This window comes from Mauremys mutica, chromosome 23 (genome assembly GCF_020497125.1).
Source record: "Mauremys mutica isolate MM-2020 ecotype Southern chromosome 23, ASM2049712v1, whole genome shotgun sequence".
Classification (NCBI taxonomy): Eukaryota; Metazoa; Chordata; order Testudines; family Geoemydidae; genus Mauremys; species Mauremys mutica.
The window spans coordinates 8,224,135-8,296,223 of NC_059094.1; the positions used below are offsets into that span (position 1 = coordinate 8,224,135).

General features: G+C 46.6%; 1 long non-coding RNA gene across 1 annotated transcript; it reads right to left on the reverse strand.

The window, feature by feature from the left end:
• Window positions 1-15,108: 15,108 nt before the first annotated feature.
• Window positions 15,109-32,453, reverse strand: LOC123355257. Its single transcript, XR_006575036.1, has 3 exons — window positions 32,097-32,453; window positions 31,913-31,985; window positions 15,109-15,188 (listed from the first exon to the last, which is right to left on the reverse strand). It is a non-coding gene; the product is annotated as an uncharacterized LOC123355257 (long non-coding RNA).
• Window positions 32,454-72,089: the final 39,636 nt, after the last annotated feature.

The following is a 72,089-nucleotide window of genomic DNA, read 5'->3' on the forward strand; positions in this document are numbered from 1 at the left end:
AAATGTGGAGAATGAAACCTATGCTATGTCACAGGCTTGTCTTGAAGTATAGTTAATGTTTGTGTAACCCATGGCTATTCAGTGTGGTGCCCTGTCCCCCTCTAGTGATGGCTGGGCCACAGGTATCACTTGATGATCCTCTTACAGCCTTGGCTATTAGAGCTGGGTCATTAGAAACTTATGCTTTAAGATCCATGAGTCCCAGGTTCAATTCTCCAGTCTGATAACCCAGCCTGTGGTGTGGTGGAATATTTGCAAAGAGTTTAGAGATCCTCTAATGCTATGTGAGTGCAAAGCACTCTGTTATTATCCTCTGCATGGTTGGAGTAGCAGATACACGCACCTCTATCCAAGAATGTTTTCATGTAATTGGTATCACCTGTGGAGAGAAAGTAATCATTTCTGAGAGGAGCACAAAGGAGATTCAAAGTGTGTCTCTCTGCTCATCACTGCAAGGAAAGATCATCTTAAGCTACCCAAATGGTACCTTGTGAAAACCCCACTTTGCTAATGCAGCACATATTATCCAGCAATCAGAAAAGACTGATTTTCCATCATTCGGCATATTTTTGTGTGCTTTGAGACAGTATTATATTTCAATTAAAAATCCATGAAAAACTGTGGCTGTGCCTTTTCATGTGATATTGTTAATTAAACTGTGCTCTCGTGTACCGGAGTCTTATAAAATGTCTTGGAAAAAGATAAAAAACAATAGCAGAAATAAAATTGGACCATTTATCTAACAGGAGATTAAAGGGCTTCTTGTCTCCTTTGTGAATTTAGATTTCCGGAATTAAATGAGTGTGAAGTAATAGTATTTTTCAGCACAATCATTATCATTTTTATTGCAACTGAATGTATGCAGCATTTCATTGTTACTAAACTTAACTCACCTAATTGTGCTTCGTTGCTTGCCATGCATACCTGCTGCAATACTGTGGACCCTGGACTCATATGACGATCATCCCATGTGAACCAACCCATTCCCTCCAGTTGCTGAATTTGTATATAGTGCTGAAGAAAGTTCTAGATTCATGGGCAGACAGAGGGTTTTAAAACAATTGTAAGACTATAAGCCATTTAAATATCTATCGCACTGGTCAGATAATGGTTTTACAAATCTATAGCACTGGTTCTCCTAAAGGGTTTCAAACTCCAAGAGACATCTTTATCTACCGCTGAAATGCAGCCACCTCTGGGATGGAACACAGCGGATGTTTAACAGCACTAGGACAGGAACGGCCATAGAATCATAGAATCTCAGGGTTGGAAGGGACCTCAGGAGGTCATCTAGTCCAACCCCCTGCTCAAAGCAGGACCAAACCCAACTAAATCATCCCAGCCAGGGCTTTGTCAAGCCTGACCTTAAAAACCTCTAAGGAAGGAGATTCCACCACCTCCCTAGGTAACCCAGTCTAGATCTTCACTACCCTACTAGTGAAAAAGTTTTTCCTAATGTCCAACCTAAACCTCCCCCTCTGCAACTTGAGACCATTACTCCTTGTTCTGTCATCTTCTACCACTGAGAACAGTCTAGATCCAGCCTCTTTGGAACCCCCTTTCAGGTAGTTGAAAGCAGCTATCAACCCCCCACCTCATTCTTCTCTTCTGCAGGCTAAACAATCTCAGTTCCCTCATCCTCTCCTCATAAGTCATGTGTTCCAGCCCCCTAATCATTTTTGTTGGAATAATGGGCTAGTTTCTCAGCTGGTGAAACTTATTGCATCTCCATTGATTTATGCAGCTGAGAACCTGGGCCAACTTTATCCAACCAAGTTCAGCTTGAATTTTAAGGGTCAGCGAGTTGGGACACAGGACAGATGCACCCTGCTCTAGTGAAATGTGCCATGCTGCCTTTAAGGACTGTAAGTGGCCAAGACTTGGGTTTTTCTGCTTCACCAGAAAGACAGCACCTCCTGTTGCCCAGGGTGCAAACATTATAATTCTTTGCATTTGCAGTAAGCATTTTCCAAGCACGTTACAAACAGGGAAGACCAGATTCTCCGATCCTCAGGCTCAGCAACATGGCACTACATTTCAGTCAATGGGGCACTTGCCAAGTATGGTGAAGGTATAAGAATCAGGACCTAAAACTGAATCCTTACCCTAGGTTGTCACATGGGTCAGCGTGATTGTTACCCCCAATTTAGGGCTGGAGAAACTGAGATAAAGAGATGGAGGCTGAAATCTTGGCCCTATTAAAATCAATAGGAATTTTCCTATTGACACCCGTGGGGCCAGGATTTCACCCTGAGTTTTTTCTCAAGGCCAGAGATTCTCAAACTTTAACAACCCGAAGACGCCCATTTTGATTTAAAATTTTTCACCGACCCCCAAGCTGGCTTCTAATTTTCCCTGGTGGTGCTCAACCCTCACTCAGCCCGAGGCCCTTTCCCACCTCTTCCCACCCCTCCCCTGCCCTCCTAGAACCTCCTGCACACTGCTGAACAGCTGTTCCACGGCGTGCAGGAGGCACTGGGAGGGAGGGGGAAAGAGTTGATCAGTGGGGCTGGTGGCCCCGCCGGACATGACTTGCAGGCCCCCTGGATCCAGACATGATTCATGGGCCGTCTGGAGTACCCTCACGGACCCCAGTTTGAGAACCACTGCTCTAGGCCATACAGCAAGTCAGTAGCAGGTCTCCACTCTCCCAGACCTGTGTTCGAACCACTAGACCCTGCTGCCTTTTACAAACCGCCATGCTGGCTCTCTGCAGTGTCAGACAGAAGAGTGACATTTAATGAATCACCAGTGCTACTTTTTACAGCATCTTCCTCCTGTGCCAGTACAGACTCTGACCGACCCTGCCTGTCCTGTGAGATGCTGTAGATTGATAAAGAGAGATGTTGTAGATTGATAGATACTATTAGACAACGGTAATGGTTCCATTCAGACTGAAGTTACAGAGCCGGTGCGCAGACAGCGGGGATTAGATAATAGAGAAAAGCTAGAGTTGGCAACAGCGAGTGTTATCCTTACAGGCGCTGATCCCAATTACAGTGGCTGCTACTGGTGATGAGGTTTCAATGTGCCGGGTAAGAAAAAGGGAATGAAAGCCTGAGAAGTCATTAAGGAAGCAGTTATGAAGGATAGCTTCCTCCAGAGACGCTGGAGAATTCACACAGTGGATGCATTCAACTACCGCGGAAGATGGGATGGGAGAGAGAAACACCCCATGTGGCCAGGAGTCAGTGGCCCGTAATTGGACAGGAGTGGAGGAAGCGAACCAGCTCTTGCCTCTGGGAGGGATTTTTGCAGAGCCCCAGTGTAGATTTGCCCCACTCGTGTGGAGTGGGGCTTGCACTAGTGTGATTTACCCTGGCCTATCTGCTGCTCCCCAGATGGGGCATTGGCACTGGGGATTGAACGTGGAACTTCTGGGTATAAAAAGCACGCCTTTACTGCCCAAGATAAAAGAGTCACTTCTATTAAGCAGGGCTGTAGCTAACTCATTGATATGTATCTGTGCCCCAACCATCGGTAAATGGGGACGGAGTTCCACCCTAGGTGGGTTACATACGCCCTGAAACCACATACTTAGCAGCCTCCCAGCAAGATTTGCTTGTGCATCTCACACAGCCTTTGCCTCCAAGTAACTCAGACAATGATGTAGGCTCCTCGTCACCCATTTTGCATGTACCTGACACAGGCTTTGAGGAAGCAGCTAAGATCAGGGCTTTCAGTTTTAATAATAATAATAAATCCCCAGCTCTTCATCAGTAGATCTCAAAATGTTTTACAAAGTATAGAATTTCAGGGTCGGAAGGGACCTCAGGAGGTCATCTAATCCAACTCCCTGCTCAAAACAGGACCAATTCCCAACTAAATCATCCCAGCCAGGGCTTTGTCAAGCTTGACCTTAAAAACCTCTAAGGAAGGAGATTCCACCACCTCCCTAGCTAACCCATTCCAGTGCTTCACCACTCTCTGAGTGAAAAAGTTTTTCCTAATATCCAACCTAAACCTCCCCCACTGCAACTTGAGACCATTACTCTTTGTTCTGTCATCTGGTACCACTGAGAACAGTCTAGATCCATCCTCTTTGGAACCCCCTTTCAGGTAGTTGAAAGCAGCTATCAACCCCCCTCCCCCATTCTTCTCTTCTGCAGACTAAACAATCCCAGTTCCCTCAGCCTCTCCTCATAAGTCATGTGCTCCAGCCCCCTAATCATTTTTGTTGCCCTCCGCTGGACTCTTTCCAAATTTTCCTCATCCTTCTTGTAGTGTGGGGCCCAAAACTGAACACAGTACTCCAGATGAGGCCTCATCAATGCCGAATAGAGGGGAATGATCGCATCCCTCGATCTGCTTGCAATGCCCCTACTTATACAACCCAAAATGCCATTAGCCTTCTTGGCAACAAGGGCACACTGTTGACTCATATCCAGCTTCTCGTCCACTGTAACCCCTAGGTCCTTTTCCGCAGAACTGCTGCCTAGCCACTCGGTCCCTAGTCTGTAACAGTGCATGGGATTCTTCCGTCCTAAGTGCAGGACTCTGCACTTATCCTTGTTGAACCTCATCAGGTTTCTTTTGGCCCAGTCCTCTAATTTGTCTAGGTCCCTCTGTATCCTATCCCTACCCTCCAGCGTATCTACCACTCCTCCCAGTTTAGTGTCATCTGCAAACTTGCTGAGAGTGCAGTTCACACCATCCTCCAGATCATTAATGAAGATATTGAACAAAAAAGTAGGTCAGTAATGTTACCCCCTGTAGGGATGTGGGACTCACCTCTGTGGTGCCTCCTGCTGGTTGTCTCAGAGAATTAGCTCTCCAGCCATTGGAGCACCCTCTGCAGGCCAGTGTCCCGCTACCGCTTGGCCCCCGTGTCCCTCCCGGACCCGGTGCCCTGTTGTCTGGGGTGCTGCCCCCTGGTAGTAACCCCCCAGTCTTAGGGTCTCCCCTCCCTGGGGAACCTCCACCCACTATCCCCACCTTGCCTCAGTATACGGCTACTGCCAGTCACTGTCTAGCCCCACGCCCTGGGGCAGACTGCAGTGTCAACCACTCATCACTGGCAAGGTTGGGTTTGGACCTGCTGCCTTTACCTACCCCTGGGCTGCCCTCTGCAACCCCCAGTACCTGTTAGCCCAATGCTAGGCCGCAGCCTGGGGCTTTCCAGGCTGGAGTTCCCCAGCTCCTCTGCCTTTCCCCAGCCCTGCTCCACTCAGGTACCCTGTCTCTAGCCCCCTGCAGCCAGGCCCTTCTCCCTCTACAAACAGAGAGAGACTGTCCAGCTCCTGGTTCCCAGACCCTTAGATAGGGCCAGCTGAGGCCTGATTGGGGCATGGCCCAGCTGTGGCTACTTCCCCAATCAGCGCAGGTTTTCCCCTACCGCAGTCCTCTCCCAGGGCTGCCTTTAAACCCCTCAGGGCAGGAGTGGGTGACCACCCTGCTACACCCCCATTTCACAGAGAGGGAAACTGAGGCACAGGGAGGGACGTGACTTGTCCAATATTAGCTGTCAGGCTAGTGGCAGAGTTTGAAATGGAAACCAGGTCTCCTGAGTCCAAGGCTGATTCTCTAGGCCACACTGCCTTTCTTTTAACAGTAATGGTCACGTTGGGAAGCAGAGGCATAAGGTGGGAGGAAAGAGGAGGCTCTAATGCTAATTAATACACTATTGGCCAACCTGAGAGAGAATCATAGACTCTCAGGTTTGGAAGAGACTCCAGGAGGTCATCTAGTCCCACCCCCTGCTCAAAGCAGGACCAGTCCCCAACTAAATCATCCCAGCCAGGGCTTTGTCAAGCCTGACCTTAAAAACCTCTAAGGAAGGAGATTCCACCACCTCCCTAGGGAATCCATTCCAGTGCTTCACCACCCTCCTAGTGAAATAGCGTTTCCTAATATCCAACCTAGACCTCCCCCACTGCAACATGAGACCATTGTTCCTTGTTCTGTCATCTGGTACCACTGAGAGATTGTCAAAGTCACAAATAGGAGTTAGGCACCCAACTCCCATTGGTTTGCAGTGCATTTTGTCCTTTGAAAATCTCCTCCTAGGCTTATCATCATGTTAGGCAGAACCCGTGCTCCCATGGGGGTCTGATAACTGAAAATTGGGGCAGGACCAAGCTTCCTGGTGGCTGAACGTCTCTACAGACTGGTAGAGCAAGGGCAGCAGCTGGCCAAGCTTCCCAGACTCTGCCTCTCGTTGGCTTTTAGCTCATGTGGTAGAGGCTCTTCCACTAAGCTCCAAGAAGCACCAGGTTAAATCCTGCCTGCCGAAGACCAGGGTCTGTCAGCCTTACACTAAGGCAGGGGTGCGGGAGACATGTGATGTTGGAATATCCCATCTTTCTGCAGGGGAGGGATAGCTCAGGGGTTTGAGGATTGGTCTACTAAACCCAGGGTTCTGAGTTCAATCCTTGAGAAGACCATTTAGGGAACTGGGGTAAAAATCTGTCTGGGGATTGATCCTGCTTTGAGCAGGGGGTTGGATTAGGTGACCTCCTGAGGTCCCTTTTAACCCTGAGAGTCTATGATTCTAACCTGAGCCTCCTCAGAGAAGAGAAGGAAAGACATTCATCAGGGCCCAGCCATCAACAGTTCTGATTGTGGCAGTGTGTTCTTGTGATGTCCCCTAGGCACCAGAATGAAAACCATCAATTTCCTTTGATAGGCAAGAGGATCTTAGAAGCAACCCCAGGAATGGACTGGCTTGTCACGTTTCATCCAGCTGCACAAGCTTGGCTAAAGGGTTGATTTTTCTTTTTAATTGATGAAGAGCAATCATGCGCTTTCAGCCTAAAAGCAGTTTAGTTAAGATTGAAGAAAACAAGAAGAAAGACCAAAAGTTAAGTTTCCTGGAGAGAGCACAGTATGGATATCTCCACTTTAATAGGCCGCAGCGACTCTCAGAGCAGCATGTCAGCTGAGCTCTGACCTCATAGGCAGAATTTAAAAGGCAGTTTAACAGTTTCACAATTATGTGCAGCACAACTGGATGCAGCCAGGGATCTGAGAATACTGGTGTAACAGATGGCAGCTGTATAATGGTTCCTCCTATTAGAAGCAGTGTGGAATGCTGGCTGTGCTAATCCCAGCGATCTGAACAGAGCTACTCAGTCTGCCTCTCCAATTTTGGAAGTTCCTCGGTCTCTAGGTGTGAGAGGATCCCCCACTTACTTCATCTATGAAAAGGCAAAAAAAATAAAGAAAGAAAACAGAGAGGGCAGCTGTTGTCTGAAGCAATGCCTGCCTCTCCGTAGCCAAGTTGTCTCACGCTGGGTTTTTGTGATGAGCACACATTTCATGCTGCGGCGGCCTTGCCAATAGATGAAGTGCATCTTTTGTGAACTGACCATTCTCCAGTGGGAAACCTTGGAAAACAGTCCTGGCGCTTTTGGGGATGGAAGATTCACCAGCAGCATTTTACAAAGCAGATAAGCTCCTGACATGCAGGGATGTGTTTCTGTGAGCAGCGCTGACTTTTTTGATGAGTCCCTAGGAAAGACAACCCAGAACCAATGCCCCTGCAAGCGAGTGGATGAGGGTTAGAGGAGTTGAGTCTGGGTGCACAGTGTGAAAATAACATAGTAAATCTTGCCCCAGTCTGCTGAACCCAGGCGAGTTAGTGCTGACTGGCATTTGGCTGCATCTGCATCACAGCCTCGGCTTTGCAAAGCTGTCCCAGGGCAGAGGAGCCTGTGTGCTGGGAGCTCGGCAATAGCAGAGACTTGGGGGACCAGAGATGGAAGCAGAAGAGGCTTTGCCATTGGGGCGGCGGCCACACACAGAACAAGAAGGGAAATTTACCTTCATCTCCAGACTTGAGGGCATGTTCGAAAGCAGCAGCACTTTGCTAAATAGTCCAGCCACCACCACACAGTCCCAAGGGGCAGCAGGGAAGCTGAATGTGGGGGAAATCGCCAAGGAGTGTGTGCAGAGGCAGCTGCTGCAGGCCCCTCCGCAGTGGTTTGATGGACCGTGGCACCAGCAGTTGTAGTAATTGCACGCCTATCCGCCATAGCGAAGCTTTGGAATAAAGGGCCTGTGGTGGATCAACATGCATAGAGGAAAGGAGACGAGCAATGCCACGGATATAATGTATTTGCCATTGACTGGAAGGGCTGCTACAGAGCAAGAACTGCAGGTCCATCCATACTGGAGATGGGGAAGCAGGGTATTCTAGTGATCAGGACACTTTACTAAGAGACAGAAGTGGAGGTTTCTATTCCCAGCTCAACCACTCACCTGCTCTGTGACCCTGGTCATGTCACCACTGCTCTCGGTACCTCTGTTTCCCCTTCCCGCCCTTTGTCTGCCTTGTCTACTCAGATGTGCCCTGTTTGAGCCAGGGACTGCCTCCTGCTATACACACGTACAGTGCCTGACACAATGGGGCCCTGATCGCAGTTAGGTCTTCTAGGCCCCACTGTAATAAAATTGAGACAGCCCTCTGCTTGCAATATCCTTAGGCTGTTTCTGCCGGCTCCGAGCATCGTAGAAGAATCTGAACTTTGGGGCGACTATCCCAACCAAATATGAACTCTCACCCTTGTGATGTCCCCGCCACCACGGCACAGGGCCATGTCTGAGCAACCCAGTGAACCTAGTGAACCATCCCACACCCTGGCATTTGGGAATAGGGTGTAGTTTGGAGCACCATGGTCAGCCAGGGGATCTCCAAATCCAGCTGAGTGGATGTTCTGCCCACCATATTCCCATCACCTTCATTCTCCTTCCCCATTCACCACTGGCCTTGTCTTGTCACTGGCCATATGTCTACACCGGAGACGGAGGTGGAATTTCCAGCTCGGGTAGACATATCTGAGCTAACTCTGATTGAGGTCGTGTGCTAAAAACAGTGTATCTGGCAGTGGGAGCAGCGGGACCCAAGTATGAGCCCATCTGAAACCCTAGATGTGTATTTGTGCAGCTAACCAGTCCTGCCGCTTGCACCGCTGCAGCTACGCTTCTATTTTCAGCCTGCTAGCTCAACCAGATCTAGTGTGGCTATGTCCCCCTGGTTGATTCATATACACTGGCTGGCACACATATCTATGTTCATCATTAAGTAAACATATTAAGAATTAATACAGCAGTTATATAGCCCAAATTAGCCCGTACGTTTATTATAATCCTGCTCACTTTTGCTAAGCATCCCACAACACCTTGCATTAGCTGAGGTCAGCTTTGACTTAAGTAGATAGGAAAACTGTCAGTATCAGAACATACAATTGTTTCCTTATAGCAACAGAAACCCCGAGAGACCTATTTAACCTGGTACAGGCCTAAGAGGTGTCTTTACCCTCCTTAGTACCTGGAACGTATGTACCGGGAACAAAGATAAGAGTGCGTCAGGCCCCGGAATGCAGGGTGGGTTCAGAACAAAGATAAGGAGTACCTTATGGGACAAGAAAAACAAGATCAGAGCTAATCAGTTGACTGTAGTTTCAAACGATATATACGGTATCTTGTCCTGGTAAACAAGATGGCTTTAGAGCTGTAACTTTGGGGGGTAGCACCGCTGCATGGGATTCCTCTTCAGAAACCAGATATCGCATAGAATCTTTTTCCTGTGTGTAACGGGGCACATGCTGTGCCCCTCCGGTTCGGCCCTTCTCCCCCTCTTCTCAGAGACTCAGGGACATCTCAGTCCCCACCACCAGTTTCCAGCTATAGACAGGCTTTTTAGAATAGTTGGCCTACCACAGGCCTGGCCAGCAACAGACTAGGAGGCTCCTACGTCCCTCAGTCTGAATCTGGCCTTCCCCACCTGGCCTCCACCCGTTCCCACTCTCCCTTCCTCCCAGCCTTATAGCTCCTGCTAACAAGGCTGGCAGGTGTGGTCAGTGACCAGGCAAGCATCAGGCAACCTACCCAGCCCCAATCAATCCAGTCCCCCTGATTGGGGCCGGAGTGGCAGGAGCTGATTAAGGCCTCTCTAGCAGCACCCTGACACACTGTGCCATATTAATAAACCTGACTGACATTGTTATTTCATCTCTTGAGTACATTCCATAACAAACCAAAGTGTGGTCAAGCCATTGACTGCACAATTTATCTACCACCTGAACTGGAAATTCCACCTCCAGTATGGTTATACCGTGTGTGTGCCCTTCTGGGGTTTCTCCATTAACCCACCCCGGGTGATGAAAGGAAACAGCCATTCTGGTCATATAAGTAATATGCAGCTGATCATCCAGCTCTGAACTAGGTGGGGGAGAATGCTGGCGAAAATCAAAGACGAGGGAGGAATATCGGAGCCCCTCCGGAGAGGTGCAATAAAGATGAGGAATCATCCTGTAAGCTGAAGGAGAAATATCTGCAGGTAACGTGTATTTGTCAAGCTGACATTCTTTATTGCTTTTCAAAGTCCAATCTATAGCAGGGACATTGGGGACAGGAAACTTTATGAAGCCAAGTCAGGGGCAAATTGAAAGTTCTCTAACCTGGAGGCTTTTGACACTGCGGATTAGGGCTCTCTCTACACATGAAGAAGTAAAAGGAAAGTGAACAGATATTATATTTTAAATCAACTGCTTGTGTTTGTTTGGTTCATTTTTCTTCAGTAAACATGCTTCCCCTCCCCTGCACTCCAAACAGTATTTGAAGATGAAATGGGGGGGGTCGGTGGGACGGGAATTGGCCTAGAAAACATAATGCAGGATTGCAGTCAAACAGCGAGCATTAATTGGTTTGGCAAGGTGCACGCTGTGAGTTTTAGCGACAGAAGCAGTGAGCCTGCGCGGATTTTCCTGTATTACCAAAATTTCAAAGTGATTTTTGCAATTCATGAAGCTGTAACCAGCACTCAACATGAAACGTGGACCATGAGGCTGGAAGGGGAATTTTTTTCTTTCTCTCTTTTAAAAGAAGTCTGAAAGGCTTCCGAGGTTGAGCTCCAATATAGAACATGGAGCCTGATTCTGATTCCGCTCACATTGACTCTATACCAGTATCACTCCATTGACTTCAATGGAGTTACTGCAGATTTACACCCATGTCGGTGAGATGCAAAAGCCAGGGCTCTGGCAGGAGGACACATGTGCTACAATAACATTCTACAAAAGAGATGCCGGCAGGTATGTAGATGGTTGGCTAATAGATAACATACCAGTAGATGGTGCTTAAGAATACATAGCATTGTTCACACGTTTTCCAGGACCAATCAAATGCCTTCCCGTGGGCAGCTTTTTACATTGAACTCTTAACAGTCAGCTCCTGATTTTCACAGGGCATTGTGCAGTACTTGGGACCTAATTCAGTGAGAGCAGTTCCTCCTCCTCACCTGTGACTGCAGTGCCTAGGAGAGGTGCAGGGTTCTCAGTCAGAGCATAAAGGGATTATTTCTGGCAGGGCTGGGGCAGGCAAGGCTGGAGGAGGCTCTGTGGTCCTCTCATACATCACCCCTTCTGGAAGATGCAAATACGCCATAGGTTTGTTCTGCGGAGGGTTTCTGCATCCATGTCCCAGGAGCTGTGCAATGCATAACCTGGGACTGTAAAGTGATGCCAAGGATTTGGGCCTTGAGGCTGAAATTTGGCTTCTCTCTCCCTCCAGGGGTTAATTTAGGAAAGGCCACCCCTCCTGTCCCTGGCATGGGCAGGCAGTGCTTCCACAGAGCATCCCCCCTTGTCCTAGGCCGATGCTTTGCCAGCTCTCCCTCCTGTTTCAATCACTTTAATCCCTGTGTCGATCTCTCCTGTCCCCATTGCTGTGGTGTCTGGGCCTATCAGATCTCAGCTGAGAAGCTGATTTTACCAAATTCCAAGAGAAAATGTTTGCTTTGGTTTATCTCCCAGCTGTCTTCATGCACCCGCCTCGTGCTGCCTCCTACGCCTGCAGCTCCCTGCCAGCTAGCACTGGCCAAAGAATTTGCAATGTCACTTTTTCCTGTTGAAAAATGCCATTTGGTTGAAACCGAAATGTTTCACAGAAGCAAGGGCTTTTGACAAAATTTTGTTGGGCAGGTGTCGCAGATCCACAGGATCAGTACTATGCCCCCAGGCTTGGAACAATGTCTAGGAGGAAACTCGTCAGTGTGCCAGACCCCCCAGGGAGGTCTCATTATTCCTTCAGGGTAGGCCACAAGGCCTCAGTGCCTCCTCAGACTGACCCTCCGGGGATCCAACGCTCCTCCCTCACACTGTGAGCTCTGTTCAGCGAGTCCAACAGAGAGAGACACTCGTATACTCTTCAGAGAGTAATGCCCCTCGCTCAGCCTTCGCAGTGACGCTCACACAGCATTGTCAAACCAGCCGGGTTTATTAGTCAACGGGAGCACAGGAAGTCCTTAGCTTAGTATAGAGAGAGGAAAGTTAAAGCATAGTCCATGTTGGTCAGCCTAGAGCCCAGCCAAGCTGTGGTGGACTCCATTGTTCAAGCTTCATCTGACCTCCTTGGTCAGTTGCCAGGTGAGAGCCCCGACTCCTTCCAGCAGCCAACTCTGATCCCCCTCCCCCCATCATGCCTCCCAGTCCTTTGTTCTTGAACTGGGATCTGTGCTCAGCTTCCCTGCTGAGAGGCAGGGAAATCCATCTCTTGCTGGGTCATCTGGATCTTTTTCTTGCTGGCTTGTCTTTTCATGACAATTATTAAAATGGTCTTGTTTCTGTCCCAGTGTGAAATTCTTGCTTTCTGGCCAGCCTTATTGCCAACCCCCCTCTTCCTGTCACTCAAAGGCCATTTCTACCATCAAGGCCACAAACACGGACGCTCCAACTCATCTCATTCAAGCTAGGAGACAAGAGAACATAGGAGAAGAACGAGCTCTAACAAGGGACCTCCCTCTGGCGCTTACAGTATGTTTTGGGCTGTCCATTCAGTGGGTCACCACCACTGCTTGGGACATCAGCAGGCTTTGAACCAGGGGTCTTGAGATGTGAAGGAAGGAGCCGCTACGGTGTAAAATTTAGGACTAAATCCTCTACCTAGACGCAGTAGCAGCATCTTAAACTTCCGGCCCAACGTGCATTTTAGGTGCTCATTTTGGAGCTTGATTTTCAGAAATTGCATTCACTGGCTGAAAAGGAGTTCTCTTTAAGATGTCTTGACTGGGCGCCCAAAAATTTAAGCACCCAGACTCACTAGTCACACGTGAAAAACTTGGCCTTAGGGCAGTGTACTTGCAAGGCCTTGCTGTACTTTGAGTCTAATTCGTAGCAACCTGGGCCAGATTCTGTCACCCTTGTTCACACTGTGTAATGTTTCTACTGGCCCAGTAACCCTGTTGACTGCAGTAGGGTTACTCCAGGAGTCAGATGGTATTTAGCTGAGTAAAAGTCAGTGACAGCCCATGTAACAATTCATTGTCCTTCTACAGCACCTTTCCTCCAATGGTATCATTGCATTTTTCACAAATTAATGAAGTCTTAGGACACGCTGGTGCATAGCCATCAAAGAAGCCAGAGGAGGATGAGTGCTTTGACCAAGGTCTCATGGAAATTCAGTGGCAGAATCGGGAATAGGACCTGTGCACAATTCCCATTCCATTGCTCTAAGAATTAAATCACACTCCACAGTTGCTGGTTTATAAAAAAAAAAATTACACAGAACTACGGTCAAAAAAAGCAAAGTAAACTTGACTAAGCTTTTCAGAGCAGCTGTGTGTGTGCACAGCAAGTGCCACGATGGGGCTCTGATCCTCCACTGGGGCGAAAATACAAATAATAAAAATAGTAACAATAAAAACCTTTTTAAAGCGAGAGACACAAGAGGAACAGGCTGCATAGAATTCGTTCCCTGGTCCAAAGTTGCCTTATGTTGTCTGCAATCAGGACATATCTAGGGGTGTGGAATTTGTGTGTGGGCAACCTTCAGAGAAACACGCTCTGTAAGCCCTTTGCTAAACACAGATCTTCATGTCCTGAAGCATTCACAACGACAGTTACTATAGACGGCAGACAGACCTGGCTGAGAAATCGCACATGATAGCATGAAGGCGGCATTTTACCAATGAACACCTCCCCTTTTCCCCTGTAGATCTGGGATTCTTCAGTGAAATGTGAACATCGTTAATCGGCTGGCGTATGTGTACATTTGGCGGAGATTATTATTTTACCGTAATGTGCTATCAGTGCTTTCAAAAGCCCCATTTCCAACCTCCCTCCCCCGCACCCCCAACTCCCATATCTTTGTGCAGCAGGCAATGCCTAGCTAAAGCCTTATATCCACATTTAATCACACTAAATCAATGCACCATAAGGGGGAGGTTTAAAACCAATCTTTTATGCACCGCTGCTTACACTGAAAAGACCCATTACAACCCAAGTCAATCAATATAGCCTGTAACTCGAAAGTAACTCCTGAATTGAATCAACGATGCTGATGAAGTCGGAAGAGGGCGGGGGTGGAAGGGAATACATTAAAGAAAACAAAGCCTCTCTGGAATGTTTTCTTTCTCTTCTAAGATATACATTATCTCTTCCTGGCTCCTCTTGATTTGTGTGCTCGACTCAAGCTGCAGGTTTTTTTTTAAAAAAAGGAGAAATATTTCAGTCTGTAGGGGGAATGTGTCTTTTTTTCAGAAATGGCATAGACTAGGCCACTAGGGGGCTCTGGAGATTACACGCCAAGGTACATCAAGAAAGTCCATTTCTTGGGTTTCTTTCCCTTCCCGACCCTGCACCTCGAGAAAAAATGCCAATCTCACCAGTGCACAGAGAAAAGATAAAGTGTGACAATAAAAGCTGCTGGGTTTGCAGCACTTTTTTGTTGTTGTTAAATCAATGAGATATTATTACAAATAAAACATATGTTGGCTGTGTCCCCAATACTAGCTAAATCTCATTTGGTTCCTTGCAGCCAGCACGGTCTGTATATGTATTATTGCAAAGGTGGATGGCGGCACTATTGATCTTTTGACTAAGTGTCCTAATGAAATACAAATCTGCTATCATTTACAGAGCCATCTGTCATGATGAGACATGAAAAAATACTACACGCAGAACAATAACTGTAATTCAATTTTAGAGGCCAACCTACTCCCATCGGGCACAAGGCGCTTAGCCCCTGGGATTGATTCTGTTTATTGTGTTAAACTTCGTCAAAGGGTAATAAAGAAATCAATCAATGTGGCATTAAAGACATTTCCAACGATGTGCAAGTTACCTGTTGCATAGGACCTCTTTGATCCGGTACCATGATTTAACATCCATCTGCATGGAAGACGTTTACAGGCATGTGGCAGAGTAATTTGATGGTTGTGTCATTATTGTGTCGTACATAACACTAAACTGCTGTGAAGGAAGTAGTGCAAGAGAACTGATCAGGAAACTAGTGACAGTGGGATAATGAAGAGGTTAGGTTCTTAATGCTATGAGTATGTGTGTACTATACATATTCCGCACACATTATTATATAGACACTTATAAGCTATGGACAGTGCCAAACCCACAATCCAGGCACAATCTCACCCTAATGCCATGGGTGGAAGCGGGATCCAAAATTCCTGATAAGACCTGCTTTTTGAACTTCTTCCCCATCTTTGCCTTGTCATCTTCTTTTACGGTGCCCCATATACGCCCTTCCCAACAGAAGTTAAGCAGGGAATGGTTTTCCCATCCCAGAAAGTTTTGGGGGGTTTTGAACATGTTTCCCCTTCTGATTTGGGACAAAAAGTTGAAATCACAATAATTTTCACCATCTGAAAAAAAAAATGTTGTGGGTCAACTGAAACGTTTCACTTTCACATTTTCTACATGTTTTGTTTCAACATGAAACATTTCTATTGTTTTATATAATTAGCTTAAATTTCCTGCCAGCCTTTTCAGTTTGGACAAACCAGCATTTTCCAAAGAAAGTTGAAAAATTCCCAACCAGCTCTGTTCCTGACCCTGTCTCTCCCATTGCCTCCTTTTACACACTCCAGTCCAGTCTCAAAACCCACTGCATATAAACTAGAAGTGCTGAGCACCCACTGAAGCCAAAAGGTGCTGCAGAGGCCCGCTCCTATGTAAATAAGGCCTGCTATTGCTCAAATTAAATCAAAACAATTAAATTAAAAATCTCTAGCTGCCTAGACTAGATGCGTGCTAATTTCCTGAATGATTTATAAGCTGATTGTCCTCACTATTAATTATCCCAGCTCGTCCCTGTTCCTTAGCTTTGTCATTGTCTTTTCCCTTTGTTCTGGTTTTAACTTGGATTATAAAAACTTCTGGGCCAGGAATCTGCCTGTCTTTGTTCTGTGGAGCTCCAGCCACATCTATGGTGCTAGGTAAACAGTACTCATCTCTGATTTAACCCAAAGGATCATTATGGGGTTGAGGCACTGGGCTGGACTCAGAACATCTGGGCTCAAATTCTCACTCTGTCACAAACTTCCTGTGTGACCCTGGGGAAGCCACTGAGGCGCCAGAGTGCATAAGCATGTGCTTCAGTCACTTGGAAATCAATAAGACTAGAGCAGGGGCTTAAGTCCTTTTCTCCACAGAGTTGGATTTAGGAACTTGCATAACTTTAAGTGCGTTGCTAAATCGGGGTCTTAGTCTTTCTGGGCCTCAGTTTCCCATGTGCAAAACAAAGATAATAATGTTTCCTTTTACTGTATTGTCTGCTTACATTGTAAGCTCCGTGGGCAGGGAGTGGGACTGTTTCTTTAAGTATGTTTGTACAGCACCTAGCACACTGAGGTACAGACCTTGGCTGGGAGGACCACTAAGCACTACGGAGATACAAATACTGTGTGTATATATTTCATTATACTTCTCTGTCAATGGTACTTACTTGGCCCCCATTATTGAGCATCTCAAAATATTTCCCCACTGTCCTGTGAAGTACTATTGTCCCCATCTGTAAGATGGGGAACTGAAGCACGGAGAAACTGAGGGCTTGGCTACACTGGAGAGTTGCAGCGCTGGTAGTGGCTTTACAGCGCTGCAACTCACTCACCGTCCACACTTGCAAGGCACATACAGCGCTGTATCTCCCTGGCTACAGCGCTGGTTGTACTCCACCTCGGCCTGGGGAATAACGACTATAGCGCTGCTGATGCAGTGCTGCTCCGCCAGTGTGGCCACCAAAAGCGCTGTTATTGGCCTCCAGAGGTATTCGGAGGTATCCCAGAATGCCTGTTCAGCCACTCTGCTCATCAGTTCGAACTCTACTGCCCTGGCCTCAGGTGACCCGCTCTCTAAATGCCCCAGGAACTTTAAAAATCCCCTTCCTGTTTGCTCAGCCAGGTTTAGAGTGCAATCAGTGAATCTTTCCAGGTGACCATGCCTCCACGTGCCAAACGAGCCCCAGAATGGAGCAATGGCGAGTTGCTGGACCTCATCACTGTTTGCGGGGAGGAAGCTGTGCAGTCTCAGCTGCGCTCCAGCCGTAGGAATTACGATACCTATGGGCAGATATCAAGGGCCATGCTGGAAAGGGGCCATGACCGGGACGCGCTGCAGTGCAGGGTTAAAGTGAACGAGCTGCAGAGTGCCTATTGCAAAGCCCGCGAGGGAAACCGCCGCTCTGGCGCTGCACCCACAACCTGCCATTTTTACAAAGAGCTGGATGCGATACTTGGGGGTGACCCCACCGCCAATCTGAGGACCACGATGGATGCTTCAGAGTGGGGAGGGGGGGAGGAGGAAACCGAGAGTGAGGGTACTGGGGTGGGGGGAGACACCCTGGAGTCCCTGGAGGCATGCAGCCAGGAGCTCTTCTCAAGCCAGGAGGAAGGTAGCCAGTCGCAGCAGCCAGTACTTGGTGGAGGACAAACAGAGGAGCGGGTTCCCGGTAAGCGGCTTTTATTTTCAGGGTGGAAATTTTTCAGGAGAGGAGGGAGGGTTAGGGCTGCATGCATGCAGGCCTAGATGCGGAATAGCCCATTGATGTGGTCTATCACGTCGCGGTAATCGGCCTCGGTAATCTCTTCAAAAGATTCAGCCAGAGCGTGGGCAATGCGCTTGCGCAAGTTTATTGGGAGAGCCACTGTGGTCCTTTTCCCAGTCAGGCTAACGCGTCCGCGCCACTGTGCCGCGAGGGGTGGGGGCACCATTGCTGCACAAAGGCAAGCTGCATAGGGGCCAGGGCGGAATCCGCATTGCTGTAGAAGACCCTCCCGCTCTTCCCAGGTGACCACCAGCAGCGAGATATCTTCCAGGATCAACTCCTGTAGAAAATGTTGGGATAGTGTTCAGTGTAGGTGCCCCCTGCAGCTGTTTGCTTTCCCCTACGCACAGAAACCCCGAGGACAGTAAAGCTGTGAAGCAATCAGTCCCCCTTACTCACCATTTCGGGGCTCCCGTGGGTTATGTGCGCTCTCTTTGGGATGGGGAAATTATGCTATTGTGAAGACTGTTACACTCCTTAACTGTGTGGGAATAACTGTCTGGTATAAACAATGCTGCCTCTGTTAAGTGTTGCATTTTTTGCCTTTACAGAAGCAACCTTGAGATCTCGGCTGCCCGTGTTATCAACGTCTCAAAGATTACAAAACCTCCGGAAGAAGCCACAAGAAAGCAAAGAAGACCTGCTGCAAGCAGTTATGCAGCATTCTGTCACAGAGAATCAAAAAGTGCAGGACTGGAGGGAAAGGGAAAGCAGGATCCGCCAGAGAAACACAGTGGCTAAGAAGAAAAGCACAAAGCAGCTGATAAGCATCCTGGCGCGCCAAGCGGACTCTATCCAGGCGCTCGTAGCCATGCAGGCAGAGCACTACCGTGCTACCCCACCGCCCACCCCATCCCAAAGCTCTTTCCCTTCTGCCCCAATGTCAGCTCAAAACCCCCTTCCCCAGCATCCAGGTTCTTACCACCACCAGCTGCCTCCAACACCTGTACGTTCACCAACCAGCCCTGAGAACTACGACCCTTACCCTCTGCACCCAAACCCCATCACCATGCAGTATAGCCAGCCTGAAGTGAAGCAGTCATTGCACAGCACTCCAGACAGGACATATTCTAACCTGGGACTGTACAGTTCCCCACCCCACCCCCCTGCCCTTTTAGGTTCCCAAAATGTTGTGGGTCTGTCAATAAAGTAATTTTCTTTTCAATAAATGAACTCTTGGCTTTGAAAACAGTCTTTATTATTGCAGAAAGTCAAAGATACCTTAGCCCAGGAAAGAAACAGGCACTGCAAATCAGCTTAGGAAACACAGATTCCTACTAACATTGTAACCACTGCACTTCACTCCCGTGCAAGGCACCAAACATCACTGTTGGTTTTCAGCCTCAAGTTCCTCCCTCAAGGCATCCCTAATCCTTGCAGCCCTGTGCTGGGCCTCTCTAGTAGCCCTGCTCTCTGGCTGTGCAAATTCAGCCTCCAGGCGTTGAACCCCGGAGGTCCATGCCTGACTGAATCTTTCACCCTTCCCTTCACAAATATTGTGGAGGGTACAGCACGCAGATATAACCGCGGGGATGCTGCTTTCCCCCAAGTCTAGCTTCCCATACAGAGATCGCCAGCGTCCCTTTAAATGACCAAAAGCACACTCCACAGTCATTCGGCACCGGCTCAGCCTGTAGTTGAATCGGTCCTTGCTCCTGTCAAGCTTCCCTGTATACGGTTTCATGAGCCAAGGCAGTAATGGGTAAGCAGGATCTCCAAGGATCACAATGGGCATTTCGACGTCCCCTACTGTGATCTTCCGGTCTGGGAAAAAAGTCCCTGCCTGCAGCTTCCTGAAGAGGCCACTGTTCCGAAAGATGCGTGCATCATGCACCTTTCCAGGACAGCCTGTGTTAATGTCAATGAATCACCCACGGTGATCCACAAGTGCCTGGAGAACCATGGAGAAATACCCCTTCCGATTAACGTACTCAGATGCTAGGTGGGGTGGTGCCAGAATAGGAATATGCGTCCCATCTATCGCCCCTCCACAGTTAGGGAAACCCATTTGTGCAAAGCCATCCACAATGTCCTGCACATTCCCCAGAGTCACGGTTCTTCTTAGCAGGATGTGATTAATGGCCCTGCAAACTTGCATCAACACGATTCCAGCGGTCGACTTTCCCACTCCAAACTGGTTCCCGACCGATCGGTAGCTGTCTGGAGTTGCCAGCTTCCAGATTGCAATAGCCACCCGCTTCTCCACCGGCAGGGCAGCTCTCAATCTCGTGTCCTTGCACCTCAGGGTGGGGGCGAGCTCAGCACACAGTCCCATGAAAGTGGCTTTTCTCATCCGAAAGTTCTGCAGTCACTGCTCATCATCCCAGACTTCCATAATGATGTGATCCCACCACTCAGTGCTGGTTTCCAGAGCCCAAAAGTGGCATTCCACGGTGCTAAGCATTTCTGTGAATGCCACAAGCAATTTCGTGTCATACGCGTCACGCTATCATCGTCGGACTCCTCATCACTTTGGATCTTAAGGAATAGCTCAACTGCTAAAAGTGATGTGCTGGCGAGACTCGTCAGCATATTCCTCAGCAGTTCGGGCTCCATTTCCCACAGAAATCGCGCTGCACAGAAACCGTTGAGAGAGTCAAGAAGGTGCCAAATGTGGACAGAAAAACAGTGATTGCTGGGATGTGAAGCGATGCATCACGGGGCGTTGGGACAGGAAGCAGAATGACCCGCATCCTCCGCCCCCTTCCCACAACCCATGGTGCCAGAATGGGAAGAGGTGCTCTGTGGGATAGCTGCCCATAATGCATCACTCCCAACACCGCTGCAAATGCTGCAAATGTGGCCACACTGCAGCGCTGGTAGCTGTCAGTGTGGCCACACTGCAGCGCTTTCCCTACACAGCTGTATGAAGACAGCTGTAACTCCCAGTGCTGCACACCTGCAAGTGTAGCCAAACCCTAAGTAATTTGCCCAAGGTCACACAAGAAGTCTGTGACAGCGCAGGGACTCCACCTTACCCGCTAAACCAGCCTTCTCTCGTCTATATCAGACCATCCTACTTGATTTTTCTCCCATGACAAACATCTGCACTTTGCATAGAGGTGTCACTCACCACAAAATACACTGACTCCACCAGCTGGGATCTGGTGAAAATCCATCACTGTTTCCAGTGCTGCCTTGTCTGAGATAATTTGTGTCCAAGTTGTTTTTTTTAACCTGTTCCTAAAGTCTTTATCTGCCAGGCTTCAGGCTATTGGGATCAATGCGCCGCTGTGTACTTGTGACTTTCCCTCCTTCCTGCTGCAGTCAGGGAAGGGCTGTGTGGAACTCAGCTTGTGTTAGTGGATTGATAAGCCCGTGATGTTCTTTTTCCTTTGACAATCATTTTGCCAGTGAGGAAAAAAGTAATTTTGTGGGTGTTGAAGTTCTTCCCCACCACTGGAAAGCGGGTATTGTTATTTATTGGGTCTCTCTTCCATCTGTTTAACATCCAGTGCTAATAACTCCATTAACTGCAGCAATAGAAGGCTGTTGTCTTTGACTGAGCCATCTACTAAAGATGAACATGATAAATAGTTTGCCATGGTGTTAATTGCTACCCTTATTAGAGGAAGCTCATCCCAAGCATCTGAGTGTTAAGGGTTCAAATGGCAGCATGAGGGTCAGCAGGGTTCAAGGTCATCAGCACTGCACCTCTATCCTTTGAGCTAAAGGAATAACTCCATTAGATGGTAGCATAGTAGGTTATTATCCTGGAGTTACCAAGCCACTACAAGAAGACTGCAGCGGCGTCCTTTATGAGGGACACCACGAAGAAAATAACTGAAGGTGTGTCTATGGACCAGTTTTGCTAGTTCATCTAGCTCTCCATGTGTTGGTAAATATTTCACTGTCTGGAGCATGAGAACTAAACTAATTACTGCAACTTAAACATGAAGGGAGCTGTTTAAAAGGGATGCTGTCAAAGTATTTTCACCTACATCTCAAAAGCCAGTTATTTCCCCCCGTCATTTCTAATAATCCCTTGAAAGCCTGTAAGTGAAGGGTTCTTCCTTCCTTAGCAATTGTTTTTTCTTGTTATGTTTCAAAGAGCAAAATAAACACTTTCAATCCCATTGTCTTTTATTTTAGATTAAGGGGAACAAACTAAGAACGAACTAATCTAAAACTCCCCATGAAAGACTGAGGCCTGGTCTACACTAGGACTTTAATTCGAATTTATCAGCGTTAATTCGAACTAACCGCTCAACCGTCCACACCAGGAAGCCATTTAATTCGAACTAGAGGGCTCTTTAGTTCGAATTTGGTACTCCACCCCGGCAGGTGGAGTAACGCTAAATTCGCACTTGCTAGCTCGAATTAGGCTTGGTGTGGATGCTAATCGAACTTAGCAGCTCCGGGAGCTATCCCACAGTTCACCACTCTGTTGACGCTCTGGACAGCATTCCGAGCTTGGATTCTCTGGCCAGCCACACAGGAAATGACCCGCGAAAATTTGAATTCATTTTCCTGTCTGGGCGGTTTGAATCTGACGTTCTGGTTGCACATCGGGGCGAGCTCCGCAGCACCTGCAACGATGCAGAGCTCTCCAGCAGAGGAGTCCGGGCAATCCCAGAATAGAAAGAGGTCCCCAGCATGGACTGACCGGGAAGTCCAGGATCTGATCGCTGTGTGGGGCGAGGAGTCTGTGCTCTCGGAGCTGCGCTCCAACAAGCGGAACGCGAAGACCTTCGAGAAGGTCTCTAAAGCCATGAAAGACAAAGGATACAGCCGGGATGCGATGCAGTGCCGCGTGAAAGTGAAGGACCTAAGACAAGGGTATCAAAAAGTCAGAGCGGCAAACGGACGCTCCGGAGCCCAGCCCCAGACATGCCGCTTCTACGAGGCACTGCATGCCATTCTAGGTGGGTCTGCCACCAGTGCCCCACCAGTGACGGTGGACTCCGAGGACGGAATAGTGTACCGGGACAGTTCCCCCTCCCTGTTCGCCGATGGGGAAGATGAGGAAGGGTCTGTTGAGGACGGCGCAGGCGACATCGAACCCACTCCCGCTTTCCCTGACAGCCAGGATCTCTTCATCACCCTCACAGAGATCCCCTACCAACCGTCCCCGCCCGTTAACCCGGACTCGGAATCAGGGGAAGGATCAGGCGGTAAGTGCTACAAACAGGGATACATTTATTTTTTTAAGAAACAGGGATATATATAAAAAATAGAAATACTATATAACAATTTTTAAATATGAAACTAGACAAACAGCAGGTCTACACAAACAGCAATGGAGCAATAGTCCTCTGGGGATAGTTCAAAAAAGCTCTCAGAGAGCAGCTGGAAAAGCCTCAGCAAGAGGTTTCTTGGGAGAGGTGCTTTATTGGGTGCTCCGTTGAAGCACACTCTTCCGCGCCAGGCCATCCTCAGGTACAGGGGGACCATCGCCTCGACAAGCATGGCAGCGTATGGTCCTGGTCTGTGCAGGGCTTCTGTTAGCATCCGCTCTCTCTGTGTGCGCCTGACACGCCTCAGGGTGATGTCGTTGTGGAAGTGCTGCATCTAATTAGTGGAATTAGTGTACCGTTACTATTGTGCATGGTAGACTTTTACTTTGCATAAGAATGACCCTCGCTTAACAGAGTTTTACTTTGCATAAGAATGACCCTCGCTTAACAGCCACGTGTTGCAGGCCACAGAGGAAACGCATACAGGGGTCTTTCCCGTTCACTGGCGGGAGGTGCCGCATAACGCTCATCTTTTCTGCTTTGCACATTGCCTCCAGCAGGAGAGCACAGCTAAGCAGTAACTGATAAGCACTCTGTACTGTAAGGCTTACCAGGACTTTGTGCAAGAGGGATGCAGCTGTCTCTCCTCGCTTGTGCGCTATCCAGTGCAATCGCGCCGCCAATGAGAGCGTATTCCGAAATCTCGGACTAGTTCCGAGATCTCCTGAGACTTGGTTCCCTGTTTGGTCTTCTTAACTGAAACTGACTAGACTGTGTTTACTGTTGGCAAACATGTATTTGTTCAAGGAAATCACCTACTTTTTCGCATCACACAGCTTCGGGTCCTTCCCGGACTGCCCCGCCATCCCCCTCGCAGAGGCTGGCTCAGATTAGACGCCGAAAGAAAAAGACAAGGGACGACATGTTCCAGGAACTGATGGCCAGCTCCAGAGCGGAGGCGGCAGAGCAGAGACAGTCGAGGGAGAGCCTGTGTCAGCAGCATCGCACACACATGGAACGGGAGGATAGGTGGCGGCAGGAAGACCAGCAGGCGACTCAAACGCTGCTTGGTCTAATGAGGGAGCAAACGGACACGCTCCAGCGCCTTGTAGATGTTCTGCAAGACCGCAGTCAGGAGGAGAGAGCCCCCCTGCAGTGCATCTGCAACCGCCCTCCAACGCCAAGAAGTCCTGTCCCCCCCTCACCCAAAGTGACAAGACGGAGGGGCGGTAGGGGCCGTGAGAACTGTCCCTGCACCGCAGCACACCGATAATGTTCGAGACAACTGTCGCGCTGTAAATTTGTACAAGCTCTTTCCTTAAAGCATCAACCAGTCCCAACTCCAAGTTTAAACCCCCCACTGTGTACTACATTATTAAAAGCGGTTTTGTGTTACTGACTGTTTCCGTCACGTTTCTGGTGTCAGAAGACTTTCTGTTGTTCTGTAGGGGGGGGGGGTTGTAATTTCACTGCATAGCCCACAGTGCCATGCTACAGACTTGGCTGCAGGGTCAACTGCAGGGCACACACAGACTGCAGTCACTAGGCACCAGGGACAGTCTGTGTGGTGTATGCTGCCCCGGGTCTTTCCTTGATGTGTATGCTTGTGCAGGGTCCTGGTGCCTGACATCCCAGAATGTAAAGGCAGGCTTCCCTTCACATGCACTTGGACCGTAGTCACGATCCTCCCCGGTGCCCTGAGCCCCAAAAAGAGACCTCATCCAGGGGCAGATACTCACCCTTCCCCCACACCCCTCACCCCTTCCAACGCCCAAACCCACAGCCGTCATGTTAACCCCTATCCAAAGACGGCACCCCTCGCCCCTTCCTGCAAACCCACCCATCAGTGCACACCTTAACCAGCACAGAGTGCTTCCATGTTTCAACGAAGAAAGAGAAATGCAAAGTCAACGAAAGATTTATTATTAATTACTAAAACATGTCCTTAGTTTTAAAACGTCCTTCGGAACTGGGGGAAATTTGGTTTATGATCAGGCTCTCTTAAAATCAAGTGGACAGTCACAGGTTACCCTGCTCTGCGAGGAAACTCGCTTTCAAAGCCTCCCTGATGCATATCGCTTCCCGCTGGGATATTCTCTCAGCACGGGTGTCTGGCTGATCGTAAACAGCAGCCAGGCGATTTGCCTCAACCTCCCAAGCGGCCAAAAAGGTCTCGCCCTTGCTCTCACAGAGATTGTGGAGCACACAGCAAGCAGCAATCACTACGGGGATATTCTTTTCGCTGATGTCCGAGCGAGTCAGTAAGGTCCGCCATCTCCCCTTGAGACGTCCGAAAGCACACTCCACCACCATTCTGCACTTGCTCAGCCGGTAGTTGAAGAGTTCCTTTTCACTGTCCAAGGCGCCTGTATAGGGCTTCATGAGCCAGGGCATTAGCGGGTAGGCCGGGTCCCCGAGGATCACTGTAGGCATCTGCACATCCCCAACCGTTATTTTGTGGTCCGGGAAGAAAGTGCCTGCCTGGAGGCGTCTAAACAGACCAGAGTTCCTGAACACACGCGCGTCATGAACCTTGCCCGCCCACCCGACGTTGATGTTGGTAAAACGTCCCCTATGGTCCACCACAGCTTGCAGCACCATTGAAAAGTAGCCCTTTCGGTTAATGTACTCGCTGGCCTGGTGGGCTGGTGCCAGGATAGGGATGTGAGTCCCATCTATAGCCCCACCGCAGTTTGGGAATCCCATCGCGGCGAAGCCATCTATGATGACCTGGACATTTCCGACAGTCACTACCTTTGAGAGCAGTTGCTCAACGATTGCGTGGGCTACTTGAATGACAGCAATCCCCACGGTAGATTTGCCCACGCCAAAGTGGTTCGCTACTGACCGGTAGCTGTCTGGCGTGGCAAGTTTCCAGAGGGCTATGGCCACTCGCTTCTGCACACTCAGGGCTGCTCGCATCCTTGTGTCCTGGCGCTTCAGGGCAGTGGACAGCAAGTCACACAGTTCAAGGAAAGTGCCCTTACGCATCCTGAAGTTTCGCAGCCACTCTGTGTCATCCCAGACCTGCAGCACTATGCGGTCCCACCAGTCTGTGCTTGTTTCCCGGGCCCAGAATCGCCGTTCCACACCATGAACTTGACCCATTGCCACCATGATCTCCACTGCCCGGCGTACCCTGCTTTCTGAGAGGTCTGCGCCACTCTCCTCACCGTGCTGCCGGAGCCTCCTCGCCCGGTTTCTCAGCATCTGACTGTGGAAGAGGTGGACGATAACGTGCGAGGAGTTGACAACGGCCATAAGTGCAGCGATGATCGCAGCGGGCTCCATGCTCGCAGTGCTGTGGCGTCCGCGCTGTAACCGACCAGACAAGGGCGCGAACAGATTTCCCGCCGGCGCTTTCAAGGAAGACAGGGAGGGCGGGATTGACGGTTCAATGACGACACATTTTTTCCCCCAGCATGCATTGGGGGGAAATCCCACAATTCCAATGGGCAGCAGGGAGTGCGGGAACTGTGGGATAGCTTCCCACAGTGCACCGCTTCCAAAGTCGAAGCTGGCCCCGTGAATGTGGACTCAGAAGTTCGAATTTGTGTATTTAGTATGGATACACAAATTCGACTTATTAAGGTCGAATCCACAAATTCGACTTAAGTAGATTCGAAATAGTCCTGTAGTGTAGACAAGCCCTGAGAAAACAGAGTGTGCCTCTCTCCCCTGGCAGCACTGCCCTCTTCAGGCAGGTAGACGTCTTCTGCTAAAGCAGTGGCATGCAGAACACAGAATGACAGCTACATACCTCACATTCCTCCCTTCTAGCTCAGGACCAGGGTTTGGCTTTGATAGGAGTTGAAGCTGATTTTGGTGCTGTATTGAAATCCTTAGGATTTATTCATCACAGCCTCAAAGCAGAGACATCGACACTGGAGCGTGTGGCCTCAAAGTAGTCTCCAGGGCTCCACTTTTCTGTATCATAGCTCCCTTCAGCAAACAGTACCCGTATGATATGACTCCAGCTGGGTCTGGGTTAAAGATCATGATGCTCAAGAAGTAAGGAACCCAGCTTGACTCTCAGATCCCAGCGGGGAGGTTGGATCTTACGTCCTTTGGTTTTATTGTTACTATTATTACTGCTGAGGATAATGGTCCTGATGACCCAGAGTCCACTGAGAGCAGTGGGAGATTTCCCTTTTTTCAATTACTCCTCCTGCTTACTCCCTAACTGAATTCCTCCTCCTCTGTGCTGGAAACAGGGGTGCTGCTGCACCCCCTGGCTTGAAGTGGTTTCCATCATGTACAGGGTTTACAGTTTGGTTCAATGTCTCTCAGCACCCCCTTTATACACATTGTTCTAGCACCCCTGCCTCTGTGACATCATAAGCATCTTCACACCAATAGTCTGTGATGTCACAAAATATTATATAACAGCCAGGGGTGAATGGGCCCTAAGAAATAGGTGAACGCACCCCACAGACAGCAGTTTTTAGGCAAACAGATGGCTCAGGTGGTTGGTAATGTGCTGCCTGTTGCCGTGTCTTCTAGTGATCAGTTCAGTCCTAACCCACATCAATGATGGCCAAATTGGCTCATTCTCTGACAGCAGCCTGAGGGTCTACGTGAAACGAGGTGCTAGATCTCAGTCTGATTTCTGTTGCATGCAGGTCCACGGTGGTGCTAAAGGAGTGATCCTGCAAAGCAGTTGAAGTGTGTAAGCAATTTCTCAGGCTGTCCCTGTGAGGGGCTGGATGCCCCGGCTCTGAGTCCAGCAAAGTGCTGACGCACAGAAGTCCATGAGGATCCTTCCCTGTTTAAAAATAAGCATGACCCCCAGGAACTGGATGGCCCATCGGAAACTGAGTGGCCCTCTCACTGTTACAGGTGGGTCAGGGTTCAGGCATGTGGATAGTGTGTGCAAGTAATCTCTCCAGCCGGGCCTGTTCTGTGGATAAACAGGGGATATCAACCCCCAGGACTCCCAACCCAGCACTTTTCACCAGCAATACATTCACTTCAATTCAAAATAAGTGTGCGTTAGCGTTTAAAGATTAAGGGTGAACTGACCGTCCGTTCCTCATTCAAGGTTAACAAGTCTCTCTCGATTCCCTGCCAGCTAGTTTGAACATTTCTCTCTCTAGTCCAAAGTTTTGTTTTCTGATCTAAATGCAAAGGTCTCAGATTTCCTTTTAAACATTCATAACGTCCATGGTTCTGCTGCCAATACGCAGCCGCCTTCCTTCTCTGAGCCAGCCACAAAGACAATTTCTTCCGCCAGCCAGAGCACCCTTCCCCCTCCAGCCCGCTCTTTTTGCCATACGATCAAAGTGAGGCTTGAGAACCTAATTTAAACTTGGGTCCAATATTGAAACCAGATTTTGGGGGGAGGGATTTGCTTTTGGGGCAATTATTCCATCTGCCCAAGTTAATACATCCAGGAAAGTGAAATCGCAACAGAATTTGTTTGCAGAGCTAGGAAGACGAAAAAGAAGTGGGTGGGGGATAAGACGAAAGAGCTCAGATTAATGCCCTTTAAAATGTGTCTGTTTACTCCCATCGTCTCAGAGCTAACTTTAAATAGGATAAAATGATCCTTTAATCCCCTTTATCTTCTTAAGAGCTGCTGTAAAAGATCTACTTGACATTTGAGAACGAACAAAAATAAAAAGGCCCGTAATGTTCATCAGAAACGCTGGGTGGAGCCATTTGAATTTAGCGAAATGCTAGGTGCCACCTGCTCAGCTGGACACAAGTTGTCATCACTCCATTGGCTTTGGTGGAATGGTACCCACTGACCCCAGTTGCTGATCTGGCCCCAGCCCAGAGTCCGGGTGATTAGACAGAAGAAATGGGTGGAAGTGAAAGCACATTCTGATGTGATCGGCTCCCGCCGTGGAGGGGAAGGTCTGGAAATCAAGCTGACACAACCCACATCTGGTGATGCGAGGGTGAGAGATTTTACTGCTCACATCATTTGTTTGCATGCTTCAGGAGGTCCCTGATTGGCACAGAGGTGTCTCTGTTGTTTTCTGTTTTGCCATTAAAACCTACCGTCTCTCCCCGGCTTGTTATCGTCAACCTTGCTTCTCAAACAGATCAGTTTAGTCTTGAATAAATATGCATTCCTGTTACTTAATGGTCCTTTCTCAATTTTCAACCCGGGATGAGTAATGAATCATGAATAACTTATGAGGACCTACAGGATATAGCTCCTTATGTCAAGCAATGTATTGTACGATGTATTGCCTGGCTATTTTTGCCTGTCTACTGTAATTGTAATGCCCCAAGGAAAGGAAGAGGCTTTCAGTTGTTCTTCACTCATTTGCAGTGAGTAATGAAAGCATGGCAGTGCTAAAAGGCAAGGATCGTTTGGTCCACAACGTTGAACTTCTAGTGATGAACTGTCCTACTCAACCACGCTAGGACTAATGTTTGCAATGATATATCTGGGCTTCCGTGGAGTAATAACTCACAGCCATATGAGAATAATGGCACCATTGTTTCAAGGAAAACATACGTACCCAAACACAGGACAAGAAGACATATTGCTTGGCCAAGTGCACATGAGTCCTGCATGGCAGTTCATTAGAGGACATCCCTTATTGGCTTTGCTGTGTGATTATAATTAGGATGGATAAACCAATTCAGATAATACAGCAATTCTGTTCACAATAAGAGAGGAGGTAGCACAACCTAGTGGATAGGACAGTTAGCTGGGTATTAGCAGACCTGGGGTCTTTTTCCCAACTCTGCCATTCACTTGCTTCATGACCCTGGGAAGGACACTTCACCTCCGTTTACCTTCTCGTGCTTTGCAAATGCTAAATGTTTAGAGTGTAGATTGTCTCTCCCTATGTGCGTACTGCATCTAACAAATTGAGGCTATGATCTCACTTGGGACCCCTAGGTACTATTGTCCTATAAATAATAGAATCTGACTCCAAATCACAACTAACTCAACTAATCCTAAATATTTGAGGTTAGGGAAAGAAATAGTTTGTCCATAGCCTTTGCACTGCCTGTTTCTGTCCAGGACTAGAAGCAGAAGCAGTTCTCCCAGTATTATCCCAGCCAAACCCAGAAATTTCACAAGATGATCTGACCTTGTTAGACTTCCGTATTGAAGAAGTCTCTGGATGAATTCAAAGGAGCCTTGAGCACCTAGCACCAATGCCACCTGGTGCTGTGAGCCTGCCAAATCTCATAAATTAAGTTGGGGCAGGGTAGAGATAGAAGATCTCCTAGGAGCACTGACAAGTGGTTTTTGGTGATTTTCTAGACAGCCATCATCAATCTAAATCAGCACTGAGTCACAGAGATGGAAATGGCCTACTAGCTCATGTCTCATTCATCTCCCGGCTAAGGTGGGATTGTTCTCTACAGCATATAGTCTTTGGACTTTTGTGCAGACTAGTTAAACGATGCCAGTGATGAGACTTCCAACACTGCCTTTAGGGACCCTCTGTGCCAGATCTCACAGTCCAGAACATCTATCTATCTATCCATCCCCATACAATCTATCTATCATCTATCTATCCATCCTGCCTGTCCTTGTAGCACAGAAAACTCCTTATATTTAGTCTACATTTTCCATTTCTTAATTTCATCTCCTATAATTATACCCCCTTCTCTCACTGCCTGTACTACTGCAGCTACACTGCTGTTTTTAGCACACTGTCTCAGTGAGATACAGTACGTCTAGTATGTCTGCTCTAGCTTGGAATCACACCCCCAGCTCCAAGAGAAGAGATAGTCTAAATAATTCCTCTCCCTCCTTGGGGTGAAGTGCTGGCCCCATTGAAGTCAATATGAGTTTTGCCCTTGACTTCACTGAGGCGACGATTTAAGCCTCAGCGTTTATACAGCCTTCCGATAGTTGTCATGTCCCTGCGCCATCACCACTTAGGGATAGCTCGCCTATTCTGTTCCTTGAATCTTTCCTCATAAATCCATCTGTCCAGGCTCTTGATCCTTTTTGCTGCTCTTCTCTGAACTCTCTTCAATTTGTCACTATCTTTGCCAATGATGAGGAGCCTGGAGAATTGAACCAACATTCCAGTCTGCCCCAGAGATGGACAGAGCAGAATTAATTGCTTCCCTGCTTCACGGTGTACTATGCCACTGCATATGCAGCTCAACTCTGAATTGACATTCTGAGCTGTCATCCCACAATGGAAACTCTCCCCAGAATGTCTGTGCTCCTACACAAGAAATACATCAATAAAAAGATAGCAAGAACCCTCGAGGGTGAGAGGAGGCATTTCTGTGTAGGGATGTTAACCCTGACATGCTGGCTAAATGCCAATGAAGGTAATTACGCTCTGTCTGCCCAATAAATATCACCTGTAGTTTCACAGGGATATGCTATTCTTCTGACTGTGAGAACCAACATAAAGCACAAATGTGCACACTTGGAGCAGCTGTTGTCTTGCACCACTGAGCTGGTTGCATTTCTCTAGTTATCCCTGTGTACATATGCATATTTTTTTCATAGAATGTATTTTTAAGGAGGGGAAAGATAATTTCTCTTATTTTACTGATAGTGCAGTAAGCCACAGAGAGATGAAGTAACTGAGCCCAGCTCATCACAGTCACGTGCTTATGGTGGAAGCTGAAGCCTACACATCCAGCTCTACAGACCCACTGTGACTGTTGCACCAGGGGGTAGTTTTAAAGGCTGATATTTTCAAAAGGAACTTAAGGGAGTTAGTCACCCAAATTCTATAGGGATTAGGCACCTAACTCCTTTAGGTTCTTCTGAAAATCCCAACCTAAATTTCGGGAGCTGGCTATGACTTCTGCCCCTTTCACCTGGACCAGCCTGTGACTTTTCCCTCAGATAAGCCCATCATAAAACAACAGCCCAGCTAATCACAGCATGATTGCAAGGTTCCTTCCGGGGGGGTTATATTCCAGACAGAGAAAGAACCACTCATCTAAACTGGGCAGACCTCTGCCCTTGAGAGTCGATGCTCACAAGGACTGTATAATTCAACTCTAAGTACCTTCAGGAGCTTTCTAATCCTCTAATAGGTTGCAGATGTGGAAAGCACTTTCCCGATCAGCATTGTGAAGATGCTGCACAAACAAAAAAAAAATAGGTCACAGCTGAAAACCTTGAGAATACAAAAAAAAGTCTCCAGCCATCTCTGTTAAAGAAAAAAAATATTGTTAAGATGATATTCTTACCCTTATAGGACCACTGCAAAGATCCCCATGTACTGGCCTACTAAGCACTAACAACATGCTAGCTGGTAGAGTTACAGTACTTCATTAGCTTCAGTGGCCTGTGATGCACTATTTAAAGTTCTGGGTTCAAATCCTATTGATCACTCATGTTGGAGCAATCAGATATCTGTAAGCGTTGTGTCAACTGAGTACCAAATATCCTCCTCAGATGTTTTTGCAATTAAGTGCTGAATTTGGTTTGCCACAACTGATGATGTGAGACTGTTGTTCACAAGAACTCAGGCAGCCTCTGGGTAGTCAGGAAAATGACCAGAAATCCCAAAAGTTATACGAATTTTAGCACAAATGAATATTCATCTGAACATTCATACCAGAAAGGGAGTTATTTGCTACTCTTCTGCTTGAAATGTTTCAGCTATCCAATCAAGGACCAGAAGCAATACCATGTGACTTAGATTCTTTGTGACATGAGATCAGTTACCTATGTAAGAAGTTCATGAACCCTTAGTCTAAAAAAAAATACCTTTCCAAAATATTCCATGAATACTTACAGATAACACACACTTTTGAAGACAGTCAGGATGGAATTGCAAAAGATTAGCTAGCCGCCGAAGGAATCTTGCAATGCATTGTTTGGCCGTCTCTGCTCACAGGTATTGCATGCTTAGCAGACCAGCACTGTCAAATGGTGAGGTTTCATGGGTGCTGTGAAGATGCTGTTGTTTGGGACATGACTAAGAGATGGTTGGAGTTGTCCTGTCACTTAGTGGTTGGTAGGTAGGCATGTTGGGAAGGCAGTGTACAAATGAGCGAACATCTTGGTTTTGGTGGTTTCGCTCTAAATATTTACCTGAAGCTTATTCATACCCATCTCCCTCTTGGTGGATCATTATATATAAATGCAGAGTCTCCAGCCTGGGCACTTTCCACGGTAGCACTACCGGGGAAGGAAAGTGCATTTCTTGAGTCCCAAATAATTCAGGGCTTTTTATGACAAAAGCAACCGTTCGAACTCCAGCTGGACACTCTCTGGCAGCCAGCATAGGCCTTGAGGATTTGGGGCCCTGGTGCGAGGTGCTCACTATGTGATGGAAAGGGAAGCGGAATGCTGGGTTTACCCAGAGCTAGTACTTTGTTGTCATCTCAAGTTACTTTGTGGTTTGGGAAGACCGAGGGCCAATACGTAACGCCAATTTCCCTCCAAAACATGTAGACCCGATCCCAGATGGATCAACACGGTCCCTGGCCTCTTCTGGGGGCAGTCTTTTTCCACTCGCCTCCCTGTCACTGCAAAACTGTTACCATGACAACTGTATTTTTGGTAACTCCACATTATTCATGCCAGGGGCCATAAAGTGATGCACACTGTATCTGTAACAAGCAGCAGAGAGACATTTGAAAGCGCCCCGCTGAGCCAGGATTGATACATTCTGCCTCTCCAAAGTCAACAAGGATTCCGATGACCCAGGTGCCATCTTGAATGCATTTAAATGCAAAATCCTATTAGGACATAATGATGCTGAATGGAATAAATGCATTTAGCTCTGCCTTATTTTCCCTTGGGATATGTCAAAAAGTCTCACCAAGCATCGGTTGATATTCATGAAGAGTTTGAACTGGCACTTAGATACATATATATGAGGTCCCAGGCAGCTGTGGGGAACTGTATTAACATTTATATCCTGCCTGAAAAATAATAATCATAATTATAATAAAAATATCTTTAGTCTCATACTGGAAAGGGAAGAAGCAGAGAGTCCATTTCAAAACCATTTGCCGGTGGCTTTTGTCCTCACACTGTGAGATGACTGACCATAAGTTGTTTGTTTAGCAGACGTGCTCCATTGGCTTCTGAGGTGTGCTGGGGTGAGCTTCTCACCTTTTAAATGGATCATTATGGTCTCTTTGCAGAATGAGGCAATCTCGTTATTATGATGTCAGTTACATGGGTGGCTCTGAAAGCTCGGAATTGGCGTTGTTAGAGTTTGTAGCCTACCTGCTGCTTGTCAATGCTCAGATTGATGATATATTTGGACTGGCCAATAGTTCCCATCAGTTTGGGATTTCTTTCATTCTAATGATACCATTGCATCTGCCAATACTTGGGATGGGGTAGGTGCATTGGTAGTGCCGCCTGCCCTATGTTGGTTTATTCATCTCTCACACTGAGGACAGTCCCAAAATGCTGAACACTTCCTGAGATATAGAAACTCTCTCAAATCCCATTGGGTGGCATGGGCCAGAGAGCGACCCCTTTCCTCTCGTTGGCGAGCAATGGTTCCTAGGAGTCAATGGGTCTGTTTGTGGAGTACACTGCTATTCAGACGATCACAGGCTGGCCCAATGGGATAGGAAAACACCCTAGAACGTGTAGGACCGGGCCTTTTATCCAAAATCATAATTTAAAGCCCCATCTGGTCCAACAGTTCCCAGCAACCTGAACCATTACTGGTACTTCAGGCTTTAAGGACTGGTAGCCTAGGGCTGATGCCTCTTCCCTGCCATAATGATTGTTAGGAGTGCTAGTAATAATGTAGGATTCAGACCTATATTTTCACCTGAGATAGAATTTTAGGTCTTGTTTGCCCATTTGATTGTTGATACACTTCTAGTCTTACTAACATGTGTGAGCAAAGGACAAAGACACTGTGCCTAGCCAGATGGGCTTGTTAGAATAATGGAAACAGATAAGTGCAGTTAAAGTGCTACTGCGCATAGTGGGAGTATAATATACGAGTGCACACTTGAAGACGGCCTCAACTCCTATCTCAAGGCAAGGTTAAGCAAGCAGTTGGGAGGGGCAGAGGGGAAGGTATTAACACTAAAAGGACAAATAAATATCTGACCCTGACCATAGCACAACCTCACTCCTTACCCCTCCCATGGGATACAAGAGAGGTGGGACGAAGACCCCAGACTCATGACCACCCCCAAAATGGAACATGACCACAAGTTGTAAGGGGTGGGGGGACCAAGGGCGTGCACTACAGGTATATTTATGCCTGTTCAGGAGTGGGGAGAACAGGACACTAGGAAACAAGGCTCTGTGGCATCACAGTTAAGCACAAGCTTAAAACTAACCCCAATAAACATGTCATTGCCTGCACCTCTGACTTGTGGTCTTCTGCTTGCGTGACAAGAACCAGGGGAAGCGGGGAGGGGAAAACCCCCTAACAATGATGCTGGGCCCCAGGACATGAGACTATGGTTTGGGGCAGTGCCCAGCGGATAAACAGGAGAGGGTGGACAGGTCTTAGCTAAGCCAGTGCAATATCTTGAGGAGACTGGGACTAAGCGACTGAGTCTATGCTTCCCTACAAAAGGAGGATTGTTCCCTGCAAAATGTGTTTCTAATGCTTTGTACAGACCATGCTCTAACCACTGGCAACCCCAATGTCGCATAGAAGACTGTTCCCCGTCCATTTAGTAAGGCATTTGCCCAGCTCGTTGGCCTAAACGTTCTTTTTTTTATATTATTATTCCATCAATCTCCTCCCAGGTCACGTGGATTCACAGAAAAAAATGTTTCCAAAGAAGATGGTGATCAGCCTCTTCTACTTGCCAGGAGTCTGGGCCATGGCCATTGTCTTCAGCATGTTTCCTGGTGTAAGTCCCGCTCTCTGAAGGAGGCATAGGAAGTGCCTTGTGGTGGCACCAGAAACATTCCCACTATTAGTTAGCTCTATTTCTGCCCCAGAGCACTGGGAAGCTGTGTGAGAGTAATTCTTTGTCCAGACGACTCCCCCTAGCACCTATGCCAAGAGAGCAGTGCCTTCATGGAATGAGCATGCCGGTGTAGGACCATTTAGGGTTACCTGCCCTTCTCCCCAACATGTGACACTGACCAGTTTATGCTGACACAGCTTTCCTCCTACAGCCCCTTCCACTGACACAGCGCTCCCCCTACAGCCCCCTACACTGACAGCATTCCCCCTACATCCCCCTACTGACACAGCGTTCCCCCTACAGCCCCCTCCACTGACACAGCGCTCCCCCTACAGCTCTCTACACTGACACAGCGTTCCCCCTACAGCCCCCTACACTGACAGCATTCCCCCTACATCCCCCTACTGACACAGTGCTCCCCCTACAACCCCTTCCACCGACACAGCGTTCCCCCTACAGCCCCTTCCACTGACACAGCACTCCCCCTACAGCTCCCTACACTGACACAGCGTTCTCCTTACAGCCCCTTCCACTGACACAGCGCTCCCCCTACAGCCCCCTACACTGACACAGCGCTCCCCCCACAGCCCCCTACACTGACACAGCGCTCCCCCTACAGCCCCTACTGACACAGTGTTCTCCCCTACAGCCCCTTCCACTGACACCGCGCTCCCCCTACAGCCCCCTACTGACACAGCGTTCCCCCTACAGCCCCCTCCATTGACAGCGTTCCCCCTCCAGCCCCCTCCATTGACAGCGTTCCCCCTACTGATACAGCATCCCCCCTACAGTTTCAGAAGGGTAAGAAAACGACATTGAAGTGCAAGGTGGCTGTCACTGTAAGGCATGGAAGCAATGGGTGATGCATCATCCCTCTTGGTCTCTTCAGCCGACCCACAGAGAGGCAGAGCGGCAGCTGTGGGGAAAAGGACCTCGGGTGTCTTAGCTAGTGGGAGGTGTCAGTCGCAGCAGTGACTGGAATTTAATTATTGCCGGGAGCTCTGCTGTACACACAGACTCCACTCATCCCCGGCCTCAGGAAGCTCAGAGTCATCCCAGCCGGGATGTCAAGCCACCGGGTCTCCATCCATTCCCACCTTGTCCCCACTTCACATTTGTATGTGTCACTTGCCTTGACCACTCCTCACCCCTGCTTGCAAATGGCTCTTGGTGCCGTAACGGTGACGCCTGAAACGAAGCCAAGGCAGACGCCACCCCACAGCGAGCTGGATTTTGCCTCTTGGTGGGAGAGCTGTGAAGGAGCAGGGAGGGGGGATATGCTGCCTGGCAGCCCTATGACTGAGCCAGGTTGCTAGGAGATGAGGAGCTGGTACCGGCCCCTTGCACCCCATGCCTACACTAAGAGACAATAGGAAGCTTCCTGTGACCCCTCTCCCTGCTAGCATAGCTCTGCAGCTTCGGCTATATCTCGGCCTGTTGTTATTAACAGAGGACACACTCCACGATACTCCAGCCTCATGAATAGCAGGAACATTCAGCTACACAATAACATGCACTCCTAGCAGTGCTGGCAGCACAAGGGGCACGGGTTCCCCTAGAAGAAGCTTTTCAAACTAGGGGGTAGGGAAGAAAATGAATTTCCTGTTGGCAGAAGGTGCCTGAGTGACAGCCCCTGGGAACATCAGCTCTGTAATAGTTGCAAAGCATGGGCTGCTTCTCCCACACACATTCCTCTGTCAGTGTGAAACAGAGAATCATGGAAATGTACAGCTGGAAGGGAGCTTGAGAGGTATCTTAAGAAACTCCAGTGAAAGAGAGGCCACGACTCACAAGGTAACATGGTCCATCACTTAACTATCCTAAGAGCTAGTAAGTTTTTCCTAATCTCTAACCCAAATCTTCCCTCGCTGGAGACTAAACTGATTACTTCTTGTTCTACCCGTGGTGGACATGGAGGACAATTGATCACCATTCTTTTCATAACAAGCTTTTCCATATTTGAAAGGGACGAGGGGGGTGAGGAAATATCTTTTATTGGACCAACTTCTGTTGGTGAAAAAGAGACAAGCTTTTGAGCTCCACTGAGCTCTTCTTCAGATCTCGGAAAGGAATTCCAAGGGTATGTCTACACTGCAATGGAAGTCCATGCTAATTCCCCATGCTTCTACACTGCAATTGTGCTAACCCAGGGCTTGGACCCGAGGTCCCAGGACGCTGCAGCATCAAAACCCAATTCAACCCATGTCTGAACCCTATTGTTTTGCAATGTAGCCGCAGCCCAGCTTGACTCGGGTCCTGGGTGTCATTGAGAAGTATCCCACAATTCCATGGGATGACTCCTTAGTCCTCTTTATCCTAACAATCCACTGTATTGAAAACAGAAGCCCCACACCCTCCCTTGACAAAAGGCTCCCCACTCTCAGCAGGCACTGATCGTCTCTGGCAGAAGCTCCTAGCCCCACCCCTCCATTGCAGAGCAGAAGTCCCGAGCTCCCACCCCTAGTCTGGTGGACGGAGAATGGGGGTGGGAGCATGGGGGGCTCCACTAGCCACACTTTAACTGTAAAAGAGCCACAGGCGGCTCACAGGCCACGGCTTGGCCACGCCTGACATATTCTAAGAGGCCATTCAAGGTAAAGTAGCCCATTCACACCTCTCCAGTCATAGGCCAAAAAAAGGGGGAGAGGTTAATGGGTTACAGATTGTTGTAATAAGCTCATCCTGCCCAAGAATTAATTCTGCCCCTCTCAATTCTGCTCCTTCATAATGTCCTCCCCCGACCCAGCTCCCCATCAATTCTCCACCCACAAAGTTCTGCATCCCCAGCCTCATCTCTGCTCCTCCTGCAGCTCTAGGCTTCTGCACTCCCCTCTCCCTAGGGTGAAAAATCAAGATGGGGGGTAATAGGAGCCTATATAAGAAAAAGACCCAAAAATCAGGACTGTCCCCGTAAAATCGGGACATCTGGTCACTCTACCTCTCCCAGGCCTGGTGATGCTGGAATGGAGAGGGAAGGAGCAGACGATCTGTCCAATCGCTGATCGGAGGGGAGGAAGGGACTGCCTTGAGCTGCTGGGCTCATGCTCCCTCATTTGCTGATGGTGCAGCCCCCTTTGGAGTTGCAACCCACAGTTTGAAAACCATTGCTGTAGCGGCTCTGAAGCATCTGGCCACTGTGGGAAGACAGGCTACTGTGCTAGATGGACCATTGTCCTGACCCAGTATGACCTTTTATAGTCTGAAGGCCCATGAGATCTTGTGATGGGGTGTGTACCCCGCACAGGCAATGAAAAGGGTTAATGTAGGCCCGAGAGGCCAATCATGCTGCACCTGGAGGGTGGGCCAAGCTTACTAAAGATGAAACCCAGCTGGGGAAGAAGCTGGGTGGTGGCTGTAAAGGAGGGAATCACCGATTTGAAGGAGGTTGTGAGGAGCTGCTTTGAGACTGGAGAGACCAGAAGGGTTAAGGAGGAAGCCCAGGGGGATCAATGGTCCTGGGATCTTCTCCTGAGTAGAAGAGTCTGACAGGAGTGACATGGCGCAGCCACTGGGGGTGGAGCAGGCTCTGATGGTGAGGGCAGGATCTGGATTCCAGGGGAGAGAGCCCTGGGAGACGTCCAGTGGAAGAACAGAGCAAGGAGAACTCGGGAGGGATGAAAGGTCAAGCACGAGGAGGGTAGAAGTTGAGTTACATTTATACTATTGGTTTGAGATTTACTGGGGGGATCCCAGAGGGGAGCCCTGCGAGTTCCAGCCCTGAGAGAAGTATGAATTTAGACTGTGGGAGAAGCTACAGTAGGAAGGCAACCAGCAGTATAAGACATCCTGGGAGGCCGCAGCCAGGAATCTGATGGAGTAGACCATGGCTGCTGGTTACAGGCTCCCTGGACTGGAACCCAGCAAAATGGACAGGCCTGAGTTCCCCTACCAACCACTGGGGAAGGTGGCGTGGGTCCTCGGAGAACGGGATAAGGGATCAGGGTCAAAGACCTTTTGTAAGGACATTGGACTGTCAGACTCCATTACCCCAGAAAGGGTGGACTAAATATGACCTGGCCAGCAGGCTGAACCACGCGATGAGGTGGACCACCACGGGACCAGAGTGACTAGTAACAGCCGCTTCTAGGGGAGGAAAGTTTGCGATGCAACACCCAGGCATGAGGAGCTGCTCTAGTGGTGAGTTGACTTTTCTACACATCAACTCTGCAAACTCTTAACACATTTAAATGTAGGCACACAAACTTATTGGAACTGCTTGTATGAGCAGATGCAGTCATGCCTGAAGGGTCTAAATCAAGGCCCAGATTCATTAAAGCATTTAAGCACATACTCAGAGTTAGGCACCTGCAAAAGTGTTTGTGGGATTGGAGTCTAAGCAGGAACCCACTGATTCATTAATATTTGTGAAACCACTTTTCTCATGTATCTGTTTTTTTAAGCTATTATAACCATTTTTTAAAAGTATGGTAATGTCTAGAAAAAAAAATGGCTGTAAAAATAGCATCTTGGTGCTAATTCCTGCTCCTTCCTCATCCACGTGTCTCCGGAGCTACCACTACTTAGTTTACTGATAAAAATAGATCTTTCCTTTGTTTTTGTTCTAAGCTAGAATAGTTTTGCAGTACTGACAGTCATAAAAAGATCAGTTGTCTAGTCTGCTTCATTCATCACGAACAAAACAGCCAATTAAGTTCTGATTCCAGATTCTTTAACATGGGGGTGACATCTTTAAGCATAAAGACGTCAGCTGGGGTGTCAGATCCTAGGTTTGTGACTTTGGTGTTCCTGGGTGACATTCAGGAGAAACCTTTAGTCCTGTAAATGGGCCAGAGTTGAGGCATTACTTATTGACAAAGTAACTATGAGATGCTGCACGGAAACTTTAAAAGTTCAGTTTTCAAGCCATAACCCCAATTCTGTTCTTTCTGGACCAGATCCTCAGCTGCACCAAGTTTACACTCAGCACAGCTGGGAAAAATAGTGGGTAAAGGAGGCTAAGCCACATTCCACTACCCTGATTATGGGATAGAAACAGTCCCCTGTATGATTTAGAGCAGCCTGTAGGCTGCTCTAAATCACAAAAGCTGCATTGGTCCCACAGGACTGTTGCACCAGTACGGAATCTGGGACTCCACCCTTCCTTCACCCCCAAACTCCAGCACGTCCTCTACGTGGAGGGGTGGGGAGCAGGTCACACAGGGTCAGCTACACTAGTTCTATACCACTCAAATGTTCCTTTCTATCTGGGGAATCCTCAGCTGGTCTGCCGGTTTTGCACTGCCTCAGTCAGGGTCAAGAATTTGACGCCAGGTGTATAAAGCGGTGTTGTCCACCTACCCTTGAGATTAATTTGTTACTATTTGTGAGATTAATTTGTTACTATTGATAGGCTGCATTGACAAATGATATAACTCTTCAGCCTTATCACACTGTCAGGACGAGGGGGTGAATTTCTTCTCATGCCACAAGTAGTGTCCACATGTAGCTTTGCATTGGAATGGAGCAATCAGTAAGTACCTTTGGATTTGCATCTCCTTTGGATTTGCATCATCCTTTGACTGAGGATGCCCCAAGGACAGCCCAATGGGAGTGTGGTCTCCTGGTTATATCCCAGGATCTACCTCAGACTTGCTGTGTCACCTGGATCAAGGGACTCTGGGCCAAATTTTCAAAGATGTCCTCTAACGAAGAGTGCCTCAGTTCAGACACTTGGCATGAACTCCTGGCCCCATTGAAGTCAATGGGGGGTTGGCCACTGGCTTCAGTGGGGCTAGGATGTCACCCTTTGAATACTTTTGAAACTGCCACCGCATGAAAATCCTACCTTAGCTGGCACCAAATTCAGAGGTGATGCATCAGGTGAAGTGTTAGGATCCTTTCATTAACTCTGAGAGTAGGGGAGGTGTCTGACTCCCTTAGGCCCATTTATACCCACAGTACCAATGTGTGAAGTTGACATAACTTATCCAGCAGGAAAAGGCGCCGCTCCTCAGGTAATAGAGCTGGTATTTCCTGCCACCCTGCCTCACAACAGAGTGCAGTGAGGATTAATATGTGCACAGCGCTTTGAGATTCCTGGTGGAAGGTGCCCAAGACACAGGCATGTATCAAGTTATGAGAAAATTCAGGGATGCAGATAGATCCTCCCATACTGGTTAAACTGGCTTTTAAGCCACTTTGCACTGGGACGAAGGGGCCAAGATACCCCCAAGGCAGCTCAGAATCTGGCCCACAGTGTTTTATGTAGATATCTGACTGTGCTTACAGAACTGCAGGTCACACACCAACACTTGGCCAGAGACGGCACCCAGGTCTTCTGAATCTGACTCCATTTCTCATTTCACTAGAGCACAAGTTTCCCACATCCATGTGCTACGTGAGGGAAGCCCAGCAAACTTTTTCAGACCTCAAAACAAGTTGTTTTGGGTCAGATTTTGGCTGAAAATCCCAGAGAGTTATTTTAACTGAACCCATTCTCCCATCTCACCAGTGTGCACTGTTGTGGAAAACACGACGATGGGGAGAGAACCTGTATAAAGCAGACGTTGCGCCATCTCAGACACTTAATCACCTACTCTTGACTGGCTGATCTTAATTACCAGGGATTATTATTTCGCTTCAGTCGCCGCACATGTTTGAAAAGTTGGGATGTTGTGCCACGGAGACAGCCTTAATGCATCCCTTTGTTTTAAAAAACTGCCAGGATGTCTCAATTATTCATGGTACAAGCTTCTTCCATCAAAGATATTTAAGTGATGCCTAAGCACTTAACTTAAACAGGGGCTGTGATGGTGCACCAATTGATGAGAGAATATAGAGGAAACCACACTGGCTCCTGGTTTGTGTGAGCGAAAGTTACAAGTCTGCGGGAAACATTTACGATAACCTTTCTAAGAAGGATGTGGTTTAGAAAGAATCCGCTACTGGCATTGCTTTATGGATAGACCCTGAAATTGGTGAGTGATAGGAGAAGATGGTAAGAGTCCTGAATTCCCCAAGGTTTTCCCCCAATTGTCCCATGCCAACCTATTTCACCTGGGAAGTACTTTGACTCTACAGAGTTCGCTGCTGTGCAAAACCAATAGATAGATAAATAGCAACACCCAGAGTGAGATACCACTTTAAACGAAACATGGAATCAGCATACAGATCAGGGCTGGAGGGGCGGAAGATATACCAAAAAAAATACCATACAAAACCCCCCACCCTATGAAAACAAGACACTCGACTGCACATACTTCTCCCCTGGGGAGAGGATGAGAGAACAAACATTACGTGCCAGATGCTAGTCGCACTGCTTAATGCAAACTGCTGGAAGCTGCTCAGATACTTCGGTGCTGAGGATGGTGGAAGAACCTGAACAGAATAAAATACGGTACATGCCTCTCACTAAGAGAAAAATACTTGTGAAATCTCCAGGGGAATATTCATGGTTGCCACCCTACTGGTTACCGATGGTTGACTGGTTTTGAAGAGTCTGCTGGGCTACTGGTCCATATGCAAAAACCAAGAGAGACTAGAAGAAAGCCAAGTGGCCAGTAGATGAAAATTCTAATAGAGTCTGCTGGAATTTCCCCTGAAGACTGTAGATTCAGTCCAGACCTTCTAGCCTAGCTACAATGTGTTATGGTTTTCTAGATATCAGCAGTTCCGTTTTGAGCATCAGGGAGCATCTTATATTTCAGGGGAGTGACTGACTACAATTACCCTGCTGTGTCAATCAAGTCAAAGTCCCCCCAGGCCACTGGCTCGCCAGGCTGCCACGGTTGCGGCACGTTGCTTTCATAGCCAACGGCACACAAGGGAGTGATGTGGTCAGCCTCACATCCGGCCCCCTTTGACTGTCCTAACCCAATGTGGCAGGTACCCGTTTTGCAGCTAGGTGAACTGGAGGGGGCTTTTCAGTGTGAGATCAAACACGATTCAAACCCACTCTTCAGCTTTGCAGCCAAGCACCTTAGTGTGTCAGGGAGCAGAAACCGCACAAACCCAACCCCTCCGCTTTGGATGCCCACAGCCATTAGGGTTCTGGTCCCAGGTCTGAATTTTCATCACTAGGACCAGCCCTAGTGGCAATGCTCACAAACTGCGTTTAGTAAACTTGCCTCGTTGTGCAGCTTGGCCTAGGATTTTCAGAGGACACGGAGGGAGTCAGGCTCATAGGGCCAGATTTTCAGAGGTATTTTGGCATCTCAATATGCAGATAGGCCCCAGTGGGATTTTCAAAAGCACCTAAGCAGGTTAGGTGCCTAATTCCCAATGGGGAGTCGAGGCACTTTTGAATTCTAGGGGCCTATCTGCATCTTTAGATCCCATTGAATTGGGAGGTCAGGTTTTCAAAGGTAACTGAGTGCCTAACTCCTTAGACCCCCAATATAATAGGAGTTGGGTTCCTAATTCCCTTAGACTCCAGTGACAATCCAAGCCTTAGCTGACTGTCCAATGCTGCAGACAGGAGGGTTACTTCCTAGCCCGTTTAATGCAACCAGCTTCTTCCCTGAAGCATGAGGTTTCATTACCCTTTCTTACATACACGTTTTTAGTAGTCATTATCCAGCCCTTTTGGAAAATCCAGCTGCAGTTATTGTTTTCCATGATTTTTATTAGTCCTCCTTGTATTGATAATAATGGCTACACATTGAGGCATTTTAGGAGAACCCATTAAGGCCAATCAAGTGAATAATTCACATTTTTTAAAAAAATTGTCTGAATGCAAATTTATACAATAGTCTATGAAAAAGGGATCTTTAGGGGACTATCAAGTAAATAACACTCATTTTCCAAGAAGGCTGCGACACTATCAGAAGAATAATACAGGTAGGTTTAAAAAAATCTATTATTATTCATGCACACATCCGATTTTAACAGCTCTGAAGCGGGGCACTGCAAAGCTCTCCAACGTTTCTGTGGCTGGAGCTGATGACTAGAAGACAGAACTCCCAGATTCTACACCTGATTGCTATTAACTTTGCTAGGTGGCTGTCGGCAAGTCACTTAACCTCTGTGTCATGCTTCCCCTATCTATCAAAAGGGGATAACGATATTCACCTCCAGTGCCTTTTGTGAGGGTCATTTAATTAATGTTGGTGAAGTGCTTTGTAATCCTCTGATGGAAGCTGTACAGAAGGGTGAAATATTATATACTGTACAGTTAGCTGTATTGTGGACACCCATATTCACTCGCTGGAAGGATTTTTCTATCCTTTCCTTTTGCTACAATATCTTTATGCAGTGAGAGTAAAGGATGGAAAATCCAGACAAACTCATGGCTTAGCTGGCACCAATATTTCACATTGGTTTTCCCGGCTTTCTTTTTAAGCTTGGATTTTCAGACTGTACTTTTTGAGTATCTTAGATTGGTGGGATTTCGCTGGACCTTGGCTTTGTTCAGCAGCTACCATATAAAAAAATCTGTTTAGAAAGCAGAGACTGTTCTGCTGCTGGCTTCTAAAAGAAGCTCCATGCACCTCCCAGCTAGCATCTTGCAACTCTGTGCATGTGGCTTGCTTGGAAGGAAGAGGAGCAGAAGATACAACAGGGACCTTGCCTCAGTAGTGCTCAGATACTGTGGTGTAGGAAGCAGCTGGAAACCAGAAGATAGGTATCCAGTGGTTGTGCAGCAATACAGGGGAAAACCTATGAAATGAGAAACTTTTCACAGTACTGCCAACCCCAACTATTCAAAATTCATGAGTCAGGCCCCAAAATCAGGAGATTTTTTAAAATAATACATAATGGGTTCATTTTATGGGCCTTCTGGTTTGAGCCTTTAGAAGTCAGATTTTCAAGCTCCTCTCTGCAATCATAGATTTCATAGATTCTAGGGCTGGAAGGGACCTCGAGATGTCATCGAGTCCAGTCCTCTGCCCTCATGACAACACCAAATACTGTCTAGACCATCCATGATAGACATTTATCTAACCTACTCTTAAATATCTCCAGAGATGGAGATTCCACAACCTCCCTAGGCAATTTATTCCAGTATTTAACCACCCTGACAGTTAGGAACTTTTTCCTAATGTCCAACCTAAACCTCCCTTGCTGCAGTATAAGCCCATTGCTTCTTGTTCTATCCTTAGAGGCTAAGGTGAACAAGTTTTCTCCCTCCTCCTTATGACACCCTTTTAGATACCTGAAAACTGCTCTCATGTCCCCTCTCAGTCGTCTCTTTTCCAAACTAAACAAACCCAATTCTTCCAGCCTTCCTTCATAGGTCATGTTCTCAAGACCTTTAATCATTCTTGTTGCTCTTCTCTGGATCCTCTCCAATTTCTCCACATCTTCCTTGAAATGCGGTGCCCAGAACTGGACACAATACTCCAGTTGAGGCCTAACCAGCACAGAGTAGAACGGAAGAATGACTTCTCATGTCTTGCTCACAACACACCTGTTAATGCATCCCAGAATCACATTTGCTTTTTTTGCAACAGCATCACACTGTTGACTCATATTTAGCTTGTGGTCCACTATATCCCCTAGATCCCTTTCTGCCGTACTCCTTCCTAAACAGTCTCTTCCCATTCTGTATGTGTGAAACTGATTGTTTCTTCCTAAGTGGAGCACTTTGCATTTGTCTTTATTAAACTTCATCCTTTTTACCTCAGACCATTTCTCCAATTTGTCCAGATCATATTGAATTATGACCCTGTCCTCCAAAGCAGTTGCAATCCCTCCCAGTTTGGTATCATCTGCAAACTTAATAAGCGTACTTTCTATGCCAATATCTAAGTTGTTGATGAAGATATTGAACAGAGCCGGTCCCAAAATAGACCCCTGCAGAACCCCACTTGTTATACCTTTCCAGCAGGATTGGGAACCATTAATAACTACTCTCTGAGTACTGTTATCCAGCCAGTTATGCACCCACCTTATAGTAGCCCCATCTAAGTTGTATTTGCCTAGTTTATCGATAAGAATATCATGCGAGACTGTATCAAATGCCTTCCTAAAGTCTAGGTATACTACATCCACCACTTCTCCCTATCCACAAGATTCGTTATCCTATCAAACAAAGCTAGCAGATTGGTTTGACATGATTTGTTCTTTACAAATCCATGCTGGCTATTCCCTATCACCTTACCACCTTCCAAGTGTTTGCAGATGATTCCCTTCATTACTTGCTCTATTATCTTCCCTGGCACAGAAGTTAAACTAACTGGTCTGTAGTTTCCTGGGGGTTTTTTATTTCCCTTTTTATAGATGGGCACTAGATTTGCCCTTTTCCAGTCTTCTGGAATCTCTCCTGTCTCCCATGATTTTCCATAGATAATAGCTAAAGACTCTGATACCTCCCCTATTCCGCTTCTTGAGTATTCTGGGATGCATTTCATCAGGCCCTGGTGACTTGCAGGCATCTAACTTTTCTAAGTGATTTTTAACTTGTTCTTTTTTTTATTTTGTCTTCCCATTAGCATTCACTCTGTTAGGCATTCCTTCAGACTTCTCGGTGAAGACCGAAACAAAGAAGTCATTGAGCATCTCTGCCATTTCCAAGTTTCCTGTTACTGTTTCTCCCTCCTCACTGAGCAGTGGGCCTACCCTGTCCTTGGTCTTCCTCTTGCTTCTAATGTATTGATAAAAAAAGTCTTCTTGTTTCCCTTGATTCCTGTAGCTTGAGCTCATTTTGTGCCTTTGCCTTTTTAAATCTTGCCCCTGCATTCCTGTGTTGTTTGCCTATATTCATCCTTTGTAATTTGTCCTAGTTTCCATTTTTTATATGACTCCTTTTTATTTTTTAGCTCATGAAAGATCTCGTGGTTAAGCCAAGCTGGTCTTTTGCCACATTTTCTATCTTTCCTACCCAGTGGAATAGCTTGCTTTTGGGCCCTTAATAGTGTCCCTTTGAAATACTGCCCACTCTCAGGAGGGCTAGAAGGTTACCTGATGTAGCCCTGAGGATTAATCTGCTGGTATATATAAAATGTCTTTTTGATAAATTTAAGTATGTAATAGGCTTATAGATTTATAGATTTGCAATAGCTGAAATGCAAGATACCTACAGGTCAGACATCCTGTATGATGCTAAGGCAACCTTTGAGACCCTTACTCAGAAAAGTAATAATAAGACAAAATACCTACGCAGATGTCTGGAGACCTTTAGCTGAACCAATAATAGTAAAGGGTGGAAAAAGGGATTTTTACCCACAAATCTAACAAGTACACCACAAAGGCGTACATAACTGTCATTCATACACACACACAGGTTAGCCTATGAGGCAGGTGTACCCTAACATTTCCGTGGGGGAAAGATGAAATTTGGGCATAGGAGGAAGGATTTCCGAATAATGCTCTATAAAAAGTGAAACAAATCACCATTAGATAGGCGATACACCCATCTATCTGTTCCTGTCTACTCTCCATCGCCTCCACCCCATCTACGTATCGATGCCACCCATCTACGAAGGCTATTAACTATTAATAGGCCGTAGTATTATTTCTTTTCAAACCTGTAAGTAAAAAGGAATCTAATTTCCCTTCTGCTTCATCCTCTAAAGCACCTAGTATATGTAGGATTAAAACCAAAATGCATACAATAGCTTCCTCTATCAGAGGTGTGGAAAACACCCAAAGTGCTGCTGCACTACACAGAGTGAGCTTATAACAGTGTATTATCATAAATATATCTCTTAAAGAACTGTGATATTTTGTAACTTTGTAATCTTGAACTGTTTTAACATTTACTTATTGTTTCATTGATTTTAATAAAAAGGTCTTTATGACTATATCTGTCTCAGTGTAAGCTCCTGTCATATACCCCGAAGTTCCTTTTATAAACTCTGTGAAGCCTGATTCAGGATGAACTTTATCTTCTGATCAAATATATTGGTGAGCCAAACCCATACTATTAATATCCAATAATTATTATTAACATTACTAATTAATTAAAAATTAATTAATCAAATAAAATTAAATTAAGTGGATCAATTACACCAACCCTACTAACCCACCCCAAATCAGGCTACACTGAGGCCAGGGAATGGGAACCAGCTTGCAGATGTGAAGCATCCTGCCATCCGTGCATGGAGCTCAGAGTGCCGTGTGAGCAGGTGGCTGGGAGCTCACCTGTCTCTCCATATGCAGAGGCAGGAGGGGAAGCCCAAAGGAGCCAGTTAAGAGTCTTCTGACCCTCCCCCCCACACCCACCCCTTGCCTGGAACTGAGCGGGGAGAAGTTGGAGAACGAACCTTTTCCCATGCTGGGTAGGAAAGGGATTGGCCAGCAGGAGACAGATGCTGAGCGCTTCATTAGCTATAAACATTGCACAGAAATTGGCACCGAATCAAGACTTCATATATTTTTTTAAATGCGTTTTTTCTTCAGATGACCAGCTGGTTAGATGTGCATGCTGATTGCTCTACCAAATAGCATATGAACCTTTGATATGAAGCCGACAGTGTTCACAAGTGCTTTGCTTTCCTAACTGGGTGTTGTGTATTTGGTTGTCATGGTTTTGTTGCTATGGCAACTGAGTTAGATTATTATGGGTTAGCTCAACCGGTTTCAACCGGCTGAGAAGCTCTCTGTAGATATGTAAATAAAATGGAGGTTTTGGTTAGCTGCCTGCTCTCTGGCCTCAAGTGATTGCTTCCTACACCGGCTGCCCCAAGGATATAACACTGGGCTATTGCACGACATCCAAACTTGTATCGAATACTGAACAACCCTCAATCTCTCAGAAAATGCTGTGTGAACCTGTCCTAAAAACACCCAAAGACAGTAGAACCTCAGAGTTACAAACCCCAGACTTTCAAACTGATCAGTCAACCACACGCCTCCTTTGGAGCCATAAGTATGCAATCAGGCAGCAGCAGAGACCAAAAAAAGCAAATGCAGTACAGTACCCTGTTAAACTAAAACAACTAAAAGAAAAAAATAAAGGGAAAGTTTAAAAAAAGATTGGACAATGTAAGGAAACTCTTTCTGAGCTTGTTTCGTTTAAGATGGTTGAAAGCAGCCTTTTTCTTCTGCCCAGTAAAGTTTCAAAACCACATTAAGTCCATGTTCAGTTCTAAACGTTTGAAAGAACCACCATAACGTTTTGTTCAGAGTTGCGGACATTTCAGAGTTACGAACAACCTCCATTGCTGAGGTGTTTGTAACTCTGAGGTGCCGTAAGCCATTTTGCAAAGAAGAATGGGAAAATAGTCGGTGGAGTTACATTACTGCCAAAACCAGAAGGAAGGGAGTTTGTTACTAACGACATTATAGCTAGGCCCTTACCAAATTCACAGTCCATTTTGGTCAATTTCATAGTCATAGGATTTTTTTTTAAAGTAAATTTCATGATTTCTGCTATTTAAATCTGAAATTTCACAATGTGGTAATTGTAGGGGTCCTGACCCAAAAAGGAGATGGGGGGAGTGTTGCAAGATTGTAGGGGGGTTGCGGTACTGCTCCCCTTACTTCTGTGCTGCTGCCTACAGACCTGGGCCCTCAGTCAGCAGCCGCTGCTCTCTAGCTGCCCAGCTCTGAAGACAGCAGCAGCAGCGCAGGAGTAAGGGGAGCATGTTATGGAATTGCCATCCTGACTTCTGCGCTGCTGCTGGCAGGGCGCTGCCTTCAGAGCTGGGTGCCTGGCCAACAGTCTGGCCATCCATCTCTGAAGGCAGCACAGAAGTCAGGGTGGCAATACCACGACCCCCGCCCAAACAAAAACAAACAAACTTGTAACCCCCCTGCAACCCTTTTGGGTCAGGGCCCCCAGTTTGAGAAACGCCGGTCTCCCCTGTGAAATCTGTATAGTATAGAGTAAAAGCACACAAAACACCAGATTTCACGGTCTGTGACATGTTTTTCATGGACATGAATTTGGTAGGGCCCTAATTATAGTAGCACCTTAAGGTCTTCATCAAGACCAGGACTCCAGTGCACTTGGCAATGTGCAGCTACACAGTCCCTGCCCCAGAGCTCACAATCTAAGTAGTCAAAATAGACAAACAGTGGAAAGGGAAACAGAGGCACAGACATGTGAGAGGAATCACCCAAGCTCATAAAGCTAATGAGTTGCAGAGCCAGGAACAGAATCCAGGTCTCCTGGTCCAGTGTCCTGTCCACTAGGCCGCACTGCCTCCTGAATAGCCTTGAAGTCCAATCAGACTCTGAATTCGGTGCTTCAGGCCCTCCTAGACTATTCACCAATCAGCTCTCCCTAGACCTGATCATTCAGCACTTCCCTGGGAATGTTGCCTGAGGAGAGACTGCAGGATACAGCTACTACAAACTTACATCAGTAGAACGACGTCACTGTGGGGTGTGAAAAAATCCGCCCCCCCCCCCGAGTGACACAGTTATACTGACCTAACCCCCGGGACAGTGTCTCCCATGGACATAGCCGCTGCCTGCCACAGAAGTGGAAGAAGAAGCAGCTTTCCCGTGGGCGTAGTAGTGTCTTCACTGAAGCACTACAGTGGTGCAGCTGCGTCACTGTGTGTGTAGACGAGCCCCGAGTACCAATTCGGTTTCTACTGAAGCAAGACACATTCACCATTTCTTCCTGCTCTTATCTACTTCTTCTCACCAGCGTGTCCCTCCCCTCTCTCTCTTTTATTATTAAAGAATCATCTGAGCGATCGTTACTCCGCTCATCCCGGGCTGTCTCTTATCCTGCTCTCTCCCTCATTACTCATTAACGAGCTTGGTGCGGCTGGTCCATGGATGGGACTTATCACCCGGATCCTTTTCCCCCTCGCTTTTTAAGATGCACAGACTTGTGTGATAGACTCCAGCTCACCAAAGTTTGCGTAAACAGACACCATATTTCCTTGTCATTTATTAGCCTTTAAATGATCTTCCTATATCTGGCTGCCCTCCGTGTCACTGCGCGGTGGCCTTCCATCGCTCACTCTGAGCTGCTGGTACACGTTGCTCTTTGCCTTTAATTAGCTAAGTCAAATGTCAGCGTTGTTTATAATCTGCTGGAGGTTTAAGAGTGGAAAGACCCTGGCAGCAGGAAGCCGCGGTGTCTTGTGGGTAGAGCTGAAGGACAGGGAGCCAGAAGCAAACGGAGAGGTATTCAGAGAGAAACTAGCTGGTTTGGGGCTGGGACAAGGCTGGTTATAATTGGTATTGCAGCAGTGCCAAGCCAGCCCACCCAATATCTGGGGACCAAGAGACAGACCTTGCCCCAGAGAACTTAGAATCTAGAGGACAACGGATGGGAAGGGAATCAGTTTGCCCAAGCTCTCATGCAATAGGTCAGTGACAGAGCCCGGAAGAGAAGCAACAATTCCTGAAGCACAGCTCAGTGCCCTGTCCACTAGACGACGCTGCCCCCCTTGAGAACTTCTTGGGGTAGATCTTTAGCGGAGACTCTCGCCCTCTGTCTTAGCACTCAAGCCTGCAAACACTTACCCATGTGCATAACTTTAAGCATGTGCTTAGTTCTGAGTTTTACAAAATTTAGCCCCTGATCCTGCAAGCTGGGTCCTGCACAGAGCCCCTTCAAGCTCCAGGGATTCCAGGGGTGGCACTCCTCTGACTCAGATTGCATGATCAGGGCCTTAACCAGCTAAAATAAAATTTAAAAAAATCAAAATTACACTGTAGAAAAGAAGTAAATCCAGCTGATTTTGTGACAAACAGCAGGATTGAATCTGTGAATTTAGCAGTCGAGACCAAAAATGTTTCAAGAAGTGTTAATGATAATCTAAATAATTAATGTAAATACCCACTAATTGGGAAAATTCTTCCTCTTCCCAGCATTAACTATATGACATTGGCATCACTGAATTCCAATCAAACTCCCATGAATAGCAGTATGATATTTGAGTCAAAGTTAACTTTCAGGTTAACAACCTATCTGATTTCTTTACAGTAGTTATTTAAATACTAATTTGATCTAAAAATCATCTGCCGTCTTCTTATTGTGCAGACAAATTCTATAGTCTCTGAGCAGCTGATCTTTCAGTATTAGAAAGGCAGATACACGCACGAATGGCATGGATATGTTCAAGCATACGCACACACAGAAAATATACAAGTATCAAACCATCCGCCCCAATGTCAACGTGCCTTTGTTGAATAAATTCAGTTCTTTTAACAGATCGACGGCCGCGGCTCCCCCGTCGACTCCACTTCTGCCTCTCGCCCTGGTGGAATTCCGGAGTCGACGGGGAGCGTGTTCGGGGATCAATTTATCATGTCTAGATGAGACACGATAAATCAATCCCCGATAGATCAATCGCTAGCCGCTGATCTGGCGGGTAGTGTGGACATACCCTTAGTTAGACTTTGATAATGTTAGAACATAAATGCCTTTCCCTATCAAAACACGATGGTGGAAAAACACCCCTGTGCAGATGGTCAGCACAAGAACTATGCATAGCTTGTAATCTCCCTCTTAGCCCTTTTTGAACAATGGGATACAAGTGACAAATGGGCATTCTACTGCTCGCTGTCGGCACATGGGCAAATTTCATCCTAAATGCATAGATTATAGTCACATTTTTTACATTAGTCAAGCATGATTTCAGTGTTGGTGTAGCCATGTCGGTCCCAGGATGTTAGAGAGATGCACTAAGGGAGGTAGTGTCTTTTATTGGACCAGCTTCTGCTGGCGATAGAGAAGCTTTCGAGCTGCACAGAGCTCTTCTTCAAGACTGGAAATGGCAACCAGAGTGTCACAGTTAAAGAAGAGGTTGGACCAATTGTTAAGCATAGGGGGTAACGTGTTGCGGGAAAAAAAAACATTTAAAATGAAGTGGGCCATTAACACTTCTGCAGACAGAGGACAAAGGAGAGTTAGTAGGTTACAAATTGTTGTGATGATCCATACAACCACTCTCTGTTGAAACCATGATTTTTATGTCTGGCAGAGTGAATTTACATTCCCGAGGATGTCATGCAGGTTTCCTTCGAGGATGAGGACTGAGAGGTCAGATATGGAGTGATCACTTTGTGAAAAGCATTCATCCACAGCTGAGATGGTGTTTTTGTCTTTTATCATTTGAGAGTGAAATTATTGTCCGGTGTCATCTACAGAGTTGTTGCAGCATTGTTGTGATAGGCATGTGTAGGTCCCCTGGACCTGGAAAGGTGTGTTGTGGGGAGTATTAATCACTGTAGCAGTGGAGATATGTCTGCAGGTTTTGCATCTGTTGTTTTGGCAGGGTCTGGTGCCCATAATTTCAGCAATTTAAGGTATCCCATTAGTGGTTCAAACCAATATCAGTCTCATGTAACATTTAAGAAATAATATGCTTCAAATTGCTTTATATAAATGCATTTGTCTTTAAAAGTCTTATATGTATTAATCAATGGAATGCTGCTATTTTTACAACACAGAGTTAATGCTGAGTGCATCCCGTCCCATTTCACCATCTGCCTGGATAGAAGCAGGGCTTCATTTCACTATCTGAGTAACGGTCAGCAAAGCTATATTGTGATTTCACAAAAAGCACTACAGGATGTTGGGGTTTGGTACAGTCAGGATTACAAATGAATAAACATCTGCACAGGAATACAGTTACCACATAATGTCCTGACATTGTGCTATATATTAGGAGGTGGACTTCTGTCTCACGTGAACTTGGGTTATTTAAAACTAGGCTGGACAAAACATTGGAAGGAGAAAATCCTTCTCTGGCAGAGGACAGCTGGTCTAATAGGTTTTCGGTCTCTAATCTTTGCCATCCTGCCATACCATTTGTCGTAGCAGGCAGCGAGTATCACAATGTGCGTACATTAGTGCACCTCCAAACTGAGTTACAGCAATGAGTTATTTATGTAACTCTTAGGGGTAAGCCAAATAGCATCAGAACAAGGAAACTCACTAGACTGTAAAAATACATGGTGTTGAGTCAGTGAATGCAATAGCAGAAATGAGGCAGGCATATTCTGCTAGACACTTATGGATGTCCCATAGTAAAGCCATTGTTTTCTTGTTCTCCAGTTGTCCCATTTTTAGGCCCTGCTTAGTCAGCCAAACACTTCAGCACATGCTCAATTTTAAGCATGATCTTAGGGGGAGATTTTCAAAGGCATGAATGGAAGTTAGGCAGCACCCAACTCCCACCGACTGTCAATGGCTTGTGAAAATCTCCCTTGTAAGTCTGCATGGGACTTAACCCTATGCTTGACATTAAACACTTAGTCAGGTGCATTGCTGAACCAGGCACTAGTTTCTATTGAAATCCTTATCCTGAAGTTTCCCTGAGCGTCACTTATCAATCAAATCAACTTTCCAGTCTTCTCTGTCCTGCCATGGGTGATTCCGGGAGGCTGGAAGATTTATGACTCAAAGCAAGTTACCATGACGTCAGCCTTTTGTGCGCTAAATCTTTGACTATCTAAATGCTGGTGGTTTTTTTTTTCAAAACATTGTGTTTATTAAGATAACTAACATAAGCCAGCAGGATGAAATGTTTAAAACGTATCTCGTCCCCCCAGCCTCCAGTCTTATCAATACTGCCTGATAAATAGGATTACCTTTATCATCAACTTTTCATGCACCGCAATGAACTCGGCGAAGATTAACACACGATGAAAACACTTTATTACCCTCATCCTCAGACTTCTGAACATTCACACTCAAGGACAATTTTCCACACTTTATCTGGACTGAGGCTGCATTGATTTAACTTGCATTAACCTTTTAAGACCTATCAGATTAGACTGGATACATTTCACTTGATAAGAATTTAACTCAAGTTCGCTCTTTGTGGTTCTCCCAAGCAGCCAAGTTCTGTAGTGTCATATTAATCATGATCAGCCACTCTGCTTTGGAACTTCCACGGGGAGAGTGGTTTTTAATCACAATTTTAGTTCCAAAATTACTGGCCAATCTTCTTTATGGCTGCTTTGCTCATGTTTTAATCAATTGCACTCAGGGAACATTTAGCTTTTTTAACAAAAAGGCTTTGCACAACATTGTTTCTAGGGCAGGTAGGGGGATTGAGGTACATAAGTCACCACAGACCTTTCACCCATCATGGTCCAGTATGGCCTCATTTTCTCTTGTCTCCCATTTTTTGGGATCCATCATATCTTGGCTTGGGAGCACAGAAAAGAGTATCCTGTAACACCAGAGATGCGCTTGGTGGGATTGTGATCGCCTTAGGCTCCTTAGGTTGGGAAGTAGATCTGTGTGTTAGCACCAGAGGAAAAGGAACAACACCGGGAACAGCTGGTGGAGTCACTGTGATAGGTCCCAAGAAGGGCCTTAATAGGAGAGGAAAAGTGTAGGAAGGATGTACCTTGAGGTCATCGCAGAAATATGTTGCCAAGTAACTAAAGGCTACTTTATTTATTTATTTATTTATTTGGTGTGTCTGTGCATTTTGGTGAACCTGAAAACAAGGGACTAGTGGTACCAGCCATACTGAGGAATAGTGCAGAGAATGAGAGTGCAAGATCCCTCCCCCTCTCTCTCTCTCTCTCTCTCTCTCTCACACACACACACACACAGAGCTATACTAGCCCAACCTCAGTCTTTTCATGAAATATGTTGCCATGACCTATGGACTTGCACTTGAGCAAGAAGTGTACAGTGATGAAAATAGCCGCAAACTAAAGACTTCCTAAATAAATAGGCTTCCACCGAGCTTGAGTTCCAGCTTTATCTCCCTTGTGTACCAGGGGCTGCATGCTGCTTGGCTCTCTATGCAGCACACAGAGACATCTAGCGGCTGAATAAGATACTGCAAGGAAAAAAATTATTACACCAATCCAAGCAAAAAGCAACAAAGAGTCCTGTGGCACCTTATAGACTAACAGACGTATCAGAGCATAAGCTTTTGTGGGTGAATACCCACTTCGTCAGACACATGTGGTGGAAATTTCCAGAAGCAGGTATAAATATGCAGGCAAGAATGAGTCTAGAGATAACGAGGTTAGTTCAATCAAGGAGGATGAGGCTTCTTCTAGCGGTTGAGGTGTGAACACCAAAGGAGGAGTAACTGCTTTGGTAGTTGGCTAGTCATTCACAGTCTTTGTTTAATCCTGAGCTGATGGTGTCAAATTTGCAAATGAACTGAAGTTCAGCAGTTTCTCTTTGGAGTCTGGTCCTGAAGTTTTTTGCTGCAGGATGGCTACCTTTAAATCTGCTATTGTGTGTCCAAGGAAGTTGAAGTGTTCTCCTACAGGTTTTTGTATATTGCCATTCCTAATATCTGATTTGTGTCCATTTATCCTTTTCCTTAGAGACTGTCCAGTTTGGCCGATGTACATAGCAGAGGGGCATTGCTGGCATATGATGTCATATATTACATTGGTGGACGTGCAGGTGAATGAACCGGTGATGATGTGGCTGATCTGGTTAGGTCCTGTGATGGTGTTGCTGGTGTAAATACGTGGGCAGAGTTGGCATCGAGGTTTGTTGCATGGATTGGTTCCTGAGTTAGAGTTACTACGGTGCGGTGTGTGGTTGCTGGTGAGAATATGCTTAAGGTTGGTGGGTTGAACTAATCCGAGCATGACCTTAGATTTTGGTAGCAAGAATTTGACCTGAATTGATGCACTTAAAATGTGGTTTAGTTACCCCCAAGCAACCTCACTGGTCCCTCCCATTTCCTGCTCCCTGACTTAATAAACCCTTTTGGGAGATATCAGGATGCAGCCATAACATCAAACTTCAGGGAGGGCCTTTGTGTGACATCTCATGACATGTATATTACAAGGCTTCCTGGAAGGGAGCTCACATCGCCTATAAGGGGAATTGCTTTTCATGCCCCTAGGAACTAATTATGTAATCTCAGCTGGAAATAGAGATTTGTCCTTTTCAGTATTTTGCGATTTGATTGATTGCCTGTTCGGTTCCTTTCTCACAGATTAGTGACGCCATAAACAGAGAGAAAATAGGAGAGGCAGCCCCATAAAAGCAACCAGATATTGAAGAGCTCAAAGTAGCACAGCACAGGAACATAACTATAAATCACAGATTACAGGTGGCATTAAAAACGTGGCGGCCTTCCCTTCATGGATCGTTTAATGAGAACAGTCAATGGGAGCTAGTTTAATCCCAGCTCAAGTCAAGAAATAATGGGAGGAATGGGACATGCCTAAATCTTTACCAAAAACTTATTTATCTTTTCTCCTTGAGTACCCTTAACGCATTTTCTTAGGCCTCTCCCTTTTCATTTAGTGCTGGCATCATGGTAGGTTCCACTTCTTTTTTGCTTCCGACTCTTGATAGTTATGGCCACTTTGCATCACTCATGTGATGCAACGGGGCTGTAATCTGGTCGCTAATGCCCAGCGGAGAATTCTCCTGTGGAAGGGGAGTGCAAGTGTAACCCGCTGTGTGTGCGGCTCAGCACAGAGGACATGAGTTGTTACAGGGAGAGGCTAGGAAGGCTTGGCTCTGTAGCTCAAGCTGGTGCACTCATCGGTTTAGCTCTAAAGGTTTCTGGTTCATGATCCCAGCTGCCAAGTATACTGGATCTGTGGGGCCCACTCAGCATGTTGGGTAAGGGAAGGCTCATCTCACCCATCCACCACAAATGTAGGGTCTATTAAAGACAAACAGAGGCAGCTTCCACATGTTTCTGGTCGCTGAGGCCCCCAGAACTTTTAATATGCAGGTAACTGCTGGAGGGAATGTCGCACTGTGGGATTGTTGCTGAAGGGTTTCTCAGCAGAAACCCTTAGCAGGGGGTTGGACTAGATGACCTCCTGAGGTCCCTTCCAACCCTGATTTTTTGTGTGCAGGGGGGGAGGGATAGCTCAGTGGTTTGAGCATTGGCCTGCTAAACCCAGGGTTGTGAGTTCAATCCTTGAGGGGGCCATTTGGGGATTGGTCCTGCTTTGAGCAGGGGGTTGGACTAGAGCTCTTGAGGTCCCTTCCAACCCTAATTATCTATGATTCTGTACAAGTACACAAGCGTTCACACTCACACAGCAGTAATCAAATTATACCAGCAGGAGGCTCAGGTCACGGGGGGAACTCTGCTGGAAGTGGAGGGTTTAGCTGAAAGGGCACCAAAAGATGTGTGAACGTGCACCAGGATGTACCATCAGAAGGAGGTTTACTGGTAAAACTCTCTAGTGTAGGCCAGGACCAAGTGGTGTCACAACTGGAGTTAGCCCTGAGATTCAGGGAGCCACAACTGGCTCCTGGAACCCTCCTGCACCTGGCAGAGCTCTGGGGAAGGAGAGAATTTAGAACTTTATATCTGAAAAATGTCAAAGAAATAAAGAAAGTTTGCTAATCATCACCCTCCTACTGGAGGAACTTGCTAGTATTAACCTTCCAGTTATTTTAGAATATGGCCAGAGCAAAATACCTGAATATTTCACCTATGCTGTCCTAAGTAGTTTTGGTCCTGATGATGAGTCAGAGGTTAAGGCCAGAAGGGCCAACCAGATCATCCAGTCTGACCTCCTGGGTATCACATGCCACCAAACCCCAACCAGCATCCGCACACTAAACATAACAACCAGAGTTAGACCAAAGTCTTACAGCCACAGGAGACTAGATCATTATGTGCCATGGGCAGAGAGCAGGAGAGACTGAGATGTACCAGTGCCAAAGACCCCCATGATGACAGAGAAATGATTAAATGGGACATGCCCAGATAATCCAAGTGAGTGACCTGCACCCACGCGCTGCAGATGAAGACAAAAATCACCCAAAGTCACTGCCCATCTGACTTTCCTTCCTGACCCTACATATGGTGATCAGTTAGACCTGGAGCATGTGAACAAGAATCAGCCAGCCAAGCACCTCAGAGCCCTGGCCCACCCTCCAATGTCCCATCTCTAGCTATGGCCATCCCTGATGCTTCACAGGAAGGAGATAAAAAACAAGCTCCCAGAATACCCTGAATCAGGGAGGGAAATCCCTTCCTGATCCTTGCTGTTGTTTGGCTGAAACCCTGAAGCATGAGCTTGAGGAATATAAGACCTAAACCAGAAGTGAGCCTCAGAGCTGCTGAAGCCCTTCCTCCCACATCACAAGCGAGCCGGATATACCTTTGCACTCTCAAATTTGTCTAGCTCGCTCTTAAAACCAATTAAGTTGTTTGCCTCCCAGGTAAGCTGTCCCGTCCCCCATCATGATGTAGAGACAGGGGCGGCTCTAGGAATTGCGCTGCCCCAAGCAGGGCGGCACGCCGCGGGGGGCGCTCTGGCGGTCGCCGGTCCCGCGGCTCCAGTGGACCTCCTGCAGACGTGCCTGCGGAGGGTCCGCTGGTCCTGCAGCTCCGGTGGACCTCCTGCAGGCATGCCTGCGGATGCTCCACCGAAGCCGCGGGACCAGCAGACCTTCTGCAGGCTACTGAGGTACTGTAAGCTGCCGGCAGAGAGATTCTGCTGGGAACAATCAAATTGGAACCATGATCCCTGGGATAGTGTCACTTAGGGCCTGAGCCAAAGCCCACTGGAGTCAATGGAATAAATCCCACTGCCTTTAGTGGGCTTTTTGGATCGGGTCTCTCTAGCACAACCCTTAGCACAGCGTTATCTCCATGGGCTTCCTGTTATATCGCCCGCTGACTAGTGGAGGCGAACTATAGCAATGCTCAGCACACGCAAGGCATTTTTCATCCCTGGCTCCCAACAAGCTTTCCAAATGAAGGGGAGTGGTGTCCTTATCCCGGTTTGAGACTGTGGCCGTGATCTGTTGCCTGCCCTTCTTGTCATTGTCCACATCAGGGCACGGTGCGTGTACCAGGCTGGAGTACATGTAAACTCCCACCATTCTGCATTGCACTGGCTTCAGTGCGAAAACAAAGTGCTGGGCAACAGAAAATCAAGCCCCAGGATTCTGCCCAAGATCCTACAGTCCAGTCCTGTGCTCTGTCCACACTCTTCTGTATGGAAACAGTAACATTTACCAGTTAATAGAAAGGCCTGAAACCTGTAGCCCCTGTGAGTGTCTGGGTAGGTGTACACTTAAAATGCTGCATTGGCTGTAGCACTTAGGCGAAGACGTTCCTACGCCAACAGGAGATTTTGTCCCATCAGCGTAGTTAATCCACCTCCCTGAGAGGCAATGGTATGTTGACCAGAGAAGCTCTCCTGCTGATATACCACCATCCACACAGGGGGTTAGGTCGGTGTAACTACATTGCTCAGGGGTGTGTATTTTTCACACCAAGGGACGTAGTTATACCAGTTTAGGTCTGTAGTGTAGACCTGGCCTCTGGAATGAGCAAGAGGCAATGGTTTATTTCAACAAAACCGCAAGGATATAGGCTGGGAAGGGATGCAGCACATCATCCTGCCTCTAAAGCACAGACTCATCAAAATGTAGGGCCGGAAGGGATCTCTAAAAGTCATCTAGTCCGGCCCTGTATTTGGAGACAGGACTCAGGATAGTTTGCTGGATTCATAAAGGTTGTAACTGGAGATAATTTACTGCCCTTGAATCCCTCTCGCTTGCAAGTTGAAGCTTGATGGTTCTAACCAAGAGCCTCTTTGGTTCATGCCCTTGTCAAGTTTATCCAAGCACTGCGGAAACCTGTCTGCCATCCTGGGGTTATCCCATATGACTACATTCAGGGCTCACCCATGTGCCCTTCCTTCTGACCGGGGTGAATAGCAGAACACCCCTAACCCCACCAACTCTTCCAGCCTGGCTTTAACTCAGTGAATTCTGTGCAACTAAATCATCCTTCCAAGCGTGCCTGCCAGCTTACACATATTGCAGGTTTGTTATAACGTGTCACTCCCCCGGGTCATGGAGTGCTCTACTCACCACTAGGATGGCGCCTCCTCTTGGTCACTCTGGGGAATAGCTCACAAGGTCAACACCCCTTCCTGCAGTTGCACATGGTCTCTCCATCTCTCTCTTTGTGTCTGCAGCCCCGCTCCTGCTCCACGGGCAACCCTCCGGCCAGGTCACTGGGCGCGTTTTCCCTTTCTGGGGGTATCAAAGTCTTTAGGGCAAACTGTCCTAGGGAGTCTGCCCTCCACTGCCTCATCAGTACCACACCCACAGTGCCTAACAGGGGACCTGGGCCTGCCCTGTACATGAGTTTCCAGCTCAGAGACCATCTGCACAGCAGCCAAGGTCTGCACTGACCCATACCTTGCTGTGCTTATCTTCTGGCTCTCCCCATCCTCAGGATTGGCCAGCCCAAACTCCCTCCTCCCAGGGAGTCACTGTAGGCTATTTGCTTCTGCAGCTCCAAGCATATTTCCATTCTCCCAGGGAGTGACTGCAACCCCCTTCTGCTTCCAGTGTCCTGTCTTCATAGTTCCAGCCCCGTGGTTCCTCCTCAGCTGGGCTCCCTCACTCAGTCAGGGGATTGCTGGGCCACCTGGTTCCCCTCAGCTGTGGTGTGTTGGGCTCATTAGCCACCTTGGCACTCTGCAGTAACCCTTTCCAGGCAAAGGAGGGATAAACACACCAGCGCACCCTCCCTCTTCCCCCAGCCTGACGGCTTCATTTTCAGAAGGCAAATGGACTTTTCCCCTGCATCTTTGTGAATGTTTCCCAGTGCTTCGGCGAGATCCTCCACACACAATGAACCAGTTCGAGATGTCAGGAACTTCCTAGCTTGAAACTGATTCTCCCATTGATCAGGGAACTCGCAAAACTAGAGCTGGCTGGATGAGGTACCAAGTGACTACGCACCTGTTGTTAGAGCAGGGCTGTGGGTCAGGAGTGGGCATCCAGGCTGTTCCTGTATTTATCTGCTCCCACTACAGCTTCTGCATGTGTCAGGATACCCGTCAATTGGGCTGGCCAAAGCAAGCTTTTACTGCAGACAATACTATGGGGAGCCAATCAAGCAGTGGAAAAAACAGTCAAGTTTGATTGTTCCTCATCCATCATCAGCTAAGTGGTGTCTAGTTGCTGATTTCAGCATTGCTTCATGTCATGCCATGAGGCCTAGAGCACAGTTTCTGAACCTTTTTGATACCAGCGTCTGGCTTGCTGCCTTCCTAAACTGTGTCAGGGAGATCTCAGGGACCCGGGCCAGTCCCGGGACCAGTTGTTGAGAAACACTGGCCTAGAGGACAGTGCGCTGAACTGAGATGCAGGCAAGCAGAGGTCTGTTTCTGGCTCTCCTGCTGAGTGACAGAGCAGATCTCTGCCTCACTTTCCCCACCTATAAAATTATAGAATCTCAGGGTCGGAAGGGACCTCAGGAGGTATCTAGTCCACCCCCCTGCTCAAAGCAGGACCAATTCCCAGACAATTTTTTGCCCCAGACCCCTAAATGGCCCCCTCAAGGATTGAGCTCATAACGCTGGGTTTAGCAGGCCAATGCTCAAACCACTGAGCTATCCCTCCCCTAAAAATATGAAGAAATTTTGAGAAAACCAAACCAAACCTCTCCTATCTCATAGCACTGGAAGGGACCCTGAAAGGTCATTGAGTCCAGCCCCCTGCCTTCACTAGCAGGACCAAATACTGACTAAATGTGGCCCAGAATGTGTTGAATCAGATTATAATATCTACCATTTTAAATTCCTCGCCAGTCCTTCCAAAAAGGAAGCTTGACTTGTTTTCGAACCAATACATTGAGCTAATATTGGCGTTTCTGCTTCCAGCTGGATGGATGAGTTCCTCGGCCAGCCAAACACATTCTGCCATCAAGAAGAGCAAGGCAGGCATGTCTTCTATAATAAGTGAGGCCAGCTGGAACGGGTGTCAGGCCAAAGCTTCGCACTCAGTTAAAAATGTACCTCTTAGTGCCAAGGAGCATTGGTGCCAAATGCATGGGCGGGGGCGGGGGAGAAACACACTCACAAACTGGAGTGAAAGTTGTCAATTTCTTAGTGCCTCCTGGGAGAGTGATCTTACATATAACAAATAACTAACACGCCTGCTAAAGTTTGGTGGAGGGGCTGGCACTGCACCATAGGTTGGTCCAAATATCATAAGGAAGGGTCATTGCTTTGCACCCTCCCCTTGGTGCCAGGATCTGCTATTCCTGGCAAAGAATGACGTTCAGCTGCTTGGAATGTATCAGAGCAGGGCAAATGATACTGAAGATTGCCCAGGCTGCAGGCTGCCTGCCAGTGGGGGAAGCTGCAGCTGTTTGATGCCTGAGCCCTGCAGACATCACCTGGTTAGCTAATCACTTCTGAGGCTGGGAGGAAAATGAACCTCACTGGAAAAAAATGGTAGAATTAAGAATAAAACAGAACTGGCATAAAAAAACAACTCAGGTGTGCACATTAAGAAGTTCCACATACAGATCCTCCTACTGGCAGCCTTCGGATGCTTTTAACATAGCGTAGCTGGCAGTCGGCTGGATGGTCTTTGTAAAGTCAAACCCCACCTGCCCTGTAGGAAGGGAATGTTGCATAACAGGAACTCATTGGAAGTCACCCTGTAGACTCAGCACAGAATCACAGGTGTTTATAATCAAAGTGGATGTTAAGAAGACAAGGGATGATGGATGGGATGCAGGGACTGTCAGATGAAAGAGCAGCGATGGTCAGCACATGCCTTGTTGGGTCCATGATTATTTTGGAATCTTCTTTTTTTGTTAATACTTGCTTGCAGGGCAGATGACCAGGACTAGCAGGCTTCAGGGAAGGAGTGTGTTACAAGAAAGAAATTAGAGGAGAGGAACAGGATGATCTTGTGGTTAGGGCACTGAACTACAGCTCAGTCTCTCTGCGCTTCAGTTCCTCCATCTGCAAAATAGGGTGTAATCATCCCTTTGGCTGTTTGGGTTATAAGATCTTCAGAACAGGGACTGTCTCTTACTGTGTGACTGGATGGTGCCTCGCACAATGGGATCCCTGTGCTACTGTGATAGAAATAGTAAGAACAGAGGCTGTGTGGATGTGGGGGTGTTGCATGGAAGAAGGGGCTCAGAGGGGAGCAGAAGCAAGACACTGAGCAAAGAAGAGGTGCAGTGCACATGTACCAAAAGGGCATTGTTGGCTCCTTATAGTCTTAAAGGGTTAAAAGAAAACTTTGCTAATGCAGAGTCAAGTTAGCTTGGTGATAGCTTGTGTTCTTCCAGAGCATCAAGTTCAGCATAACTCAAACATCCAAAAACCAGGAAATACAATGAAGGTAAACGCTCACACAACCTTAACTCTGCCCTCTTTGACCGATGCCCCAATGCTCTCATAACACATGTGCTCTCCCTCTGCCTGACCCACCATTCCCCACAACACATACCCTTTGCCAATGTTTCCAGCTCCCCCTCCCCACCACCCTCCTGTCCCCTTAAGCCATTAGTTGGCACTGTAGGCACCGTTAACACGCATGTAGGCATATCACAGGCAGCAGCTTACTGGAACGACCCCTGCTACCTTGGTTATGTAGCTGGAGCTGCTCACTGAGCCAGCCCCCGCCCCATTTCCACTACTCACCCCTCACTGGACTTCCTGCCCCTGCTTCAGCAACCAGGCTTCCCCTACCAGCCATGCACCAGGCCCATCCCCTTCGCCCCTCCTCCAAACTGGGCCCTCCCCAAACACTCTGCCATCCCACCCCGTCACACACTCACACGCCCTCAGTGATATGTATCTTAACTCTCCATTTGCTGGGTTTCAAATGGTGAAATGTGTGTCCCTTTCATTCCCCCCACCCCACATCCCAGCTCGCATGGAGGGGGCAGGAGAAGGGTTCAGACATCCCAAGAGGAACATGGTCCCCCCGGAACACACAGTGGGCAGAGAGAGGGGCCCAGACCTCTGTCGTGAGGTAGGGATCCCCCAGATCCCAGCAGACGCATGGAGGTGGAGAATTCAGAGCTGACAGGCCCCTCCACCCTTATATACCCACCTTCCTCTGCTACCCTTCCCATTCCGCAACCCCTCCCACCCTCTCCCTTCCTACCCCCCCTAATTCCTGCCCCCTTCTCCTTCCCTCCCCTACCCCACATTCCCATTGATCCTCCTCTCCATAATACCCCCATCCCTGGCTGCAGATCCAAATCCCTCTTCCCCATTTACCGTGTCCTCTTGCGCTTCTAATCACTCCTCCCTTCATTTGCCGGTGTCATTTGGTTGCTTTTCGAAAATAGTTCCACCACTTTCTGAATATTTTGGTCTCCTCAGATTTCCCCAAAAGAGCCACCCCTCCTTGTAGAAACAGATGGGAGGAACACTGAGCTGGATTTGCACCTGTAGCGGTGCCTGGATCTGAGACCATTAACAGACCCATGGGACTGCAGAGGTCCTATAACAGAGAGGTCATTTTCCAGATTGTTTAGCCTTTCTCTCTGCACATGCCCAGGGCACGCCATTGAGCGCGTGAATAGGCGTGTGAACCGTGGAATGGTGCACCCCTAACTGAAGAAGCCAACTCATTTTCAAATAACATTTAATTTGATTTCCCCAAAAGGGCTGGTGGCTGCCATGCATTCAGTTGGGTTAACGCTCGAGCATTTGAGAGCCTTGTGCAACGGTTTGAGCCCTGGTCTAATCTCTCTCTGTGAGCAAAAAAAATGTTGCCAGGATGTGCCAACTTTATGAAAAGATGTTTTTCTCCTAGGGCCTGTATTTCAGGAACCTCTTGAATAAATGCCTGTACATTTGGGTCTTTGACTGTACCCTTTACCGCCATGAGGCAGTCCAAATTTCAAGGCATTGTGATTAACCATACAGGTTTTAGAGCACTTAGAAGAGCCGAGCTTTAAACAAAAATCTAGTCTTATAGCTGTTGCTCTGCTATAAAAAAATTGCCACACATGGGTGGAAGACTTCCTTGGATTCACAACGTTTAGAGCTTTAGAAAGAAAGGGGGAGGCGTATGCATGGGTGGTCGCTCCTCTCTCTGGGTGCTCTGCTTGGCCATTGACTAACCAGAGAAAGAAGGGAATCAATTGGTTCCGTGCTTCCCACAATCACAAATTGAAACCCTTGTCTGGGTTTTCTGAAGTCATGGTATTTTCTTGTTGAAACTAAAGCACAGCCATGATCAGTCTTTGGAAATAAGATCGGGGGGTAGCTGTGTTAGTCTGTATCCACAAAAACAACAAGGAGTCTGGTGGCACCTTAAAGACTAACAGATTTATTTGGGCATAAGCTTTTGTGGGTAAAAAACCTCACTTCTTCAGATGCACAGAGTGAAAGTTACAGCTGCAGGCATTATATACTGACACATGAAGAGAAGGGAGTTACCTCACAAGTGGAGATCCGGAGCTGACAGGGCCAATTCGATCAGGGTGGGTGTAATCCATTCCCAATAATAGATGAGGAGGTGTCAATTCCAGGAGAGGCAAAGCCGCTTTTGTAATGAACCAGCCACTCCCAGTGTCCCTATTCAAGCCCAAATTAATGGTGTTAAATTTGCAAATGGAAATAAATACATTTGGAAATAAATTCACCACAGGTACACTTTGTGTGAGTTAAACATGCGTACATGGTTGTAGGGATGAATATCTCTGAGTTGATTACTGCAGGCCAGTCTGCACTGCAGCCATGTCCTTCTCCAGCCTTACCCAAGATTTTAGGGACAGCCCTGTGGGTATTGAGTCTCTCACTCCCTTTCAGATATATAATATATATATATATATATATATATATATATATATATATATATATATTATATATATATATATATATATATATTTATATATATATATATTATATAATATATATATAATTTACTACAGCTAGTTGGATAATTTTTGATGGAACCATATTCCATGGGAAAATACAGTTCTGTCAAAATCAAAATACTCCACAAAATCAGGTCTGCTTCACTGGAATTTCATTTTGGAAGCAAACCAGGAGAGAAATAAATCTACCAATGTCAAAACATCCTCTTTGACATTTTCAGAATGAAATGTTTTTCTTTTGCATTTTGAAACAATTTGTTCCCAATTTTATAGCCATTACCACATCAGATATAATTTAAAAAGCAAAAAAAAATGGAAACAAAACATTTACATTTTGTCAAATAAAGCCTTGCAATTGACTCAAAATGATTTTTTTTTCCTCTGGAAGAATTTGCCTAGGTGGAGAATTTCAAAATGTTCAAATTTCATTCCCATTCAGAATGAAGCCAAATTTCAAAATCTCCAAATCCTTCAGGAACCAGAACTTTCCCTGCGCAACTCTAATATTCACTCTCTGTTATCTCAACTTATGTAAAAAATGGACATAACTAATCTGCTGAAAATCACCCCAGGAAATTCAGCCTCGTTTGCCTGTCAGTAATGTATTTTTCTCAGTACACTTTTCTACTCTATTTCATTTTTGACAGGTCTTTTTTTTTTTCCTCTCTGTTCTTTGTCAATGTATCTGACTTGCATTGGGAATGTATAATTGGGATGCATTTGCTAGAAATGCTATTTCAATAAATGCTCCTCTGGAAGCTATTTCAAGAAGACACACAGAGGAGAAAGAAAGAAGAAAGATATAGACATGTATGTATGTCTCTCACCTGTCCTTTAATTTGCTGTGTACACTTAGCTACACATTATGCAGCTCTGACAAACTTTAACCGTTAGGCATTACAGTTTGGAGAATTAAATATGGTTCCTATGGAGAGAAGAAAAGGGAAATTGGATGGTTAGGAATAAGACACACATTGTCTGTGTCTTATTGCTTTAACTATGTAGTTATCTATAAGTCTATACCTCTATTGTTAATCAGACTATTCAAGGGAATTCAGCCAGCTAAGTTCCAGGCAACATAACACAAGTGATGATTTTGTGATGTGGACTAAGAAATTCAGCAGCAATTCGGGAAAACACTTAAGCATGTGATTAAATTTAAGCACATGCTTAAGTTCCTTTGTAGTCAATGGGACTATGCATATGCTTAAAGTTATTCACATGTTTACAGATTCAATTCAACAAAGCATTAAGCTTATGCTTGCGTTCAATTGACTTTCATTGGGGATGTTTTCACATACTTAAAGTTAAGCGCATGCTTTAGAGCTTTGTGGGTTAGGGCTTTAATAAAGCACATTATAATAATAATTATTAATTATTTGTGCCATGGTAACAGATAGGAACCCCAGTCAAAGTCCAGGGCACCATTTTGTTAGACATTATATTGCCACAGAAAGAGCTCCAAAGAGCTTACTAGTGTCCAAACTTTCCCATCTGGCTGGGAATTTTGTGATCAAATATTTTTTTCATTGGAAAATGCTGATTCATTGAAACCAAAACAGTTTGCCGGAAAGGATTTCTTTCAGCATATCTCACAATTTGAAAAAGAAAAAAAATATCAAAATGATCAGTCTCCCATTTTCACATTTTCAGTTTGAAACAACTTTTCAGTTCAATATTTTAGTTCTTTTATATCTTTAAAAAGGTAAATATAAATAAAGGAATAAATTTAAAAAGGTAAATATTGAAATGAAACATTTCACTTGGTCAGATCTGAATTTTTTTTGCAGATAATGAGATCACAACATTTTTTAAAATTTTGTCTTTTTATCACAATTTGGGCCTGGAAAAATTTGTGAAATCTGAAATGCTCATGAGATGGGAAAGCCATTTGTCTCCCAGCTTTGCTCCCATTTAATTTCCAGGTGTGCAGACTCCCTAGAAATAACACACCTAAACAAACCCCAATCTCCAATAGATACTTCCTTTTTATATATTTTTTAAATCGTTAATACAATTCTGTCTTGGCCTTTGCTTTAGGATTTAGAACCTTCCTACTGTCTTTGGGGAGGCAGAAATACATCCAGGAATCACAGACCTATTACAGCTAGAGGGGGGTCAGAATTTTTCTTCCCTCCCCCCACCTGAGGGAAAATTTCAGTGAAATCCATTAAAAAAAATGTTGCTGAAGATTAAATCTGTCTGGGGAGCCCAAGCTATTGATAAGAATGAGACCAAGAGGCACTTGAACTACAATTCCCATGATGCATCATGGTGGTATTTCAAAATGAAACTATTTCAGTTTCATGCAGTGTATTTCAGCTTGGGGCTGAAAACCAAAAATGGTTTGTTTTTTCAAGTGTTCAGGTTTCTGATGGTAAATTGTAATTTTCAAAAGAAAACAGACAATTTCATGAAAAATCTTTTCAGTTAAAAACAGCTTGCCATCAAAAATACAAAGGTTCCATGGAAAAATTTTCATTGGCCGCTAATCCATCATCTTTTGCATGGACCAAAGAGCCATACTTTCGTTAAGCAAAACAGTTAATGCAAGTATAATGCAATAAATCCGTGATGCTTAAGAAAGGCATTTCAACTCCATAAATAACAATCAGTTCAAATTGCCTCTCCTGTCTCAGTCCCAGTCTCATGCCCAGTCATGGCATCTCCTTCCCTTTCACCCATTGCGGATCCCTGAGTGAAATAGTTGCATGATTGCAGTGCACACTAGAGCTGGTTGAAATTTTTCAGCCAAGTAATTTCCTGCTCTGAAAACTGGAGCTTCATCACAACCAAAAATTTTCATGGAAAAATACAATTTTCATTGACATTTTTCAACAGGAATTTTTTGTTTCACATTGAAACTTTCACTTGGTTCAAGTTCTGAAAACATTTTTGAATTTTTGGATCTTTGCTTTTTCACCCCCGAATGCAATAAAAGGAATGATGTCTCCAGCCCTTCTTATTTTTCCCTACTCTGTAACTTTTCACAACTTGTTCAACTTAGAGCCAAGTTACAGCGTTTCATTTTTCTTGTTGCTACTCTGTCTCTTTGTCCAAGTCACTTTCCCAAATTGGAGAAGTTTGGGAGTTGGGGGAGCACACCAACTGTTCTGTTTCTTTCGGCATGCAGATAGGAGGAGAAATGGAGGTAGAGGAATTGAAATTGTGAGTTTTTCAGTCTTTGAAAACCAACAGATTCAAATAAAAAAGAAATTTTGCTTTATTTCATTTTGAAATTTTCCCAGGAAAAAATTCACACATAGAAAAAAGGAAGTTTGACTCCCTCTAGTGGTCACACAAGCAGGCACATGGCCAATTAGCCCCATTGTGCTGAGGACTGCCCATAACACATAGTAAGATACAGTCCCTGCCCCGGAGAGCTGACTGGCTTTTCATTCTGGGTCGGTACAACACTAGCACAATGGTCTAAAACTGAGGTCCCTGGGCACTGGGTAAAACAAATGATAAATCAAATACTGCTACTACTACTACTACTATCTAAATAGAGGCAGAGAGAGAGGATGTGAATTGCCTAAAGTCAAAAAGCAGGTCAGTGCTAGATCTCGTACTCCAATTCAGCTCACCTGATTCCCATTCCAGTGCCCCATCCCCTGCTTCCTGCAGCAAGGTCGCCACAACTAGGACTCCTCCAAGGGTCTCCAGTTGGGCACCCAAAAGGGTGTCCCCTGAAATGAGAAGCCCCTTTGGAAATAGGGGCCTTTGCATGTGCAGAGGAGAATCACCCACACAGAAGAGGTAAACGAAAGGTAAAAGCTCATCAAAAAGGAGAGTGCGGAAAGAAAAGCTCCGAAGTCCAAGAGCTGAGCTGCATGGGATAACTGGGAGGAAGTGTCTTTGCTCAAAGGGGGAGCAGGGACCGGGGAAAGAGCAGTTAATTAAAAGTGGATATAATCTTGCAAATGAATATTAATTGATATGTAACGTGCTAGCAAGCTCTATGCAAATGTACAGGGAGGAGGGGAAAAAACCCTCCAAATGATCCTTGCAAGGTTATTGTATTAATAAGATTTCACATTTATTGCCTCTGTTATTTTGAGTTAATTACATGGGTGCCTAAATGTATCTCTTTTAAATCTCAATTAATGCCTTTTACAATCAATTCATATTTAATTAACATAACTGGCAGATTAAACGTAAAGGAAATGCTTATTTGACAAAGTGTTCACCGTTCTTCCTCTTCCGTGCAGTATTTAAGCGGTATAATTGACAATCGTAGGATAAAATCTGACTGCTTTATAGTTTGCCATCCCCTCCTGTTATGAAAATTGGTATTCAAGAAGGTTCTCTCAGCCTAAAATACTTACTGCTGGACTATAGGGTCAGATACATTCAATGGGAGTTAGGTACCTAAATCCTTTTAAAAATCTGGGCCTAAGACCCCAGTTTAGTCATCCATCCCATGCTCTAAGTTGCCACATGCTTATGTGCTGTGCTGAATAAGGATGGACTTAACCACATGCTGAAGTGCTTTGCAAAATCTGGACCTAAACTGCAGATAGACCCTTGCACAGGACACCTAGGAGCAAGAAGCCCATTGGAGATAAGGGACTTTTGTACAAAGTGTCTCATTCTTTCTCCCACCCTCACAGGCAGGCAGTTCTGCTCCAGAATTGTCACTAGTCAGATAGGAGGTGTGGTTAGCATGGCCTGGTTCAGCACACCCCCACTGTAGGTCCTGCCGGTAGCACTTCCGTGGAACTTCTGAGGGAATTTACAGCTGTCTCCTCCTGATACAATCCCTGAGGTAGAATTTGGTTCAGCATCTGCATATTTGCTTCCTTCTCTGGACTGACAGGGCTAGCTCTTCAACTGGTGTAAATCAGAGTAGCTCCTTTTTTGTGGTGCCATATCCATTTTCACCAGCTGAGGATCTGGCCCTGTGATGTTACAAAATCTACAAAATTAGTCTAAAACATTCAAGACA